The following is a 72,089-nucleotide window of genomic DNA, read 5'->3' as shown; positions in this document are numbered from 1 at the left end:
ATATGTGTGTGTACAGGGACATCATGGTCATGCATGTGAGACCAGTTATGTGTGAGCCACATGGTTGGTGCATGTGTTTTAAAGCAACATGGGGAGCTCTATGTGGAATGCACACATGAATGCATGGCTGTCTCTGTTCCTGGACATGGAGGGGGGTGAGGAATGGGTGCTGATGTCATGTACATGTATGGTGCACATGTGTGTGTGTGTGCCTGAGAAGTGTGTGTGTGACTTTGAAACGCCATGGATGCATGTGACTTTGAAGGCAACATCTTGGTTTACAGGGGCCCTTCTACATGGATGTTGATGTTGATTGCAGGCACACGGACTGTTTCTGCATGTGTGTTGTGTGCATTCACCCATGTGTTGTGGAATGACAGGATGAAAGTGACATTTGACAGTGCCACTCATGTGTTATTGCTTCCTGTCTAGGGTATTTTGTACTGTACCCTGATGCTTGTGTTCTATGTCTCCCTCTACGCAGCGTCAAGTGAAGAAAAGGGCGGAGATGGCGCTGTGGAGCCAAGCGGCAGGGATGCCTCCACTGGGCTGCGACGCAAGGCCCAGCCACCCTCCCAGGAATTACCATCATCCGGGAGCGAGGGGGCTGGTGCTGCGTCTGCCTCAACGGCTGTGGCGGAAGGGCCGGGTGAGCCCCCACAGGGGCTTCCAATGGCGGCAGACGGTGTGGAGACATCCAGGTTGGTGGTCACCACAGAGGAGGAGGAGCCCGCTACTGAGCCGCACATGGGGCCTGGTGGGGGTAGTACCACTGGTGCAAGTGGTGCAGTCCAGGGCCAGGGTCAGGAGGCAGCACAGGTCACCGCGGAGGGGCCTGTGCATATCGCTGTCCTTGACCCTGTGACTGCACCATCATGCACCAGCAGGGAGGCCTCATCCCAGGCCCATCCGCAGGTAGGGGAGAGTGCCATATCACCTGCCTCTCCACTACCTGCGGACAAGGGGTCGCGCGACCGTATGGGATCCGTCCTGGTCTGTGTCGCATTGCCCACACGTGTCATTCATGATGACGTGCGTTCTTCTTGGGCGGAGAACGCACGCCATCACGAAGAGCAGCGTCGTGACGTGGCACTGCTGGGAGGGGACCTGGTCGGAGAGTTCCTACATGTGACGCGCACTCTGGCAGACTTTTCCTCCTCTATGGAGGCTATGCGCCAGTCGTTCTCTACATCGTCTTCTGGCCCAGATTCCACCAGGGCCCCCTGTGGACCTGGCCTGACCAACACAGCCAGCTTGGTGGAGATCCCATCCCTGCCACAGTCGGGAGTTGGCGGTCCAGCAGGGGTGGACACCACAACTGGAGACCAGCAGATGGAGGATGTGCAGGCACCATCGGACAGGGCACATGGACAGCAGCAGCAGGAGCAGGCTGTAGGTGGGAGCAATGATGGCTCGGGGCCATCAACATCGGAGGGGTAGGCATCGGCCGGAGGGCAGGAGGAACCCTGGACGGGAAGTGTCTTCTGTGTGGCAGCGGTTGGGCCATGCAATCGATGCGGAGCAGCAGTGGGCAGAAGAGGCATGGCTCACGATGGTCAGGGCAGAGAACTCCATGCGTAGGGCCCTGAGGCGGGCCCAGTGCCTCGAGGCGATTCGCAGGGACCTGGAGTTCCAGTTGTCATCGTCCCTGCGAACCCTCAGGGCCATGGAAGAAGACCGCCTCCGGGAGATCGAGCAGGAGTTCGATGATGCCCTGGCCCGGAACATCAACATGTGAGCCGTTGGACTTGCCCGCTGCCCTTGTAAATAGTTATTAGGTTAGTGTTAGGTTTCCTTTGTTTTTTTCTTTATTTTGGACCTTTTGGACAATGGACCACATTTTTGTATATAGTTTTTTTTATTAGGTAGTAGTTTTTGATAGGTTTCATTTCTTCAGTTGGGATCATGGACCCTGGATTGTTCATCTGTATATAGTTAACTGTTGGATTCTATTTTTTTTTTGGGATTTCCCCATGGAGCATTGGTTTTCACTTTTGTTTTTCACTTGGATTTCATTTTTGGAACTGTGACTTTGGACAGCTTTCTTTTGGATTATGATTAGTTGTTTTTCATTATTTTAACGGACATGCAGCTTTTCTTTTTTAATTTCCATTGTCGTTTGTTTGATTTTAATTCCATTCATGTTGCTTTTAATACATTTTTTTCTTCAAACTTCAATGTGTGGTATTATCTCATTGGTTTCATGCATGTTATGATATGGGTTTTGAGATTCACTTGCACCCATTGTGTGTGTGTGACGGACATGTGTTCATTTACATACTTGCCATTGGGGTTGTATCATGTTATTGGCATTTCTATGGGGGTGGATGCAATACTTGGGTGGGTCTTTGGCATGTGGAGGCTGGCCATAAGGGCCAGGGATCTAGATTGTGATGACGTGTTGGCTGGGGGAGATGTGTTAGGGCCTGCAGGCAGGTGCCCCGCACTGCTGGGGGGTGGGGGTGCAGTGGACATGTGTTGGGGCCTGTTGGCAGGTGCCCCGCACTGCTGGGGGATGGGTGTCCAAGGTGACATGAGTGGGGGCCTGCTGGCAGGTGACCCTCAGTGCTGGGGGTGGGGGTGCAAGGGGACATGAGTGGGGGCCTGCTGGCAGGTGCCCCTCAGTGCTGGGGGTGCAAGGGGACATGAGTGGGGGCCTGCTGGCAGGTGACCCTCAGTGCTGGGGGGTGGGGGTGCAAGGGGACATGAGTGGGGGCCTGCTGGCAGGTGCCCTGCACTGCTGGGGGGTGGGGGTGCAAGGGGACATGGGTGGGACATGAGTGGGGGCCTGCTGGCAGGTGCCCCACACTGCTGGGGGGTGGGTGTGCAAGGGGACATGAGTGGGGGCCTGCTGGCAGGTGCCCTGCACTGCTGGAGGGTGGGGGTGCAGGGGGACATGAGTGGGGGCCTGCTGACAGGTGCCCTGCACTGCTGGGGGGTGGTGCTGCAAGGGGACATGAGTGGGGGCCTGCTGGCAGGTGCCCCTGACTGCTGGGGGTGGGGGTGCAAGGGGACATGAGTGGGGGCCTGCTGGCAGGTACCCCTCAGTGCTGGGGTTGCAAGGGGGCATGAGTGGGGGCCTGCTGGCAGGTGACCCCAAGTGCTGGGTGGTGGGTGTGCAAGGGGACATGAGTGGGGGCCTGCTGGCAGGTGCCCTGCACTGCTGGGGGGTGGGGGTGCTGGGGGAGATGAGTGTGTGCCTGCTGGCAGGTGCCCCGCACTGCTGTGTGGTGGGGGTTCAAGGGGGTAATGCGTTGGTGATCACTAGTGCAAGGTGACATGTGGCTTGGCTGGGGGGGCATGCCCATGGTGGATGGGCTGCCTGCGGGACATGACCAGGGGTGCAGGGTAGTCCCCTGTGGTGTGGTCTGCCTGCAGGGGCCATGGAGGGTGTAGACGGAACACCTGGGAGGACCCACACTGCCAATTCACGTGTAGGACTCCCCTGCACCCCCGAAATACACGTACCCCACTCGCACAGGGCCTATCGCGTGTGAAACTTGCCCTCACCCCAGTAATACACGTACCCTGCTGAAATTGCATGTGGAACTTCCCGCGCACCCCAGTAATACACGCACCCTGCTGAAATCGCGTGTGGAACTTCCCGCGCACCCCAGTAATACACGCACCCTGCTGAAATCGCGTGTGGAACTTCCCACGCACCCCAGTAATACAGGTACCCTGCTGTGATTGCGTGTTACATTTCCGCGCACCCCAGAAATACACGTACCCTGCTGTAATCACGTGTGGAACTTCCCGCGCACCCCAGTAATACAGGTACCCTGCTGTGATCGCGTGTTACACTTCCACGCACCCCAGAAATACACGTACCCTGCTGTAATCGCGTGTGGAACGTCCCGCGCACCCGAGTAATACAGGTACCCTGCTGAAATCGTGTGTGAAACTTCCCCGCACCCCAGAAATACACGTACCCTGCTGGAATCGCGTGTGGGACTTCCCGCGCACCCCTGTAATACACGTACCCTGCTGTAATCGCGTGTTGAACTTCCCCGCACCCCAGAAAAACACGTAGCCTGCTGAAATCACGTGTGTAACTTCCAGCGCACCCCTGTAATACACGTGCCTTGCTGAAATCGTGTGTCAAACTTCCCTGCACCCCAGAAATGCATGTACCCTGCTGAAATCGCGTGTGTAACTTCCCACGCACACCAGTAAGACACCTACCCTGCTGAAATCGCGTGTTAAACTTCCCCGCACCACAGAAATACATGTAACCTGCTAAAATCGCGTGTGTAACTTCCCGCGCACCCCAGTAATTCAGGTACCCTGCTGAAATCGCGTGTAAAAGTTCCCCGCACCCCAGAAATACACATACCCTGCTGAAATCGCATGTGGAACTTCCCGCGCACCCCAGTAATACTGGTACCCTGCTGAAATCGCGTGTAAAAATTCCTCGCACCCCAGAAATACACGTACCCTGCTGGAATCGCGTGTGGAACTTCCCGCGCACCCCTGTAATACACATACCCTGCTGTAATCACGTGTTGAACTTCCCCGCACCCCAGAAATACACGTACCCTGCTGAAATCGTGTGTGGAACTTCCCGCGCACCCCAGTCATACACATTCCCCGCTCGCCGTTTACTGTTTGGCAGCCCTTTATGCTGGTCCAGGGTTAGCGCAGCCCTTTGCGATGAATTGGGAATTTTGATGGCTTTTCCTTGCGCGAGGGCGTTCTTGGGGGCGTAACTGGCGCAACTGCAGGGTCGCTGCGCCACTCTGCGCCACGGCTGGTTTTGGAGGCTGAAATCCATGAATACGCTGTGCGCGGATATCGATTTTAGCACACGCAGCTGGCGCAGACATTTGCACGCGCACACTGTGCGCCAGCCACGTGCGCCACTTTTGTGCGAAATTCTATGAATTACCCTGTTGGGCGCGAAACTCGATTTTCCATTAGAAAATGTCACAATTTTTTACTGTGTACCGCCTACATTAATGCTACTTTCAATGCGATGGTATGAGAAAGATAAACGTTCACGATTGCTGTGCTGACATCTCCCTCTGAGGGTCTCCCGATTTTTCAGATTCGTACTTATATTATGAAAGTAGTGACATTTTTCCCATCTACTATAATGACCTATCACTTACGAGCCTCTCTGATATTGACAACACAGCTTAAAAAAAAGAAGGCATTTTCATTAACTGAAAATTGTACTCATTTGCGAAGCAGGTTCAACTAACATACTGCAAATAACATATAAAGGCTGCACATAGTGAAATGAAAGGCACACATGCACTGTGTTGAGATATGAAAGGAGAGTACTCTGACGAAAGATGCAAAATGAACGTCCACAGTAACATCACTGCTTTAAACACACAAAGTTACTAACTTCTTCCTTTTGCAATTGCAGTGAAGACTACTCTCCTGAAAATCAACAGCATCTACACTGCAAACGACATGTAAAAAAGAGGTGAGGTACGCACTCCAATTCCTGGCCAATATACTACCTGAAAAAGAAAAAGAATAAATGGGGTAAATCCCAAGTGTCCAATTCACTAGGTTAGATCCCAATTGTTGCAAAAATATTCACAGGGTTAGATCCATTATGCTGCATTGGTACTGCTGTTCTCCTCCAAATATTCACAGGGCTGGATCCCTTATTCTGCATTGGGGCTGTTGTTCTCCTCCTCCTAGCGCTTTCATGTCCCAACACTCTTCAGGGAGGCTGTGTTGCCTTTCACTTCAGGAGAATCAAATTAAATTGCTAATGCAGTCTCTAAGAATTATGGGAGCTGTAGTGAAATCATTAGTTCATTTCAGGTGACCAAGGAAAGACTCCCCTCCAGGAGTACATATCTTACCCTTAACAGGGGGAGGGGAAAACCATAACTATGATTCTCAACTGTAGGGAAAAATGTCCCCAGTGCTGCAGCCTCTGGAGTCCGGATCTCCACAAATTACATGTAAAAAAAGAGGGCTGAGGCGCCCACTCCAATTCCTGGCCAATATACTACCTGAAAAAGGAAAAAGAAAAAATGGGGTAAATCCCAAGTGTCCAATTCACTGGGTTAGATCCCAATTGTTGCAAAAATATTCACAGGGTTAGATCCCAATTGTTGCAAAAATATTCACAGGGCTGGATCCCTTATGCTGCATTTGGGCTATTGTTCTCCTCCTCCTAGCGCTACAAACGACATATCCGAATAAACCTGCTCATTCCGCAAAAAAAAGTAAGTACTACCTTTATATTCTTACTGTTCCTCAAAGAGACTGTGTGAGTTATTTATGTAATCTGCACACCAAAACAAACATTGATTTCTGAACCATTCTACCCACAAGTCCCCATTTATGAAAAAAAGAATAACAGGCAGAATGGCTCACAAATCCCTGTGTTTTTGGAACACAAATAACATACAAGGCTTATGCCTTAGAATCTTAGTACTAGAAAACAAATAACTGTTTCAATTTTATACCATTACGTTTACTATTAATGCTTCTCCTCACCACTAGCTCACTTTCTACTCTCATCTGAAGCACAGTGTAGTAATATACAAACAGAAAAATAGCCTTCCCAGCTCATTGTAACTGTCCAATGCACATTCAAACACCACCACAAACAGCTTTGCCATCAAACTCATGCACGCATGCACACAGCACACATACATTGTACAACAGGCCAAACCACGCCTTCTTTTTTTGTCAACAGACCCCAAAGAATGCATACCAAAAAGCAAGTCCATAGAAAGGAACGCAGAAATAGAGCAAATGAAAATAAAAGTGTCCAAAGTAAGCATCCATCTCTAGCAGAGTTTGTAGAGAATGTTGGAACAAAACAGCTAATACAGTCGTTTAGCGAAAACAAAAGAAGCTTCAACTACCGAAACTTTGGCTCCTCTATCAAAATGTGGCACGAAACAGAAAACGCTTTACAAAAAATTGCCTACCAGTACTCCTAACAATGCTCCTATTAATCCTATTAATCCTGATAGAGTAACAAGAACCCATAGTAAAACAAGTATTTTAGCAAAGATGTTTCGCCACAGAGTCCTTCAGAATCAAATAAGAAGAGGACTGAAATCATCCTCAACCCTTAAAACCTACCGTAGAAAATTAATCCTACAAGCTCTCGTAGACAGTGCAATCCTTCTCAAAAGGAAGTTATTTATTTTAGTGTTAAATAGGATGAAACCACTAACAAAACTAAGTACTAAACTACAAAAGAAACGTATCAATAAACGGAATGTCAACAAAAGTAACTTCTTAAATATTTGTGGAGGTGAATGGAGTCACACAACAATCACAGAACCATATTCAATGAAGAAGCATACAAACAAAATCAAACAAACACAATTGCCATCCATAGCAGTGGACGAGGGTATGAAAAAATCAATAATACCATCATGGAGCAAGAAACACTGCTTACCAAAGTATCCCCTGAAAACTCAGAATTACCTCTCGATTCGACTGAACCAGACCATCCAGTATGCAAATGGCCATGCACGTCAATGTGTGAGATTCCTAACAAATCTTTCAAGTCTTTACGTCAGTTCCTCAATCAGTATGTGAAAGGTAAAGACAAAATCAAAATGAAAGTGCAGCAAAACATGGATATCTGTCCAGTGCGCAAATACATAGCACTACAAGGACATTCATTAGCCTGCATTTCAGGACCAATTTCAAAAGCACCTTCCATGATATCAAAAGGATATCAATACATCATTCAAATGTAAGAAATCTAGTGTATACACTGTACCATGCTAAAAGTCCTGCTATGAACTAGCCAATTTAAATAACACTCTTCTACATGTTACACCCAAATACCTAAAAGAAGAAATCAACCGTATCCAGAGACAATACTTTGGAAGTGAAAGCCACTTACATAATGCAATAGTTTTAGAACAGACTAGCAACAATTCTGCACATAGCAATCTTCTATTACACACATACAAAAAAGAAATACTAACATTGAAAAGTGCATCGTCTGAAGTACCAAACCATGTGTGTGTGTGTTGCCGCAGAACGTTTTACAAAAGGAACACAAAAACTATAGACGTAACATCCAAAATAGAAGACAATGAAGATTCCAAATGGTTTTAATTAGCTCTGTACCTTTTAGCAGAAAACAAATACCAAATAAGTGAACCCCTAATATGTTGCAGTTACTGCACTACAAAACTGGACAACAACCAAACTTCTTCACGTGCTATCACAAATAATTTGGAATTATTCCCACTACCAAAACCCCTGCAACAACTCAATTTGTATGAGAGCATCATAATTCAAACAGTTCACCCATTTCAAGGAATAATACGCCTTCAACCAAAAACAGCAAAATTACCTCCCTCTGAATTGGTGAAAGGTATTTGTGGCAAAGTCATTTATTTACCATTAGATCTGACAGAAAATGTACACTCTCTAGGAGTGCAATGTCCAATAGAGCATTCTTTAATTGTCTTGGTAAATGGTGTACCAACAAAAGACAAAAAAAATTGGCAACAACTGGGGGACTTACATAAAGTTAGACAAGCCTTGCAATATCTTAAAGACAATAATGAATACTACAAATAAATAAATATTGAAGAAAGCTTAAGGGAAACAACTGAATTAATTCAAGAGTCATCAGAAACTGGTCAATTTCAACTTCTGGATCCTGCTGCAGTATCCACTCTTTTGGACCATTACACAATTCATCCATTACATTCCAATGAAAGCTTAGATGATGCACTAGAAACCTACCAAATGCGACAAACCAAAGGGTCACCTATGAGCATATGGGAAAAAGTATAGAAGCACGTGCTTTTCCACTGCTATTTCCTACTGGCAAAGGCTGAAGATACGATGATAGACACACTCAGATTACGGCATCAGAATACCGCTCATTACGAATGTATTCTCAAGATCCCCGATTTAGACAAAATGTGGAATACATATTCCACCTACTCTTTGAAAGTGAACTAGCAACCCTATGTTATGGAGTAGCACACATTTTGAAATCTGGAACCCACTTTCAAAATATGTCACCTACGCAATTAATACAAAAAGTGCAAGAAAAAGATGAGGTTTTACAATCAAGTATAACAAATCTGTTTGCAAACATGCGTGGTACAAAAGAATACTGGTTCCAACGGCACGGAGACGTACGTTGTATGATCAGAAACCTTGGACCACCGACTTGGTTTGTTACACTAAGTTGTGGAGAGTATGCATGGTAAGATTTACATGGGGTCCTACGCATATCAAACAACAATTAAACCAATATAGATATACTAACACCTGGAGAACTTTGCTCTCTAGATCCAGTTAATGTGTCAAGATATTTCCATCTTCGTTTCATTGCTATGCTACACTTTATTTGTAATAAAACTGTTCCTCCCCTCGGAGAAGTGAAACACTTCTTTTGGTGAAAAGAGTACCAAGCGAGAGGAGCACCACATGTTCACATGCATTTATGGATCAAAGGTGCACCTAAATTTGGTCACGACAGTGATGCCTCTGTTTTGCAGTTTATCCAAAAATATGTCACTTCTGAAATCCCTTCACAACGGACACATAGTGACCTCCATGGACAGATTTTACAATTTCAAAGACACAAATGTGGCAAATATTGTCGTCGCAAATACAAAAGCAAAGAGAAATACTACACCAAATGCCTCTTTGCTTTCCCTAGACCAGTTACAGAAACAGGTCAAGTCAACAACTTCATGTCTTCAGTTCGACTTAGTGTTAAAGGTAAATCACCTAAGGACATGTATCACATAAAAAGAACAGAAGAATAAAAATATATCAATGATTACAATGGAATCATTACCCTCTTATGGAATGCAAACATATATGTGCAGTAACTTGCAGACAATTCCACTGCAGTTGCACGATATGTTACAGCCTACTTAACAAAAGCAGAAAAAACAGAGCTTCAAGACCTCTGGAATGACCTATCATCAGACAAAACACTATCTCAGAAATTGTACAGCCTAGGCATAAAAATGCTCTCTCATAGAGAATGTGGCGCCTATGAAGCGGCAGATCGTTTAACCGGTACTGCTTTGTATGGAAAATCAGACAACATAGTATGGCTAAGTCTTGGTCCTGTTAAATCTAGAAAAAGATTTCTGAAAACATATGAGGACATAGAAACAATTGTCAGAAATGATCCCAACAGCCAAGACATTTTAAAAAACAATTTACTGGACACATACTATCCGAACAGGAGTACCACTTTGGAAATCATGTGTCTATAACACATAGCTCAAAACTTTGCATACAAAAATAATATAAAACCCGATGAAAGCAAAGGTAGATATAGAGTGACAGATTGTGAAGGCAGTTTAGTGAAACTTACCAAACAAAGCTTAATTAATCATGTCAAATTGTCATTAAAAACTCCTCAACAGAAAGAACTATATTACATGTCTCTGCTACAACTTTTTAAACCATGGAGAAAAGAGGAAGAGATACTAGATAACTATGACTGGTATGAAGATGCTTTCAAAGCAAATGAAAGCGCTATCGCCAATGTGAACTTTACGCAGTACAAAACAATGTTGCACAATGAACAGCAACACGAAGAAGAACTTCAGGCCCAACTAGATAAGGACACTTCCAACAGTAGTCAACCTTCTGTAACAGGAAGCCACGAACCACTAGGACAGCCACTAATAGCAAATGAGGCAGATTAGCTATGACAGAAGTGGAAAACACCATGTGTCACTATGAACAAGATATAGAAGACTTAACTGTAATACAAGCAAAACTTAACAAAGATCAGTGCACCATTTTTGAAGAAGTAACAAAAAAAATTGCACATGGTGTACAACACGAAAATAAAGAATGTACCTGCCAAAATTACAAACCTATACTGCTGTACGTCAGTGGTGAAACTGGGTCAGGAAAAACATTCTTAATCAAAATCATCAGCAAGTTCCTTCAACAATTGACAAACAACAAACTGTCAGCTGTTGTAACTGCCCCCACAGGTTTAGCTGCCTACAACACAGGCGGTGTCACTTTACACCGATTACTACTCCTTCCAGTAGAACACCAAAACAAATTAGACTATTACAAACTTTCTGCAGAAGCTGCAATGGAACCACGCAGAGTATTAAAACAAATGAAAATGCTACGAATGGATGAAGTGAGCATGGTCTCCAACCTAATGTTGGCTTTGATTCACCTCAGATTGCAAGAAGTACTTAAAACAAACTATGAAGAACTCTTTGCAGGGAAACACATTATCGTTTTCGGATATCTTCTACAATTGACGCCAGTGAAAGGTGAACATATTTTTAAAACCTTGGGACACAAACTCTGCCGTAAAACTGTTGGCAGCAAAGGAAATGTCAACCTTTGGCAACATTTCCAATACAGAGAATTAACAGAAAACATGCGTCAATTTGCAGATCTCACTTACTCCAACATTTTAAAAAGTATTAGAGTTGGTGTACTATCTCAAGAAGCACAAGCAATATTGACAAACCGGCACATTCATGCACTTTATGGCGATAACGCATGTGCTACTGATGTTATGGAACAATTAGCGCACAAAAATGTCAATTCTATGGCCTTAATGCGAACTCTTGCAAGCTGTTTCAAATTCAATGAAACAATGTTAAAAAAAGAAATGCAACCAGTAATGGAAATTTGCACCACAGACAAACTAGACGTACATGGTATGACACTACCCATGTGTGAGCAAGCCACAACAAGACTAAATACCTTAGAAAATTCAATCTCCAATACAGTTGGGTTGGAAAAAATATTAAAAGTATCCTTAAATTGTAGAGTAATGCTTCAACGTAACCTTGACGTGGAGCAAGGGCTAGTTAATGGGGCACTGGGTACAGTTGTTGGCTTTCAAACATACCCACGTGACAACAACATTCAGTTTGTTAATATTCGCTTTGACAAACTTTCAGATGTGAAAAGGATAGGGCACTCAACTGCTCGATTCTTTGTCTTCAAAGACATGTATGTACGTAGAGAACAATTTTCTCTAACTCTTGCATACGCAGTCACCATTCATAAATCCCAAGGTTTTACCCTAGACAAAGCATTGATAGATATTGGTAACACAGTCTTTAAAGAAGGCATGAGCTACGTAGCACTATCACGCTTACGTACACTTGAGGGTCTATTTCTAATCAACTTTGATTCAAGTAAAGTAAACGCTGATATTCATTGCATTTTAGAATACAATAGACTACGTTCACTGTACACCCCCCATCTGAAACAATATCCTGTTCCAGAAAAAGTAAAACGTGGTAAAAGAAAACAAATTCAAACAGAAACGTAACAGAATCTCACAGCAAATCCTTCAAAGAAAACAAAGGAAGGTAAAGGTTCATCAATTACCACGAGCAAAGAAAAACCTATTAGGTAAAGTAAATCAGGTACTTCTTCAAAGAAGGAACAGAAACTCTGAAAAAAGCACTCAGAGACAGAACTAGCTGATCCATTTAAATTTTCAAATTAAACTGGTGTAAGTTGCTATGCAAATGTAGCAATGAATATTCTATTTCAATTGCCACCAATTGTTAACAATATTTACTTACACAGTACAGACCAATTGTGTTTGCAAATGTTAGTCCTTCATAGAAACGCAACAAACAATACTGACAACACATACAGTGTTCACGGAATAAGACAAGAATTGGACTACTGTACTGGAATGGTGAGATTCACTATAAACTCACAAGAAGATCCACACAAATGTCTAATGTACTTACTACAAGTACTGGAAAACAAAAGCATACCTATAAATGAAATCTTCCAGATTTCATACATGTGGAAACATACATGCACTCTCTGCAACAATGTGATACAGGAACAAATCCCAAATTAGCGATTTGTGTATGTATCCATACCTAATTGTAAATCCATTCCATTTCAGCAACTTCTACAGAATGCAAACCATGGCAGATTATGTAGTATGTACAATTCAGATAATCGCTCCACCTTACTGATACAAACGCATAGTAACTACATAATACTTATGCTTCTACGTTACAATGCAGATAGTACCAAAAACAACTGCAAGCTGACTGTACTCACACACGGTCAAGGGTCACTTGGGAAGAAAACCTTTACAACAATAGGTATAATCTACCAGGCAGGAGCTACAACCAATGCAGGTCACTACACTGCATACATTAAAAAGAAATGTGGATGGTTCGAATGTAATGATAGCACCATTACTCTAAAGCAGAGATTGCCAGCTAGTCTTACAAATGCGTATTTCATCTTCTTAAAGCCAAAATTTAATAATAGTACTAATGTGTACTTCAACATTAACAAAAATTCAAGTAAAGGACTATAAAGAGTTAGAATACGCCAACAGGTATCTAACTGACCAAGAGTGTATAACAACCACACAGATAAATGAATACCACAGATCCGTAACAAATAATGCACAGTTAGAATACGCCAACAGGCATCTAATTGTTTTCAAAAATCTGCAACAAGCCAACAGACATACCATTAATCAGAAACAACAAGTAAACACTCAAAGGAAACAAAGAACTAGTTTGTAGCATAGCAAAGAAAGGTTTTTTTTAATCCGACAAGGATTTTTTTCCCCAGACCCAGGGATTTGAAAAGCAAACACAGAAACTGAGCAAAATGCACAGTACACTGGTTTGTAAACTAAATATGAGGGTAAAAAAAAGCTAAAATGTCTATTATACAATGTGATAAGTCTTTATAAAATACAAACACTAACATGCTCTTTTCTTTTATCACAGAAATTAAAAAAGGATATATCCGGCAAGTACTAAAGTCATGTAAGAAATATATGGAATCGCAACAAAGTAAACAGTAAGTATAATTTCACACATGTCATACATATTCAAATCTATATGTCTAATCTATGGCATTAATATGGTGCAGTGGCTGAAGGCAGGGCCTAGCGTCTTGGATGTATAACATACCTCCTACACCCTGCGGCCAAGCAACCAAGACTATAGGTCTTACCCACAACCATCGCAGCATATCAAAACCATGGTGCTTTTAATTTCACTACTTATAAGTTTACTCTTGGGTGTATGGTCATGCGGCCATGCACCTAAGACTCTAGGCCGTGCACACAACCACCGCAGCACAGCACACCCATGCTGACTTATAACCTCACTGCCTATGACTTCAGTCTTGGGTGCATGGCCTAAGGACATGCACCCAAGACTCTCGGTCGTGGCCAGAACCACCACAGCATATCGCACCGATTGTGGTTTTTAACTTCACTACGTATAAATTTGGTTTCAGGTGCATGGCCAAGACTGCATGCCCTCCCCACAACCACCTGAGTGATGTTCGATTCTACGTGTGTATCTATAGCTGTGATATGCTGCAGTGGTTGTGGCCAGGGCCTAGAGTTTTAGGTGTATGTCCATAGATATTTGAATGTATAGGTGTGCAGTGGCTTATAACTCCAGTGCTTATAACTTTGTTCTTGGGTGCATGGCCTTAGGCCATGCCTTAGGCCATGCACCCAAGACTGTACACGCTCCCCACAACCATCTGATCGATAAGCAATACTAAAGGTGTATCCATTGATGTGATATGCTGCGGTGGTTGTGGCCAGGGCCTAGAGTCTTGGAAGTATGGCCTACGGCCATGCAGCCAAGACTCTAGGCCCTGGCCACAACCACTGCAGCATAATACGCCCATGGTTGCTTATAAATCATTATCACACCCATAGAATGAAACATTTTAACTGCAGCATGTACTCAATTTGCTCCCAGAACTCTAGGCTCTCCCACACCTACCAGATACATAATCGATTGTATGGGTGTGATGTACGAATGTGATATGCTGCAGTGGTTGTGGGCAGGGTCTACACTCTTGGATGTGTGGCCTATGGCCTGCAGGCATGCACCCAAAAGTCTACATCCTGCCCACAACCGCTGCACTATATAAAACCCATGTTGTCTTATAACTTCAGTGCTTATAACCTTGTTCTTGGGTGCATGGCCTCTGGCCTCTGGCCATGCACCCAAGACTCTAGCTCCTGCCCAGAACCAACACACCATATTGCACCGATTGTGGCTTGTAACTTCACTACGTATACATTTGGTTGCGGGTGCATGGACTTTGGCCATGCACCCAAGACTCTAGGCCCTCCCCACAACCACCTGATTGATGTTTGATACTACGGGTATACCTATAGCTGTGATATGCTACAGTGGTTGTGGCCAGAGGCTAGAGTCTTGGGTGTAAGGCCATAGATATTTGAAGCCCCTTTTCGATGATCTAGATGGTCTGGGTATCACCTACACGAATTATACTGATGATACCCAGATCCTCATCCCGCTGACGGGAGATTATGACAAGGATTTGGCCTTTGTAAATCAAGTGTACCTCATCATCCAGGCATGGATGGCCTCTCATGGTCTATGCCTTAATGATGATAAGACTGAACTCCTCATCCTAGTCACCGCACCCAACCTAAATAAATTAGGCCAAAATTACTCCTCTCTTGTCATTTACAATAATATCATCACTGTAGCTAAGGAGGTTAAAACCTTAGGATTCTATTTAGAGTCAACGCTCACCTTCAAAAAACAAGTCAATGCCATGGCTTCCGCTGGTTCTTATACATGTAAACTTATTTAGGGCATCCAAACCGTTCCTCTCACCAAACATCTGCATCACTCTAGCCAGAGCACTGATTCTATACAAGTTAGATTATTGCAACTCACTTTACCTAGGTAGCAACAAATACATTACAAATAAAATTAAAATCCTACAAAACAATGCCTTAAGAGCAGCCCTAAGCCTCTCGAGGAAAGCACACATCTCAGAGACTAGAAGATTGCACAATTGGCTTTCTCTCTGACCCATAAATGCTTACACCAAATGGCCCCTCAATATTTGATAACGAGATTCACCAGACCGACTTTCTGCCGCCCCTCTAGAAAGGCCAACTCAAACCCCCTCCTTGTCCCAAGATTCAAACATACTATGTCTGGAGGGAATAGCTTTCCTGTCAAAGCAGCACAATTATGGAATTCCTTACCACCTTCTCGTAGGGAAGACCTTCCCTACCCACAATTCAGATCCAATACCATCCGCTGGATCAAGAAACATGACATCTAATCTCTTCCACTGCCACGCCTACTGTAAATTGTGTATAAATTGTATATCCCCTCACCTCTATGACTAGATATATCTACCACTTGTAAATTATGTATATTCACCTAATGTATCTTTTGATGTTCTGGTCCAAATGTTTGATTCTTCCAACACTGTAACCCAGTTGGATTCATTTACTGCGTGCTCTGTAACTTAAGTTGTACACTCCTCCTGTTGCTTTGCGCCCTGCTACCCACGGGTTAGGTGCGCTTTACAAATAATAAAACAAACCAACAAACAAACATGTATGGGTGTGCAGTATATAAAAACCATAGTGGCTTATAACTCCAGTGCTTATAACTTTGTTCTTGGATGCATGGCCAACACCCATGCATCCAAAAATCTACGTCCTGCCCACAACCACCGCACTATATAAAACCCATGTAGCCTTATAACTGCAGTGCTTATAACTTTGGTCTTAGGTGCATGGGCCTTCGGCCTTGCACCCAAGACTCTACGTACTGGCCACACCTAACACAGCATATCACACCCATAGAGGGGTATAATTTCTCTGCATATAAATCTGATCTTTGGCCATGCAACCAAGACTCTAGGCCCTCCTCACAGCCACCTGATCGATATGCAATACTACGGGTGTATTTATAAGTGCAGTGCTTATAACTTTGGTCTTGGGTGCATGGCCTTTGGCCATGTCCGCTCGGCCTAGGTATCTGCTCACCCTGCCACCCTCCTGCACTGCCTCCCGGCCACTCCGTGCACTAGGGACTGTATCTGTACCCTTACAGCCCCCCATTTTTCTTCTTTTTCTGCACTTATCAGACTTACCCAGTCTGCTGCCCTAAACACAGCACTTGCCACTTGCTGGCTGCACTACCACTGTTTATTGCCCCCATTTTCTATTTAATTTTTATTTATTAGTATTTATTATTATTTATCTGCTCTCCTCTGCTCCGCACTTTCCACTCTCCCCCTTCCATGCACTTTTTCCCTTTTCCCCTTCCTATGCACTTGCGCGTTCTCAATGCCACTGGGCCTAGTAAGATAGTTGTTGCTGTTGTGTTGTGTTCTCCCATGTTCCCCTCCCTTGCCTAGTCGCGCTCTAAAACACTTGTTTATGAGCGCGATACAAATAAAATATATTATATCATATCTAGTACAGCTTTCACTTTCTCGTGTTGGGGTTGCACACTACCATTCCCTACAAAGAAGCCAAGGTATTTCATGGCTGATTGGGCCAGTCTGTGTTTAGATGGATTGGCAGTTTGGACAGCTTCTCGAAGAGCTCTCATAATAGTAAAGAGATGGAAAAGGTGGTCTTCCCAAATTTTACTTGAAATGACGATATTGTCAATATAAGCTCCACAGAAATCAGAGTAGGGTTGTAATATTTGGCCCATACGCCGTTGGGAAATGGCAGGAGCCCTGTGTAAGTCAAAAGGGAGGACTTTCAACTGAAACAGTCCTAGGGGTGTAGCGAAAGCTGTCTTTTAATTATCAGTCCATACACTGGGACCTGCCAGCACCCTTTTGTTAAGTCTAGGGTTGATAGAAAGGTGGAGTTTCTTAGTTTATCAATTAGGTCATCGATGTGTCGCATGGGATAAGCATCAAAGTTGGAAATGTCATTAACTTGGTGGAAATCTATGCAAAACCTCCAGGAATGGTCAGATTTGGTGACCAATACAACAGGGGAGGACATGGGCTTGAAGAGGATTCGATAAAATTTGCTCTTAACATTTTATTCACTTCCTCAACCACTATCTGTTTGCGGGCTTCCGGGAATCTATATGGTTTCAGATGAACCACTTTTCCCTTGGGTGTTCTAATGTAATGATAGGTGCCTTTCACACTTCCGGGTTTCTCCGAGAATACATCGGGGTATGAGGCAATTCAATATTTTAAATCTTCTTCTTGTTGACTAGATAGCTCTTGAGCAATGGATTCAAAGTTGTCTATGTCTTCTGGCACCAAACAGGCTAGTATCGTGGCATTTGTGACAGACGGGTTTTCCTTCAACTCGTTTAAGAGATTTACATGTTATAGATGGACCTTCTGTTGCCTGTAAGGTTGTGTTACCCTATAAGTACAGTTTCCTTTTTGGGTTCCAGTATTTAATATGGCCCATGCAGCTTAGAGACAAGCTTGTTTTCTGAGATAGACAAGAGGACCAATGCTTTTTGTTCTACGAAAAACTATCTGAAGCTCACCTTTTTGTCATAGGAATATTTTTGCTGGATTTGGGCCTTTTGTATATGAGTATAAGCTAGATTTCAAACAAGTTTCATATGTTCTTGCAGTCTGCTAGCCATCTGCGAAAGGGCAATGGGTGCCTCTTCTCGTTCTTCCCAAGTCTCCTGGAGCATGTCCAGGACATCTTTAGGTTCTCTACCATGGAGTAGTTCAAAAGGAGAGAATCCGGGAGATGCCTGCAAACAGTGCCCAGGGGATCATACAGTCTCAGTCCTTCCCATCCTCATCTACCAACTTTCTTAGGATCATTGTAAGCGTTTTAGTGAATCTCTCTACCAAACCATCTGTTTGAGGATGATACACGGAGGTTCGTAAGGTGGTAATATGGAGTGGTTCCTTGACAGCCCCCTTAAGCTTGCTCATACAATTTGAGCCTTGATCCATTAGGGTTTCCTTAGGAAAACCAACCCTGGAAAAATACGGTAGGAGGTGCTTTATAATTTGGTGAGTGGTGTTGTTCCGCATAGGGAATGCCTCAGGGTATCTGGTCGCGTAGTCGACAATTACAAGAACATATTTGATGCCCAGTCTAGATGTTTCTAAATGTCCAATGATGTCCATCCCAATTCTTGAAAAGGGGACTTGTATGATTGGCAAAGGATTCAGTGGGGCAGGCAATGGGATGTGAGTACTGGTTTTCTGTCATTTCTCACACATCTGAACAAAGGTTTTTATATCAGCATGGATACCTGTCCAGTAGAACTTCCTGCTGATGTGCGCCTGGGTTTTGGATTGTCCTAAGTGTCCCCCGGTCAGATGAGAATGCGCAATCTCAAGCACGATTTTTCGGTGGGTTTTGGGGATTACTAACTGGGGTTTACTCAAGCCTTCTGTGGACATATCTTTTCTATATAGCAATCCTTGCTTTAAGAAGAAGAAAGGGATACCTTCTCTACACCCTCACCCTCAAGAATTGCTTGCAAAAAAGCCTCAGTGAAGGCTAGGTCATTTTACTGGGCAAAGGCTAGGTTGGGATGGATGGTAGGCTCTTCTCCCTTATTCTCTTCAGTGCTCGATGGTTCATCAACTTCCCCAAAGCCTAAGGTACCTCTCTGTGTGTCTTCTGGTTCACTTTCTCTAAAATGGGGAAACATAGTTTTTTCAAGAATCCCTTGGGCGATTTTGTCTCCACGATGTACTTCAAATGGGATTTCGCCATGTTCTGTTAGAGAACCCTTATGCCTCCCCCCCAGAAGTCGGGATCGATGGTGCCTGCTAGAATGTCTATACCAAACTTCCAGGTCAGGCCAGATTTTGGGGCCAATCTTATATACCACCCAGTAGGGGGTATAAAAACTAAGTCTGTAAAAATGATTTCTCTTTTCCCAGGAGAGATAGTAGCTCATCTACTGCTACAGATATTGAAGCCTATTGATTATTTCGTGGAAACAGAGGGGTTGGAGGCTCTATGACTAAGCTTCTGGAATTGTGGGGTTCCCCAATTTGTTACTATTCAGTCACATCCCACTTCTAACACCACATGTAACAAACAGATGGTGGCATTAGTAAGACCGACACAAGTGACCAAGGGTGTGTATTGAACTTTTGCAAGGGTCTGATGAATGCCCATCTAAACCTAAATCTAAGAAGGAAGCAAGCTACGAGCATCAAATAATAATAATGCAGTCCTAGGGAGTCTTGTCAAATCAAAAAGGGCCTATAATAAAAAAACTATACCAATCCTTAACACTAATTTACAAATAGTTTGGGGTGAAGTTCATTAAAAAGAAAGAAGTATTCTCAAAATGATATGTCAGGATGTTCAGGCTGTAGGCCTCCTTTCTGCACATTTTTAGCAGGAGACAAGGCGGTTTGCTCAGGCAAACGCACACTCTAGCTTTGATGGCACAAGGATACAGTGCTATTTTCACAGTTCAGGACCTCTTATATCCAAGTCTCTTTGCTCCTTGCAAGTCTCTTGACTGAGAGGGCCTGGTGTACACAAAAACAACACGCAAATGTTCTTTTCCTTTTTACCAGTAATCAATTTGGGCGTTCGCCCTGGGTCCCCCTCAGCCGGGCTCAGATCCCTTTCCCTTGGTCAATTAGTCTTCGTCAGCCGGGCTCAACCAATTTTTATGTACTTTATTTAAACAAAGGGGCCTGTATTCTTCCCCACTATATACCAGGCAGTCAAGAGCTCAGGATAGACTGTTTGGATAACACTCCTGGAATATTAATGAGCTCAGGGAAGCATTCTCCAAACTGACCCTCAAATTAGTGTTTTTTGTTTTCTGGCACTATAAATTCTTATGTTTAAAACTGGTGTTGCTGAATGATTGGGGATAATAATAATAATAATAATAATAATAATAATAATAATAATAATAATAATAATAATAATAATAATTCAGCATTTGTATATAGCGCCACGAACCCTCAGGTAGCTGAGCGCTGCTTATAATTACCCACGGTGTGTGGTGCTCATTTATCAACCTCACGGATCTGAAAGCAAGCACTCTACTCGCTGTGCTATCGGACCAGCATAGGGGAACCTTTCCTTTCAGCCTTATGACATTCCAGTTTGTCAAACCAGTGCAACACTGGTAATTTGTCATTGATGTATTTGTATTTTGATCTTATAAAGCATATTTTACAAAGGAAGTCCCAAACTTGAGGTTTCAAAACATAAAGAGGATCACGCCCGCCGCAAATAAATCATACGAAAGACATTCCATAATTGTCTATTCCACAGGTCCAAGTTTGACCAAAGTGAAAATATTTGTTTAACGATTTTAAGGATTCTACTTCGACCCTCTCACAATTGCAAAATCTTACAGGGTTCTTTCTGAAGGATGCAAATAGAGTCCAATACATGATTCTGAGCCTCCACTAGAGGCAATGAATCCGAGTGAAAGTTGTGAAGTAAATGTTCACCACATTAGCAATAGCCTTCAAAAGTTATGGGGGAAACAAACCTTTGTGCATAGTAGGATAGAAGCATCACAACGAAAAGTTCTCAGGGACACAAAAAAATCAAACATTTGAAATTGTCATCAACCCAATTAAAAAAGACATGGTATGATGTAAAATATCCACAACTAATTTTAACGGTTTGGGTCTATTTGACCTAATCACATTTGATCGCATTTATTTGACCTTTTTTTAGTCTAAAATGCAGGGGGAGACCCCTGCAGCCCCCCACTCCTCCTCAACTTAATCTATACCCTTACCCACCTCATTTATATATTTAATTACAATTGACTGAAAAAAGGTCAAAAAAAGTGATCAAATATTTTAGGTCAAAGGTTTTCAGGTCAATTATGCTAATACCATTTTAACGTGTGTTCCTTGTCTAACATACATTGTTTATTGGCATGTACGTGCCCAGAAAGTTCTAATTCCAGTTGTTTTTTAATGCAGTGTTTGCACGCTACTTGCTTTTTTAGGGGTTGTAAATTTTACTTAAGAAAAGCATTACTAAATTGAAAACTTTATTGCATAATAACACTTTGTACATTGAAAAAAACAAATTGTCATACAGTGTCTCATTCCAGCAAAAGTGTAAATAAATAAGCCAAAGCCAGAGGTTATTATTTTAATTTTTATTTATTTTATCTAGTGCAATATGATTTTAGCTCAAACCATAGAGAACGCTAAACAACTCTTCTTACTGTGGGTGGTTTGGCAGTAGTAATCTAGAAAACATATTTATTCTTATAAAAATATGTAATACAATTTAAATGTATAATTCATCATCTCACAGATGTCTAAGCAATAGTAAAAATAAAACAAATATAAGTTAAGGGATCTTATAATTATGAAGTGCAAGGGGTTTAAATAATGGCAAAGGTGCAATAAGTATCTTTTGATACACATTCAAGAATATAGTAAAATATTACATACAAAGGCAATATACAGTGAACATTCTTAAATATGGCATTACAGAATACAAATAAATGTTAAATATGTAAAACACTTGAAAAACAAACTTTTAAAACACTTCAAAAACAAAATTGCACTGTGTAATAGTAGACCTTATTGCAATAATTATAAAAGGATAACTAAAAATGTATTCATAGCAATTCTTCATTCACTGGTCAATAAATCCCTTGGTAAGGAGGATTAGGAATATTGCATTGAATCATACGTAATAAAGACATGGCATGTCACCAAGGTGTCTCTTCATATAATTCATGCCACAGGTCGAGCGAGTCTATAATGCCATGTGATATGCCATATCTTAATTATGTATTAGGTTCAACATACATTTTTGTTATTCTTTCATCAAATACCAGTAGTCACAAGGTGTCATGCATTTACAGACAATACAGAAAAGAACATTTAAAAAGTAATATAATAAAATATTTGTATAAAATGTTGTGTATAATTGAATCCCAATTAACTGTGTCCTATTTGAAATTTAGGATTGCATATAAGTTATAATATACATTACAAGATAACATTTTTTATAATAAAATCTATTTCAAAAAATACTTCTCATTGACAAGTCACTCATTGGTTTTCATACATGAGCTAAAGCACTCAACCAGCCTGCATTCAAATATTGTAAATCCCCGGGGATTTTATTTCCATATTAGTCTTCAAAGATAGAGCGTCTTTATAAGGCAAGGGCTCCAACAGGACTCACAATATGTTATTATGTAAAGGGCTAGGATTAGTTTAATAGATATTGCTTAGTTTCATGTTGTAGCACTGCAAATCTTTATAGCATATGCAATACATATTTATCGTCAATGTTCGTTTAAAAACCTCCCCAAAAAAGGATTCAAAATGTATCAAAATAATATAGTGAATCATTAAACTTTCAAAGCACTGAACTGAGCCTCCTTTACCAAAAGAATTAGAATATACAAGACACATGTATCTTCTGTAGCATGCACATCGTGAAGGGACTCTTAAATTGCTCTCCCTTAAATATCTTTAGATAGAGGGAAAGATGCACCCAGAACAATTTAATACAGATTATATAATCCACCATTTCTTCAAGAAGGTTAATTAATTAATCTTTTATAATGTGCTTACTACCAGGGACCAGTCTCTAAACACAGACTGTGATTGAACCTGTGTTGCTCTTTGTCCTGAGCTATCCTCTCGGCCCAACATACAGAGATTAAAGGTCACGTGTCTTTAAATGTGTTGCTGTATGCTGAAGTGACTTGATATTTCTAGATTAACTGTTCAGTGGCTAGTTTCTGATTCCTGCGCCCCTCTCTCTGGTCATTAATATGATAAATATATTTGAAATACAGGCTGGTCTATTGGCAAATTTTCAACATATTAAAATTCCTTAAAAAAATACATTCTTTATAAAATAACTTAACAAGCATAATTTCCATGAGCCCCAAAATAATATCATATTATTAAAATAAATGGACACGACAATAAATATTGTTGTAAATGGTCAAAAGTGCTTCCAACTGTATGCAATCAAGACAACACAAGTACAATTTGCGCGACTTGACAGCAAATATAGACCTAGTGTCATTACTATGTAGTCAGACACTGAGAGGAGGTAAACTTGTGTACAGAATTCGAGCATTCTGTTCCTAAACAATAATATCTCCTCCCAATAGTTGCAAACATGATACATATTCTGAGATTGAATGCAGGTGTGGGTCATCGTGTTCCAAACTCTTAAAATCCCTTCCCAAACATTGTAAACAGGATAAATACACAGTTAGAAAACACTGAAAAATTCACAAAAATGCAATGTATAAAAAAATCCTTCCAAAATGATACACAATGTAGTTTAACTACATGGACACCATTTTCCAAAGTCACAAAACAAGCATATTACAAACCATTCAAAATGTTAAAAAAAAAAATATATATATATATATATATATACAATTAAGTGCTCCTACCTTTACATAACAATGATAATGTGAGTCAACCAAGTAGTTCGTGACTATTTAAGAGACATAGGTCAAGCGCCTATATCCATGTTGGGAACCCCAAAGCGGCCCCACAATATCCTGTTTATGTATAGGGTAGGAATAATATATTCTTAAACCTTAATTCCCAAATTAAATCGCTGTAAACATGGTACACACACAGTGAATAAAAACTGTAAACTTCACAAAACATATAAATAAAAAACAAACATAAACATTTTAACTTCCCAAGCACTGAACTGTGAAACTTTCGACATATGCACAGCATAATCACACATAATAACTTAGAGTGACAGGAGATAATATAACAACACAGTAATGTCCACAGAATGGCATCTTCACGAATAAATACATATATTTCTAAATCTTGGTGATGTGTGAGTTTAGCGGTACCTACGCATTCATGACAAAATACAGGTTTGCCTACCTCACATTCCAAAGAAAACCCAAGATCACACATGGTTGAGTATGTGTGTGTATGTGCAAGTGAGTGCACACGCATGCATATGTGGCATGAGCAGGTCACATATTTGCATTGTGCATGCGTTCAATTTTAGACATGGACCCCTCAAAGTGTATGGAGTTTCCACAGGGAATAAGGGGGATGGCCCAGTGTAACAATTCCATTTTAGCGTAATATACTATTTCTGCACAACTAAGTTACACACCCCCTTTTAAAGGTTATGTTGGTCTTTGATGACCTTTTCATGACTTTGTGCTTGAGAATTATTCAGCCAGAAGCTGAACAGATTTCATGCCCCATTAAATGTCTTGATAGTTGGTTTCTGTGACTACATAAAAGACTTGGGGGATTGTTAGAGTTGTGGTGGTGTGATCTGTAAAGTTTTATCAGGAATATATTGTTCTACTTAAATAAATAAATAAATAAATACATGTATGTGTTTTGGGCAGGCAGCTTTGCAGTTAAATAACAAATGTATTCAATGATGTTCCTCATAGGCACTTGCACTTTCTGCACGGCATCCCGGACTGCCATATCTCCAAGTGGCGAAGGCGCTATGGACGTCTGATGCTTCCTATTAAAGTCTGTCTATCCAGTCGAGGAGGACATCCAGTTCGCCCAGGGCTTTGGTGGCAGCCAGGCTAAGATCCACCTGGGAATGAAATAACTGATTTGTTAACAATGCTTATAATAAAATGGTTACATAAGAATACTTTGTGATTTAAGTGCATCGGTCAACTCATGAACAGAAAATGGTACCATAAAAGAACACACAAAGCAGTGCTCCGAGCATAGAACTGAACGAAATTTGAAACCATTTTTGTCTGACTAATGAATGTGAAGAGTATTGATTTCACAGCTATAGTCCACGTAAATTAGCATATTTATATATTAGGGCCCCCTAGGGTGACACTAGGCATTAAATCAATCGAACGTGTAAACATAGCAAATCAGGACATGATTTATTTCTGAATGAAGTGTGGTCGACAACTACATGGTTTCGGCTCAGAAATAAAAGCCTTCATCAGGAGAGGGAAACACTACCAGGGAAAAGATTGCTATCCCAAACCTCTACCACGAAGTTAGGGGTATACAGGTATAGCACTGCGTCATTTCAGCCCTTTGTTTCACAGGATATTGTTGCTTATAGTATGGAAACACAGGAAATCAGCTATAGATAGACTAGACAAGTGGGTGCATTGATTGGCCGGGATGATGTGTGCTGGAAACCTGGATAGTACGCGTGGGACAAGAAGGACGCATGGGACAGGGGTGATCATGGTCGAATGTGGTGGTAATGCGCCATCGGCTGTACATGCCAGAGAAATAAAACAGATACCCTCACAAGCCAACCGCATCATGTTAGCCACAAACCGATTGAGGCTTTCCTCTCACTAATGTCTACCAATTAAAACCCCTTAAATGATCCAGTTGCGCACATTAGAGTGCACAATGAAACTTACTTTATCAAAATTGTTTAGGATCGCTTCGTATTTGATTCTGGAAGTTTCTGCGCAGTTGCAAGTCATGTGGTCGTGCTGGGAAAAGAGGATGGAAGCACTTTAGAGAAGATCCGTCACCAACATGAAACACATCTTTATAATGAAATCACAGAGAGGTAAATTGTCTCCGCTGTAGACCACCCTGTATCATCAGCAACCCCATATTTCTCCTTCTCCCCACCACCAGACTTCTCCTTTTATGTTATCAGGAAACATGTGTGCATTACAGATGTATCCATATTCTAAACAACATATTGACCGAGTCATGAAGTATCTTGCTTTTGGCATATATTTTATGCTAGCCATATGTTACATTAATGTTGGGTGATTCACAATTCTTTAAGGAATTATCTTTAAATCAATGCTCTTCGAAAGTGCATTAAGTTGCATTTCAGTCATCGAAAGAGGCTACCATACACCCATAATTGGTGCTCTGACATGGAGTGCCTCTACTAAGGAATGCGATTAACATTGTCTTCTCTGTCCAAAACATTTTTACCACTGCATGACCCTTCTAGCTTCACATGTCCTTCAAAGGTGCACACTTTCACACCTCGTTCAACACCTTGAATGTTCAGGTGTAACTTTATTGTGCTCCAAGTATGTGCATGTTTTGTAAATTGCTGAAAAGGTACACTTTAATCGGTGTGTAATTTCTCCCGTCACCTTGAAATGTCATGTAAATCATCGTGTCCTTCTGATACTGTGGTTGGCCTCTCTGTTCAGAAAGGACAGAGGGGGATGTTGGTAGTCAGGTAGCGGGAGAGGCAGATGTGAAACTTGTGGTGTTGATGGGTGCAGGTTGGAAGTACCAGAGGTCTGAAAGCTGTTCTGCTTCTATTGATTTTCTTGAGATACTTGAGAATATGTTATCCGAAGGGGGGGTGTCCAAGAGCGGATTGGTTAAAACATATTTGACTGGTTAGCAGCTGTGGTGTGGGGTGGGGTAATAGGGCTGGACATTATCAAGATCACAGCTTAATCACTTCTTGATTAATGTAGATGTGATAACCGATAGGCCGTGCATGGATTATTTGGGTCTGCACTGTAATGTGGTAGCAGATTTTTGAAGGGAGTTGGTGCATTAGAGGAAAAGGGGAGTAGGCTAATAAAGAATACAAGTAGAGCAGGGACGTCACGTACTGTTAATTCAGGGTGGGGTCAAATGACACCACTTCCTGTGATGTCACCAGAGGTCAGGGGTCGTGTGATGTCACTTCCGCTACCCCTGGCATTTTGGTGAAGTGATGTCCCTGCAGTAGAGGGTGCAGAGGAAATATCGGGTGCCATCTCGCCAGGTAATTGGCACCAAACAGGGAAACGATTATTACTTTGAATTTCATTTTGGTTTTGCGGGGATCCAACCCAAGTTGTCATTTTTCCAAGTTACCCTGCATGTCTGTAATTTCCTATAATTTAAGGGGTGCATTACCATCTCCTGAGCCCTCCATCAGCTTGCCTGACTGATGCTCTCTACAACCACCAGCTATTGCATTCTCCTGTGCCAACCTCTCCACTTGTAACTAAGGCAACACTGTTTTTCAAGCTCTATGTAACAGCGCCTCAATGCCTACGGGCATTTTTCCGCTTTACAAATACAAATAAATAAATAAATACATTACATTGGTGTGAAGTTCACACAAGTTTAGGTTTTGGTGCTGGTCTCAACAGTAGCTGGTTGAAAAGACAGGTCCTTTTGCTCTCCACCATTTTCCCATGAATCACATTTCAGCACAACATCTGGTTTCTACCTTAATGCAGGGGTGGGCAACCTAGATGTTTTGGACTACAGCTCCTGTCAAATTGAGCCAGCTTAGTAAATGGTGAGTGATCTTGGGAGTCATAGTCTAAAATACTTAGAGAGTCCCGGGTTGCAGAACCCTGGAAATATGAAATATTCTTTTCTGCCTGCAAGTGCAGCCATGTATCCTGCCTCGAGTGCTGGTCAAGGTGGCACATTGCGCCCGTGTCGGTGAGGCTAGCAACTGGCGCCGTTCCTCTCAATCTAGCACCATAGATCTCCTGGTCTCTCTCTCTTAGAGCCAATCCAAACCCAAATCGTAAGCTCTGCAGAACGCCTCACAGCCATCACGGAGGAAATGAGGCGGCAGTGCACAAGAGTTGCCGTTTCGTAATTAGGTGTTTCTCTTATGCCACGGTACATGCTAAACCGGCTGGACCGGTTAGGGGATCGCCGGCACATCGAGAGATGGGTATTACCGACTACCTAGCCTGACAAAAGGCGGCTTCCAGCGGAAGTAAACATAAGCTACCTCTATTCACACATGCATCTTAAACCTTGACTAACAGGTTCTGTGAGTACCGGTGTGTGGAAACTCTGCCCGGTGTGGACTTTCTTTAAGAGTTTCCTGACCCCTGCCCCTGGGACAAAGGAGGTGCAGGTGCTGTCTGTTCAACAGCCTTCAATGCTGGCCGTTTTGGTAGTGGGAAAACCACTTATTTGGAAAAGAACCACATTGTCCCAAAATCCACAAGAGACCCAGAACAAATTCACAGACTCAGAATAGTTAGCACCGAGCCAGTACTATAGAGGTGACATTTGGCTGATTGGCAGATATGGCAAGGCTGTGCTGGGTATAGGGAGCTGCCTACCCGGCCGTGCTTAGAGCCTGTGCATTTTGGTTCCAAACTCAACAGTACATACATAAATAAATAAATATTCATATTAAATTCAGAAAAATAAAAAAGCTTGATTTTATTTGCAGCTATTCAAACTTGCAACCCCCTGGCGGAACAAGGCACATTAACACATCACGCCAGCCAGTCAGCTTGAAACAATGATTTTTAGAGCATGATCAAGATCATGTGATTTCAATTGACCAATCATGTCTTGGTACCATGGATACCAATATGCCAGGCAAGTAGTAAGAAATGATGTATTTTTCTAGGCCTAGCATGCCAGGCTAGTCGTAAGGCATGTTGTCCCTTGCTAGAGGTGGCAATGCAGGCAAGTGGTAAGAAATGTTGTCCCTTGCTAGAGGTGGCAATGCAGGCAAGTGGTAAGAAATGTTGTCTCTTGCTAGAGATGTAATGTCAGGCAAGTAGTAAGAAATGTCGTTTGCTAGAGGTAGTATGCCAGGCAAGGAGTAAGAAATGTTGTCTTTTAATAAAAATGGTATGCCAGGCGAGTAGTAAAACATGTTGACTTTTGCTAGAGGTGGTATGCCAGGCGAGTAGTAGGAAATGTTGTCTTATGATAGCAGTGGTATGTCAGCCAAGTAGTAAGGAATGTTGGCCCTTGCTAGAGGTGGTATGCCCAGCAAGTGTTAAGAAATGTATCTTGCTAGAGTTGGTATGCCAGACAAGTAGTAAAAAAATGTTGTCTTTTGCTAGAGGAAGTATACCAGGCAAGTATTAAGAAATGATGTCCCTTGCTAAAAGAGGTATGCTAGGCAAGTAGTAAGAAATGCTGTGTCTTGCTAGAGGTGGTTTGCCAGACAAGTAGTAAAAATGTTATCGTTTCTAGAGGTGGTATGCCGGGCAAGTAGTAACAAATGTTGTCTTTTGATAAAGGTGGTATGCCAGGCAAGTAGTAAGACATGTTGTTTTTTGATAAAGGTGGGCACATTTTGCGTGCAAATCTAGACTGCTTTGAGGTGAACTGACTCCAAAGCTTGCTGTATCTTTGTGTAACCACGTTTGGTTCCTAGCACCCATCCATAGCTTGCGGTAACGCCTGCAGTTCATTCATTCTGAGTCACTCAGCTCTCTTTTCTTCCACCCTAATTTGGGGGTCTGGATCCCACAGTTTGCGGCAGCAGCGCCACCGCTCTTGTACTCACACAGAGGCTCAAGTCCTTCTTCATGCTGAGGAAGCTGTTGGCAATATGGCTGACCGTCCGGCGCAGGTGGTGGTCGTTCGAGTTGCAGTTTCTGAAGACCTGATGCATGTAGAACCGCAGCAGGTGTCGCAGGAGGCAGCACCGCTCCTCAGGCTGAAAGAGGCAAGGCCATGTTACAAGGGTGACGTCCCACATGCAGTCTTACTCCCCACATGGGTGGGCAATGTTGCCTTCAAGCATAACATGGTGCAAAGCTGCAGGCCAGGCGCTCTAGTGTTCTTTTGAGACAGCCACCCCCGCCCCCAACCAACACATAATGTAATCTCTTAATGCCTTGAGGATCAGCAGCCTAAGTCCCCTGTCAGAAGATGGCTGCACCTTCAGCTCCCTGCAGTCTTACCGCCCCCTATGGGCCAAAGGACGCTACACCTTGGCTTGTGAAACTCTGAGCCGTATTGTCAACTTGCATTCCATATTGTATTTGTGGGGCTAAAATAGTATGTGTTCATGTGAACTGCTTTTCAACCCAAATGGCACTACACTGCAAAGAGTGCAATTGCTTTGGCGAAATGTGTAAAACAAATCACATTTATTTACAAAAATAATAATTTGCTTTGCAGTGTAGTCCCTGTAGTGAAAGGCATGTGGGCAGCCAAGTTAACATTTGAAAGGTCGTTGACAATGTTATACATGTTTGAAGAGAGACACAATGTGAAAGGCGGCTTCTATAAACTTGCTTTTCTAAATGAAAGATTAGTGCACACATTTCTTAAAGTATGACTGGGTCAGCCGGAAGTCATCTCTTCTTTTTCAAAATAACATTTTGGGGTCTCCTGCCTTGTCTCAGAGGTCAGAATAGATGCAAACTGGCTCGAACTTTGCAAACTCTGCAAATAAAAGTTTGCAAAGCACTTGCGAACAAATTGGATACTCAGACGAAAACATGTCTGGCAAAGAAACTTTCACAGACAAAAGACTGTTGTAATAACAGGTGGATCTTATTGGCCAGCAGAGAAATGAGTGGCGAAGTTCTATGCCTTTGCATGAAGCTTCATAGTCATGGAAAAGTGTAGGAACCATGGACAATAAGTGATGTGTTGGTGGTTAAAGTGATGAAATGCAGGCCCTTATTTAATTTCTGCCTAGAGATCAGTGAATTTGGTTTGTGCATAATTTTGAACTAAAAAATGTTTTCAAAACTTCAAAGTTGTCGAACAAGTGTTTATTTTTTTTTATTTTTTTGAATTGCAGAAACATACCCTGACTTCCTGCAGAGACGACTTCTCCACAATTCTCAGGTCATCGTTTTCATCTTGTGATTGCTGGGGGCGGAGAAAGACAAAGGGACATGTTAGTGTCATGGCAGTGCCACGAGGCTCGGTGCAGTGACGGGACAGTTACCCACTCCGAGTAGCAGTAGAAGCTGAATGAACTTATCCAGCTCTGCAGATACTCCTCAACGACCACCCATTGTCACACACGATATCCACAACCCTGACACCAACATCTCAGTTTCCATTTACCGTTTAGAATTCCATAACAAAGGCAGGCAAATACTGCAATCCCACTGCAATATCATGGTTAATCGCACTGCAATTCTCAAGCAGCTGGGGCACACATTCTGTGAGTATCATGTAATGCAGTGCAAACAGAATAATAGTATGATGGACTGCAGCACAGACACAAGTATGATTTGATGCAGCATAGGTGAGTGTGATGTACTGCAGTGCAAACACAATAATAGTATGATGGACTGCAGCACAGACACAAGTATGATTTGATGAAGCATAGGTGAGTGTGATGTACTGCAGTGCAGATACTATAATAGTATGATGGACTGCAGCACAGATACTAGTGTGATTTTTGAAGCATAGGTGAGTGTCATGCACTGCAGTGCAAACACAATAATAGTATGATGGACTGCAGCACAGACACAAGTATGATTTGATGCAGCATAGGTGAGTGTCATGTACTGCAGTGCAGATACTATAATAGTATGATGGACTGCAGCACAGACACTAGTATGATTTTTGCAGCATAGGTGAGTGTCATGTACTGCAGTGCAGATACTATAATAGTATGATGGACTGCCGCACAGACACTAGTATGCTTTTCTGCAGCATAGGTTAGTGTGATCTACTGCAGTGTATACACTGTAATAGTATGATGGACTGCAGCACAGACACTAGTATGATTTTCTGCAGCATAGGTGAGTGTGATGTACTGCAGTGCAGATACTATAATAGTATGATGGACTGCAGCACACACACTAGTATGATTTTTGCAGCATAGGTGAGTGTCATGTACTGCAGTGATATGATATGATATGATATGATAAGGTATTTGTAACGCGCCTATACACAAGTGTTTCAAGGCGCGACGAGGCAGGGAGGGAGGGAAACAAGGGGAAGACGGACAAGCGATCCTACTAGGCCAGGTGTCATTCAGATCGCGCAAGTGCAGAGGTAAGGGGAAAAAGGAGAAAGTGCAGGGGGAGGAGGTGGGGGGAAAAGTGCAGTACAAGGTAAGTGGCGTAATGAAATAATAATGATAAATAATAAATAAAAAGGGCCAGCTGGTGGCAAGTGCGAGGTAAGTGCAGAGCAAGTGCTGGGCAGGGGGCTGTAGGGATACAGTGACAGTCCCACAGTGCAGGGGGAGCCAGGGGGGCAGTGCAAGTGGAGAGTGGCTGGGCCCTGGACCGAGGTCGCTGAGAGTGGCCCAGATGCAGGTTAAGTGCAGAATTCAGTGGGGAGTTAAGCAGGTTTAGCAGGGGAGAGGGAGAGAGAAGGCAGAAGCGAAGAGGAAGGTTTTGAGGTGCTTCCGGAACCGGAGATGGTTCTCCTCAAGTTTCAGGGAGGCAGGCAGGCTGTTCCAGAGGGAGGCCCCTGCTGCGGAGAGAGATCTACCCCCAGCGCGTTGCTTCGAGAAGCGGCTGACCATGAGGGAGTTAGAGATGGATGAGCGAAGGGCTCGTGAAGGAAGATATTTAGGAAGAGAGAGTTGAAGGTATTTAGGCCCCAAGCCCCAGAAGGCCTTGTGGACAATGCAGAGGGTTTTGAACTTAATCCTCGCAGCCACTGGGAGCCAGTGAAGAGATTTCAATCCTGGAGAGATACGGTCCCAGGGCTTGAGGCCAAGGATAAGTCTCGCAGTTCTGTTCTGGATAAGTTGCAGAGGGCGGAGAGTGGAGGCAGGCAGATTAAGATAGAGGCTGTTACAGTAGTCCAGCCTTGAGAGAACCAGGGCTCGGGAGACAGTGAGCTTCTGGGGGAAGGAGAGGAAGGGAAGAATACCTCTGAGGAGGTGCAGCTGGTAGTGTGATTTCTTAGAGACATCAGATATATGAGGAGAGAAGGAGAGTGTGGAATCGAAGATGACCCCGAGGTTTTTAGCCTTGCAGGTAGGGGCAGGAAGGGGGCCAAGGGAGGCCGGCCAGAGAGCTGCAGGGAAGGAGGGAGTGGGTGCGCCGATGAGTAGAATCTCAGTCTTACTGGCGTTAAGGCAGAGGTCATTGGCGGCACACCATTCCTGGATAGCAGACAGACAGTCGGAGATGAGGGAAGGAGAGGAGGAGGCCGAGGGTAGCCTGAAAATGAGCTGGGTATCGTCCGCATAGCACTGGAAGTGGGGGCAGAGGGCGGCGATGCGGTGGGCAAGGAGTGCCAGATACTGGTTGAAAAGCCAGGGAGAGAGGTTGGATCCCTGGGGGACACCACAGGTGGAGAAAAAGATGTCAGAGAGGAAGGAGCCCATTTGGACCTGGGAGGGTCGACCAGAGAGGAAAGAGGTCAGCCATGCCAGAGCCTGACCAGTGATACCCAGGTTATCACGGAGACGGTTGAGCAGGATGGCATGGTTGACAGTGTCAAAGGCAGAGGAGAGATCGAGCAGAATGAGAACACAGGGAGTGTTGGAATCGAGGTTCAGGAGCAGGTCCTCACGGATGTTCAGGAGAGCAGTTTCCGTGCTTCTGGCCGCTCTGAAGCCGGATTGATGGTCATGAAGATTACCCACAGATTCAGCATGGAGGTTAAGCTGGGAGATGGCCAGTTTCTCCAGGAGCTTGCCCAGGAAGGGAGTAATGGAGATTGGGCGATAGTTGGCCGGGCAGGAGGGGTCGGAAGAGGGTTTCTTGAGGAGGGGGTGCACAAGGGAGTGCTTGAGGGGGGATGGGAAGACTCCAGAGGCGAATGAGTGGTTGCAAAAGTCAGCCAGGGCAGGAGCCAGGGAGACGATGTGGTCCTTGATGGTTTTGGAGGAACAGGGGTGAACCTGTTTAGACGAGGCTTTCATAGATCGGACTTGTCTGGAAACCTCGTCAGCAGAAAAAGGTGGAAATGAAGAGAAGGAGGGCGGAGGGGCGGCTGCAAGAGAGCAAGAGGAAGAGCCAGGAAGAGAGGGAGGGAGGAGAGGGGAGGAGAGTGAGGACAGGATGTCCTGAGTTTTTGAGATGAAGTGCGAGGCCAGTGCAGTGCAGAGGGCCTGTGAGGGGACAGGAGAGGTAGAGACTGCAGCAGGGTTGGCCAGCTCCTTGCAGATTTTAAAGAGTTCGGCCGAGTTGTTTGATGCCTCAGAGATGCGGGCTTGGATAAGGGCTCTCTTCTTAGTGAGAACGGAGAGCCGGTATTGCCTTTGGAGCAGGCGGCAGGCCAGTTTGTCAGAGGATGAACATGAAGCACGCCATTTCCTCTCTGCCACCCTGCACTTGCGTTTTAGGGTGACGAGATCCGAGTCGTACCAAGAATTACATTTGGCTTTGGGCTTCAGGCGGATTCTCATGACGGGGGCAAGGATGTCGAGAGTATCAGATATAGAGGAATAGAGCATGGAGAGGGCTGTGTCGGGGTGGGAGTCAGCCGAGGGGGGAGGAGGGGGCGAGAAGGTGGCAGCGAAAGCCTCAGCTGACACGCGCTTCATGGGTCGGATGACCGAGAAGGTGGGTGGCAGTGAAGAGGGTGGCTTTGCCTGTGGGGTAGGGAGGGAGAGGTGGGAGGATAGAAGAAAGTGATCACTCCAGGAGAGAGGAGTGGAGAGAGGGAGGGAGAGGGGAAGGTCAGAAGAGATCAGAGCATCAAGAGTGTGCCCTGCAGAGTGAGTAGGACCAGAAGGGAGAATAGAGAGTGAGAGAGAGTTGCAGAGTTCGCGAAAGAGACCAGTGGGGGGACAGGAGGCATCAAGGTGGATGTTGAAGTCGCAGATACTATAATAGTATGATGGACTGCCGCACAGACACTAGTATGCTTTTCTGCAGCATAGGGTAGTGTGATCTACTGCAGTGTATACACTATAATAGTATGATGGACTGCAGCACAGACACTAGTATGATTTGTTGCAGCATAGGTGAGTGTGATGTACTGCAATGCAAACACTATATTAGCTTTGTGGACTGCAGCACACACACTAGTATGATTTTCTTTAGCTTAGTTGTGTGATGTACTTCAGTGTGTACACTATAATAGTATGATGGACTGCAGCACGGAGACTAGTACGATTTTCTGCAGCATAGGTGAGTGTGGTGTACTGCTATGCAAACACTATATTACCGTTGTGGACTGCAGCACACAAACTAGTATGATTTTTAGGATTTTCTGCAGCATAGGTGAGTGTGATGTACTGCAGTGCAAACACTATACTAGTATGATGGACTGCAACACACACACACTAGTATGATTTTCTGCAGCATATGTGTGTGTGATGTAAAGCAGTGTATACACTATAATAGTATGATTGACTGCAGTACACACACTAGTTTGATTTTCTGCAGAATAGGTTGGTGTGATGTACTGCAGTGTATACACTATACTAGTATGATGGACTGCAACACACACACCAGTATGATTTTCTGCAGCATATGTGTGTGTGATGTAAAGCAGTGTATACACTATAATAGTATGATTGACTGCAGTACACACACTAGTTTGATTTTCTGCAGCATAGGCGAGTGTGATGTACTGCAGTGCAGACACTATAATGCTATGATGGACTGCAGCACAGACACTAGTATGCTTTTCTGCATCATAGGTGTGTGTGATGTACTGCAGCGCAAACACTATAATAGTATGATGGACTGCAGCACACATACTAGTATGATTTTCTGCAGCATAGGTTAGTGTGATGTACTGCAGCGCAAACACTATAATAGTATGATGGACTGCAGCACACACACTAGTATGATTTTCTGCAGCATAGGTTAGTGTGATGTACTGCAGCACAAACACTATAATAGTATGATGGACTGCAGCACACACACAAGTATGATTTTTTTCAGCATAGGTGAGTGTGATGTACTGCAGTGCAGATACTATAATAGTATGATGGACTGCAGCACAGACACTGGTATGCTTTTCTGCAGCATAGGTTAGTGTGATGTACTGCAGTGCAAACACTATATTAGCGTGATGGACTGCAGCACAGAAACTAGTATGATTTTTTGCAGCATAGGTGAGTGTGATGTACTGCAGTGCAAACACTATATTAGCGTGATGGACTGCAGCACAGCCACTAGTATGATTTTCTGCAGCATAATTGTATGTGATGTACTGCAGTGTATACACTATATTAGCGTTGTGGACTGCAGCACACACACTAATATGATTTTCTGCAGCATAGGTGTGTGTGATGTACTGCAGTGTATACACTATAATAGTATGATGGACTGCAGCACACACACTAGTATGATTTTCTACATCATAGGTGTGTGTGATGTACTGCAGTGCAGATACTATAATAGTATGATGGACTGCAGCACAGCCACTGGTGTGTTTTTCTGCAGCATAGGTGAGTGTGATGTACTGAAGTGCAGATACTACAATAGTGTGGTGGACTGCAGTACAGACTCTAGTATGCTTTTCTGCAGCATAGGTTAGTGTGATGTACTGCAGTGCAAAAACTATAATTGTCTGATGAACTGCAGCACACACTAGTATGATTTTCTGCAGCATAGGTTAGTGTGATGTACTGCAGTGCAGATACTATAATAGTATGATGGACTGCAGCACAGACACTAGTATGATTTTTTGCAGCATAGGTGCGTGTGGTGTGCTGCAGAGCAGATACTGCAATAGTATGGTGGACTGCAGCATAGACTCTAGTATGCTTTTCTGCAGCATAGGTTAGTGTGATGTACTGCAGTGCAAACACTATATTAGCGTGCTGGACTGCAGCGCTGACACTAGTACGATTTTCTGCAGCATAGGTTAGTGTGATGTACTGCAGTGTAAACACTATAATAGTATGATGTACTGCAGCACACACCCTGCTATGATTTTTTGCAGCGTATGTGAGTGTGATGTACTGCAGTGCAGGTACTATAATACTATGATGGACTGCAGCACAGACACTAGTATGTTTTTCTGCAGCATAGGTATGTGTGATGTACTGCAGTGTATACACTATATTAGCGTTGTGGACTGCAGCACACACACTAGTATGATTTTCTGCAGCATAGGTTAGTGTGATGTACAGCAGTGTATACACTATAATAGTATGATGGACTGCAGCACAGACACTAGTATGCTTTTTTGCAGCTAAAGTGAGTGTGATGTACTGCAGTGCAAACACTATATTAGCGTGATGGACTGCAGCACAGCCACTGGTATGATTTTCAGCAGCATAGGTGTGTGTGATGTACTGTAGTGCAGAGACTATAACAGTATTATGGACATTACATGAGGTGCAGGCACTAGCATGATTTACAGCAGCACAGGTACTAGCATGATTGACAGCAGCACAGGTACTAATATGATGCACCTGTGTATAGATATCAGTCTGGCAGTGTATTGCAAATCAGCACAGGTACTAGCATGATTTACAGCAGCACAGGTACCAATATGGGGATATGATGGACCTGTGTATAGATACCAGTCTGGCAGTGTATTGCAAAGCAGCACAGGTACTAGCATGATTTACAGCAGCACAGGTACTAATATGATGCACCTGTGTATAGATATCAATCTGGCAGTGTATTGTAAATCAGCACAGGTACTAGCATGATATACAGCAGCACAGGTACTAATATGTACTAATATGGGGATATGATGGACCTGTGTATAGATACCAGTATGGCAGTGTATTGCAAAGCAGCACATGTACTAGCATGATTTACAGCAGCACAGGTACTAATATGATGCACCTGTGTATAGATATCAATCTGGCAGTGTATTGTAAAGCAGCGCAGGTTCTAGCATGATTTACAGCAGCACAGGTACTAATATGGGGATATGATGGACCTGTGTATAGATAACAGTATGGCAGTGTATTGCAAAGCAGCACAGGTACTAGCATGATTTACAGCAGCACAGGTACCAATATGGGGATATGATGGACCTGTGTATAGATACCAGTCTGGCAGTGTATTGCAAAGCAGCACAGGTACTAGCATGATTTACAGCAGCACAGGTACTAATATGATGTGCCTGTGTATAGATATCAATCTGGCAGTGTATTGTAAATCAGCACAGGTTCTAGCATGATATACAGCAGCACAGGTACTAATATGTACTAATATGGGGATATGATGGACCTGTGTATAGATACCAGTATGGCAGTGTATTGCAAAGCAGCACAGGTACTAGCATGATTGACAGCAGGACAGGTACTAATATGATGCACCTGTGTATAGATATCAATCTGGCAGTGTATTGTAAAGCAGCACAGGTACTAGCATGATTTACAGCAGCACAGGTACTAATATGGGGATATGATGGACCAGTGTATAGATAACAGTATGGCAGTGTATTGCAAAGCAGCACAGGTACTAGCATGATTTACAGCAGCACAGGTACCAATATGGGAATATGATGGACCTGTGTATAGATACCATTATGGCAGTGTATTGCAAAGCAGCACAGGTACTTGCACAATATACAGCAGCACAGGTACTAATATGTACTAATATGGGGATATGATGGACCTGTGTATAGATACCAGTCTGGCAATGTAATGTAAAGCAGCACAGGTACTAGCCTGAATTACAGCAGCACAGGTACTAATATGATGCACCTGTCTGTAGATATCAGTCTGGCAGTTTATTGTAAAGCAGCACAGGTACTAGCATGATTGACAGCAACACAGGTACTAATATGAGGATATGATGGACCTGTGTATCGATACCAGTCTGGCAGTGTATTGCAAAGTAGCACAGGCACTAGCACGATTTACAGCAGCACAGGTACTAATATGAGGATATGATGGACCTGTGTATAGATAACAGTCTGGCAGTGTATTGCAAAGCAGCAAAGGTACTAGCATGATTGACAGCAGCACAGGTACTAATATGAGGATATGATGGACCTGTGTATAGATACCAGTATGGCAGTGTATTGCAAAGCAGCACAGGTACTAGCATGATTTACAGCAGCACAGGTACTAATATGATGCATCTGTGTATAGATATCAATATGGCAGTGTATTGTAAAGCAGCACAGGTACTAGCATGATTTACAGCAGCACAGGTACTAATATGTGGATATGATGGACCTGTGTATAGATAACAGTATGGCAGTGTATTGCAAAGCAGCACAGGTACTCGCATGATTTACAGCAGCACAGGTACTAATATGGGGATATGATGGACCTGTGTATAGATAACAGTATGGCAGTGTATTGCAAAGCAGCACAGGTATTAGCATGATTTACACCAGCACAGGTTCTAATATGGGGATATGATGGACCTGTGTATATGTACCAGTATGGCAGTGTATTGCAAAGCAGCACAGGTACTAGCATGATTGACTGCAGCACAGGTACTAATATGAGGATATGATGGACCTGTGTATAGATAACAGTATGGCAGTGTATTGTAAAGCAGCACAGGTACTAGCATGATTGACAGCAGCACAGGTACTAATATGGGGATATGATGGACCTGTGTATAGATAGCAATCTGGCAGTGTATTGTAAAGCAGCACAGGTACTAGCATGATTTACAGCAGCACAGGTACTAATATGAGGATATGATGGACCTGTGTATAGATACCAGTCTGGCAGTGTATTGCAAAGCAGCACAGGTACTAGCATGATTTACAGCAGCACAGGTACTAATATGGGGATATGATGGACCTGTGTATAGATACCAGTATGGCAGTGTATTGCAAAGCAGCACAGGTACTAGCATGATTGACAGCAGCACAGGTACTAATATGTACTAACATGGGGATATGATGGACCTGTGTATAGATAGCAGCCTGGCAGTTTAATGTAAAGCAGCACAGGTACTAATATGATGCACCTGTGTATAGATAGCAGTATGGCAGTGTATTGTAAAGCAGCACAGGTACTAGCATGATTTACAGCAGCACAGGTAGTAATATGGGGATATGAAGGACCTGTGTATAGATAACAGTATTGCAGTGTATTGCAAAGCAGCACAGGTACTAGCATGATTTTCAGCAGCACAGGTACCAATATGGGAATATGATGGACCTGTGTATAGATACCATTATGGCAGTGTATTGCAAAGCAGCACAGGTACTAGCACGATATACAGCAGCACAGGTACTAATATGTACTAATATGGGGATATGATGGACCTGTGTATAGATACCAGTCTGGCAGTGTAATGTAAAGCAGCACAGGTACTAGCCTGAATTACAGCAGCACTGGTACTAATATGATGCACCTGTCTGTAGATATCAGTCTGGCAGAGTATTGTAAAGCAGCACAGGTACTAGCATGATTGACAGCAGCACAGGTACTAATATGAGGATATGATGGACCTGTGTATCGATACCAGTCTGGCAGTGTATTGCAAAGCAGCACAGGCACTAGCATGATTTACAGCAGCACATATACTAATATGAGGATATGATGGACCTGTGTATAGATAACAGTCTGGCAGTGTATTGCAAAGCAGCACAGGTACTAGCATGATTGACAGCAGCACAGGTACTAATATGAGGATATGATGGACCTGTGTATAGATACCAGTATGGCAGTGTATTGCAAAGCAGCACAGGTACAAGCATGATTTACAGCAGCACAGGTACTAATATGATGCATCTGTGTATAGATATCAATATGGCAGTGTATTGCAAAGCAGCACAGGTATTAGCATGATTTACAGCAGCACAGGTACTAATATGGGGATATGATGGACCTGTGTATATGTACCAGTATGGCAGTGTATTGCAAAGCAGCACAGGTACTAGCATGATTTACAGCAGCACAGGTACTAATATGATGCACCTGTGTATAGATATCAATCTGGCAGTGTATTGTAAATCAGCACAGGTACTAGCATGATATACAGCAGCACAGGTACTAATATGTACTAATATGGGGATATGATGGACCTGTGTATAGATACCAGTATGGCAGTGTATTGCAAAGCAGCACATGTACTAGCATGATTTACAGCAGCACAGGTACTAATATGATGCACCTGTGTATAGATATCAATCTGGCAGTGTATTGTAAAGCAGCGCAGGTTCTAGCATGATTTACAGCAGCACAGGTACTAATATGGGGATATGACGGACCTGTGTATAGATAACAGTATGGCAGTGTATTGCAAAGCAGCACAGGTACTAGCATGATTTACAGCAGCACAGGTACCAATATGGGGATATGATGGACCTGTGTATAGATAACAGTATGGCAGTGTATTGCAAAGCAGCGCAGGTTCTAGCATGATTTACAGCAGCACAGGTACTAATATGGGGATATGACGGACCTGTGTATAGATAACAGTATGGCAGTGTATTGCAAAGCAGCACAGGTACTAGCATGATTGACAGCAGCACAGGTACTAATATGATGCACCTGTGTATAGATATCAATCTGGCAGTGTATTGTAAAGCAGCACAGGTACTAGCATGATTTACAGCAGCACAGGTACTAATATGGGGATATGATGGACCAGTGTATAGATAACAGTATGGCAGTGTATTGCAAAGTAGCACAGGCACTAGCACGATTTACAGCAGCACAGGTACTAATATGAGGATATGATGGACCTGTGTATAGATACCAGTATGGCAGTGTATTGCAAAGCAGCACAGGTACAAGCATGATTTACAGCAGCACAGGTACTAATATGATGCATCTGTGTATAGATATCAATATGGCAGTGTATTGCAAAGCAGCACAGGTATTAGCATGATTTACAGCAGCACAGGTACTAATATGGGGATATGATGGACCTGTGTATATGTACCAGTATGGCAGTGTATTGCAAAGCAGCACAGGTACTAGCATGATTTACAGCAGCACAGGTACTAATATGATGCACCTGTGTATAGATATCAATCTGGCAGTGTATTGTAAATCAGCACAGGTACTAGCATGATATACAGCAGCACAGGTACTAATATGTACTAATATGGGGATATGATGGACCTGTGTATAGATACCAGTATGGCAGTGTATTGCAAAGCAGCACATGTACTAGCATGATTTACAGCAGCACAGGTACTAATAAGATGCACCTGTGTATAGATATCAATCTGGCAGAGTATTGTAAAGCAGCACAGGTACTAGCATGATTGACAGCAGCACAGGTACTAATATGAGGATATGATGGACCTGTGTATCGATACCAGTCTGGCAGTGTATTGCAAAGCAGCACAGGCACTAGCATGATTTACAGCAGCACAGATACTAATATGAGGATATGATGGACCTGTGTATAGATAACAGTCTGGCAGTGTATTGCAAAGCAGCACAGGTACTAGCATGATTGACAGCAGCACAGGTACTAATATGAGGATATGATGGACCTGTGTATAGATACCAGTATGGCAGTGTATTGCAAAGCAGCACAGGTACAAGCATGATTTACAGCAGCACAGGTACTAATATGATGCATCTGTGTATAGATATCAATATGGCAGTGTATTGCAAAGCAGCACAGGTATTAGCATGATTTACAGCAGCACAGGTACTAATATGGGGATATGATGGACCTGTGTATATGTACCAGTATGGCAGTGTATTGCAAAGCAGCACAGGTACTAGCATGATTGACAGCAGCACAGGTACTAATATGAGGATATGATGGACCTGTGTATAGATAACAGTATGGCAGTGTATTGTAAAGCAGCACAGGTACTAGCATGATTGACAGCAGCACAGGTACTAATATGGGGATATGATGGACCTGTGTATAGATAGGAATCTGGCAGTGTATTGTAAAGCAGCACAGGTACTAGCATGATTTACAGCAGCACAGGTACTAATATGATGCACCTGTGTATAGATATAAGTCTGGCAGTGTATTGTAAAGCAGCACAGGTACTAGCATTATTGACAGCAGCACAGGTACTAATATGAGGATATGATGGACCTGTGTATAGATAACAGTATGGCAGTGTATTGCAAAGCAGCAAAGGTACTAGCATGATTGACAGCAGCACAGGTACTAATATGAGGATATGATAGACATGTGTATAGATAACAGTATGGCAGTGTATTGCAAAGCAGCACAGGTACTAGCATGATTGACAGCAGCACAGGTACAAATATGGGGATATGATGGCCCTGTGTATAAATACCAGTCTGGCAGTGTATTGCAAAGCAGCACAGGTACTAGCATGATTTACAGCAGCACAGGTACTAATATGGGGATATGATGGACCTGTGTATAGATACCAGTATGGCAGTGTATTGCAAAGCAGCACAGGTACTAGCATGATTGACAGCAGCACAGGTACTAATATGTACTAACATGGGGATATGATGGACCTGTGTATAGATAGCAGCCTGGCAGTGTAATGTAAAGCAGCACAGGTACTAATATGATGCACATGTGTATAGATAACAGTATGGCAGTGTATTGTAAAGCAGCACAGGTACTAGCATGATTTACAGCAGCACAGTTAGTAATATGGGGATATGAAGGACCTGTGTATAGATAACAGTATGGCAGTGTATTGTAAAGCAGCACAGGTACTAGCATGATTTACAGCAGCACAGGTAGTAATATGGGGATATGAAGGACCTGTGTATAGATAACAGTATGGCAGTGTATTGCAAAGCAGCACATGTACTAGCATGATTTACAGCAGCACAGGTACCAATATGGGAATATGATGGACCTGTGTATAGATACCATTATGGCAGTGTATTGCAAAGCAGCATAGGTACTAGCACGATATACAGCAGCACAGGTACTAATATGTACTAATATGGGGATATGATGGACCTGTGTATAGATACCAGTCTGGCAGTGTAATGTAAAGCAGCACAGGTACTAGCCTGAATTACAGCAGCACTGGTACTAATATGATGCACCTGTCTGTAGATATAAGTCTGGCAGTGTATTGTAAAGCAGCACAGGTACTAGCATGATTGACAGCAGCACAGGTACTAATATGAGGATATGATGGACCTGTGTATCGATACCAGTCTGGCAGTGTATTGCAAAGCAGCACAGGCACTAGCATGATTTACAGCAGCACAGATACTAATATGAGGATATGATGGACCTGTGTATAGATAACAGTCTGGCAGTGTATTGCAAAGCAGCACAGGTACTAGCATGATTGACAGCAGCACAGGTACTAATATGAGGATATGATGGACCTGTGTATAGATACCAGTATGGCAGTGTATTGCAAAGCAGCACAGGTACAAGCATGATTTACAGCAGCACAGGTACTAATATGATGCATCTGTGTATAGATATCAATATGGCAGTGTATTGCAAAGCAGCACAGGTATTAGCATGATTTACAGCAGCACAGGTACTAATATGGGGATATGATGGACCTGTGTATATGTACCAGTATGGCAGTGTATTGCAAAGCAGCACAGGTACTAGCATGATTGACAGCAGCACAGGTACTAATATGAGGATATGATGGACCTGTGTATAGATAACAGTATGGCAGTGTATTGTAAAGCAGCACAGGTACTAGCATGATTGACAGCAGCACATTTACTAATATGGGGATATGATGGACCTGTGTATAGATAGCAATCTGGCAGTGTATTGTAAAGCAGCACAGGTACTAGCATGATTTACAGCAGCACAGGTACTAATATGATGCACCTGTGTATAGATATCAGTCTGGCAGTGTATTGTAAAGCAGCACAGGTACTAGCATTATTGACAGCAGCACAGGTACTAATATGAGGATATGATGGACCTGTGTATAGATAACAGTATGGCAGTGTATTGCAAAGCAGCAAAGGTACTCGCATGATTGACAGCAGCACAGGTACTAATATGAGGATATGATAGACATGTGTATAGATAACAGTATGGCAGTGTATTGCAAAGCAGCACAGGTACTAGCATGATTGACAGCAGCACAGGTACTAATATGGGGATATGATGGCCCTGTGTATAAATACCAGTCTGGCAGTGTATTGCAAAGCAGCACAGGTACTAGCATGATTTACAGCAGCACAGGTACTAATATGAGGATATAATAGACCTGTGTATAGATACCAGTCTGGCAGTGTATTGCAAAGCAGCACAGGTACTAGCATGATTTACAGCAGCACAGGTACTAATATGGGGATATGATGGACCTGTGTATAGATACCAGTATGGCAGTGTATTGCAAAGCAGCACAGGTACTAGCATGATTGACAGCAACACAGGTACTAATATGTACTAACATGGGGATATGATGGACCTGTGTATAGATAGCAGCCTGGCAGTGTAATGTAAAGCAGCACAGGTACTAATATGATGCACCTGTGTATAGATAGCAGTATGGCAGTGTATTGTAAAGCAGCACAGGTACTAGCATGATTGACAGCAGCACAGGTACTAATATGTAATAATATGGGGATATGATGGACCTGTGTATAGATAGCAGCCTGGCAGTGTAATGTCAAGCAGCACAGTTACTAATATGATGCACCTGTGTATAGATACCAGTATGGCAGTGTATTGTAAAGCAGCACAGGTACTAGCATGATTTACAGCAGCATAGATAGTACTATGTTGCAGTGAAGAACGGCTATTAATACGAATAGTAAGATTACAGGTGGAAGGACTTACGATAATTTTGCGGATTTTGGAGAAGCATTCTCTGATGTCATGAACATTCACCGACAACTCGCAGTGGCCCAGGTGCAGCCTCCGGTGTGCCATCACCAACTGGCAGCATGAGATGATGACCGCAGAAAGGACACCCAGGTATAAACCGCCACCTTTCATTTTTATTCTCGGAATAAGAGGCTGGGAATAAAAAGAGCAAAGATGAGCATAAGTTACTGAGGGGATTGCACATGGGAATGAGTTCAGAGGTTGCGGTGCCATCCTCAGGTTCCAGGAGCGGGCAGATAAACGTCCCCTCTTACCCTCCCGGCATCAATGAAACAATGCCCAATAACAAAGCATCCCCATTCAATTCATCGTGCTACCTGTCTCACAGTATTAGCTTCTTATGCAATTTTAAATGTTATTAATACTATTTATGAGAACTATTGTTGTTAGTCTTATTATAAGTACTATTTATATTTTTGGGTGAATGTGTGCACACGAGTGTGCATGTGTGTTGATATGTGTGAATGTGTGTGTGTGCACATCTATGTGTGTGCATGTGTGCTCATGTGTGAATGTGTGTGTGCACATGCATGTGTGTGTATTGATATTTGTGAATGTGTGTGTTGTGTGTTCACGTGTGTGAATGTGTTTTAACATGTACGTGTGTGTGTGCATGTGTGTGTTTATTATTATTATTATTATTATTATTATTTCTTTCTTGTAGGGCGCAGCATGTCTATGGACCTCAGTGTGCTAAACATAACAAAAAAGAAAGAACAAATAAAAAAACACAGAAAAGCAATAAAACAGGCAGCTGTACCAGTTCCATTTGAAGGAAGCAGACTATGTATTAAATAGATAGGTTTTTATGGCGCCTTGAAGCTATCTAGAGGGATACAGTGCAGTGCGGTTAGCAGGGAATGCCAAAAGGCAGCAAGTGACATAATCGCGACGCGAGAGACCAACCGCAGCTCGCGCAGCATCATTCTGAAAGACCCGAAGCTTTGACATGGTTGTTCTGTGAAGTACCAGCAAGTAGTCCATTACAATACTCGATCTTAGACCCAATAATAGCACGGGCTAGAATAGCACAGGTATTGTCTGGTAAATAAGGCAAAATGTGCCGAATAAGTTTAAGAAAATATGCACAAGCCGGTCTGAGATCATTAACGTGCTGATTCACAGTCAATTCAACATCAAAAATGACTCCCTGAGTCTGAACCTGAGATGCCACCGAAATGGCACACTTTGAGATAGTGAAAGAAGTATATTTGTTGGCCAGGTTTCTAAAACGGGTCCCAGTACCCATGGTCAATAACCCAGTCTTAGAATCATTAAGTGCCAATGCATTGTGCACTATTGATGCCCGTATAACCGGGTAAATGTAATTAAAAGCCCTATAGTCATCTTCATAAACATCCGACAGTTGAGGTATCTGTGTGTCAGCATAGTTTGTATATTTGACAACAAGTTTATCCGAAAGGTCAAAAAGAAGGCCAGCGTAAGACATTATACAAGGTAAGGGATAACGAAATGCCCTGAGGCACAGCAAAGGTCAAAGTGGTTGGAGAAGAAGAGTGAATCCCTGAGAAATCTCTGGCGGATCCGTCAGTAAGAAAGGACTTAGAGAAAATTCTGGCTGAGCTGTCAGTAAGAAAGGACTTAGAGAAAACTCTGGCTGAGCTGTCAGTAAGAAAGGACTTAGAGAAAACTCTGGCTGAGCTGTCAGTAAGAAAGGACTTAGAGAAAACTCTGGCCGGGCTGTCAGTAATAAAGGACTTAGAGAAAACTCTGGCCGGGCTGTCAGTAAGAAAGGACTTAGAGAAAACTCTGGCTGATCCAGCAGTAAGAAAGGACTTAGAGAAAACTCTGGCTGAGCCGTCAGTAAGAAAGGATTTAGAGAAAACTCTGGCTGAGCTGTCAGTAAGAAAGGACTTAGAGAAAACTCTTGCTGATCCGTCAGTAAGAAAGGACTTAGGGAAAACTCTGGCTGAGCTGTCAGTAAGAAAGGATTTAGAGAAAACTCTGGCTGAGCTGTCAGTAAGAAAGGACTTAGAGAAAACTCTGGCCGGGCTGTCAGTAAGAAAGGACTTAGAGAAAACTCTGGCTGATCCGTCAGTAAGAAAGGACTTAGGGAAAACTCTGGCTGAGCTGTCAGTAAGAAAGGATTTAGAGAAAACTCTGGCCGGGCTGTCAGTAAGAAAGGACTTAGAGAAAACTCTGGCTGGGCTGTCAGTATGAAAGGACTTAGAGAAAACTCTGGCTGATCTGTCAGTAAGAAAGGATTTAGATAAATCTCTGGCTGATCCGTCAGTAAGAAAGGACTTAACCCACGATGACAGAGGAGAACCGTTGGCCGCCCACAATGAGCGGATCGACCAAGATAGAATGGTCGACCATGCTGAATGCTGCTGAAAGATCCAAAAGCATTAACAGGCCAGCATGACCAACCACCATGAATAATAACAGTCATGTTATATTTAAGATCAAGCAGGGCAGTCTCGGTGCCATGCACGGTGCCATGCACGGAGGATCGACTGACTTTCACTGAGAATCGCAAAATACTCAAGATGATGCTGCACCTGCAAACGAGCAGCCTAATATATGTGTGACTACTCATATGTGCCTACATGTCTCTGGGTGTGTGCATATGTGTTTGCACATGTTGTATGTGTGCATATGTCTATGGGCGTGTGAATGTATTTGCACATGTATGTGTGAATGCACATGTATGTGTGTGCAGGCATTTATGTGTATATACGTAGGACATGTTGAGTGCATTTGGAGGAAAAAGGTCCACATCTATGACCCAAAGGAATGGCGCATTTTGTCCATAGATTATAACAGTTATTTTACAACACGCTTAATACAGGAGACCGCTTTCTAAGCACAAGACTGGGATTGGAAACTGTGTTGCTATGCACCGTCTTGCTTCCAAGACAAATGCGTCGCCCCTGAGCTACCCTCCCGGTTTAGGGTGCCCACATTTAAAAAGTGAGGTCATAAACAGTAAGAGGACTGTTTCTATGCACTGCCACAGAGGTGCAGAGCCTATTCCTGTGCAATCCGAGTGCTTCAGACATCAGGAAGCACAGACTCAAGTGTGATAGACATGCCGGGGAGGGGAAGGGACTGCCCCGTTATATGTGCATATTTCAGAGCTGCCCAGAAATGCAGGTATTCGCCCTCTCCAAAACTGGAGGAGCAGGCTCTCCTCTCTCAACGGTCCTGCCCTTTTAAAGCAGAAGGGTTCTATAGTTGCCGGATCGTTTAGGTGGCGGGCGATAAAGCCCTTATATGAGCTGCGTGCATTGGTATGACAGTCTAGTGTACAACTCTCCGAGTCCTTCCGCCAGCAGGGAAACCGACTTCCGGCGCAGGAGCAATATGGCGTCCAGTTACAGTTCAAAGGTCACCGGTCACCCCTGAAACCATTCGATATCTCCGCTTCGCCAGCATCAGCCTACAACCGTTTTCAGTTTCATGACGTGTTTTCTGTGAGCCCTTTCTCTAGCTGGGCCGCAAGGCTAAATTATTGTGCACAGTTTCACCCAAAAAAGACAGTTTACATGGTTTAAACCCATTCAAAATTGTTGCTTTCCTCGTGGTCTCTCTCTCTTTCTCAATTTTTCTATCCATCGATCTATCACTCTACCTAACTCTCTCGCTATCTTTAAATCCATGAGTCCATATTTCGGAAGAGAATTAAGAGGGATGAGTTAATTACCGTGTACACGCCCCTCTACCCTTAAAAGGGCCATCGCTGCACGCTTCCAAGGGCCCCATTCAGTCCTTGGACCCTCTGCTGAGACTGCTGGGAAGGCGGTTGTCCATTTTGGGTCAACCATACATGTTGAAATGGTTGGTGTTTCCCCCTAGGAGAGCAAGTCTCATTTTGAAGTGGACCCTCTTGTTTTCTGTGCCGGAGAAGTGCTGCACGCCCCCGATGAGGCGGCACACGGCAGAATCACGTGTCGCCGAGGCTGAGGGTGAACTGCAAAGGCCGCCTCATCCTCTGCGTCAGCACGCCCTGTATTGCGCACCCTCTCTTGCAAACCCAATTTCTTTATATCCATTAGAAAGTGATGATAAACAGAACATCACAGGACACCTGCCCTTCCTCACCTCACTTTCATAGCCAGGGCCTGATAGAGAACTTGGCGGTATGATGTATGATAATACCGCCAAGCTCATTTGCTGCTACCGCATGCGGTGATTGTCAGGTGCCCAGACAGTTCTGCATGATCTCGAGTCACGCGGACTGTTCTATTGGAGACCCATAATTCCACGTGTCTTTCCGTATTTACTGCACTCGGTGATTACCGCATGCGGTAAATGCTGGAGGTGGTGCTGCTTTTCTGTGGAGCTAATTATCACCACACAAGGGGAGGCAGTGAAAGAGTTTCAGTGATGACACTCGGGATTTGCTGGAATGGCGTAACATGCACTGTGTAGCCGGTAAAATAGCTCAGCAAGTTGAGCGCTCGCTGCTGTGATCTGAGCGTGATCTGCAGGTCGCAGGTTCGACTCCTGGCAAGGCCATCTCCGCCTGTCATCCTTCCGAGGTCGATAAATGAGCACCAATTTCGGTTGGGTGATATTGTATGTAAATATGTGCTCAGTAAAGTGCGGATTAAGGCGCTATATAAACAACACATCATTATCATTATGTAAAAAAACAAGAGACGTTACCAGTACCGCCAAATTCTTAAAATACCATTAGTCTCAAAATGTACCCTTGATTCCTAGCATGTGCTTTTTAAAAATGGCAATATGTGTTCTTTTCGTGATATTTCGCCTTTGGGACTCATAATACCAATTTCCTCATCCCTGGTCACCACTGGTCCCACCCGAGCTAGGCCCTGTCTGGCTAGGGGGCTGTAAACCTGAGAACCGCAGCTTAACCAGCAGCCTGCCCGTGACTGCCCTACCCCAGCACCGGCAAGGCACAGGTGCAGTGAGTGCCCACCTTACCTTGTCTTGGGGGGATGCTCTCTTGCTCCTCCTTACTCTCACTTGGTCCTGTTCTGGAGGGCAGCGAGGGATGCTCTTAAATAGGCAGGCACGCGCCTCGCACATCCACCACCTCACCTGCCTGTCAGGGAGGAGCTTGGCCGGTGGAATTTTTCATCTTTGGTACTTCCTCAAGCAGCCGTGTAGGTATTTCTGAACAGAAATACCCCATTCTCTCCGTTTTCTTCCACTACCTCACTGATGGGAGTGCAGTGGCCAATCAGCGGCGAGAGCTTAGGGGGTAAGCATCCCCTGTTGGACTCATCACTCTGAAAGCACGCATCTTCTGCCCTGCCTTCCTCCTTGTACACGGTGTGACATCATTTAAGATACAGTCCTGGCCCATTTTCAGTAACAGTGGAAAATAACTGAAGGCATCTGAGTAGTTGTTACCATATATATTATATATTATATATATATATAGAGAGAGAGAGAGAGAGAGAGAGAGAGAGAGAGAGAGAGAGAGAGAGAGAGAGAGAGAGAGAGAGAGACTTATATTACTATGATTTCATAGTATTTTTTATTTATTTATGCACAGGGAGGAACAATGGTCATAAATTAGATTTGACAAAGCAGCGAATTTCTTACAATGGGGTGAGTTTGAGGGACATTCTGAGCAGGTTGTGGAGGGGAGTAAATGGAACAGTCATAGATAATACATAAGTGGACATATATAGATTAAAGACAGCGAACATTAGACATGTTTAAGTTTAGGTAGGCGGTGCGGCAGCTGTGCTCGGGATGTGACCATGATGGATGAAGTGCTAGAGTGGAGGCAGAGGAAGAGAGGGACAAAGGCAGGGTAGACGCGAGGGAAAATGTTTGCTAGAAGGCAGATGAGAGGTAGGCTAAGAGGGTAACTTGGAGGCGAGGAGGTAGGCTTTTGTTTGATTTTCAACAAATCCGTGTGGACTTTGTCACAGATGTCAGGGAAGAGAATTTCATGCCAGTGGAGCAAGAAGAGAGAATATGTACCAATAGGTATGGGAGATGTGCATAGGGGATATGTGCTGTGCCGAGAGGCATATATATACAGATAGATAGCTATAGTACCTCATAACATATATATATATATATATATTTTTTTTTTTTTTTTTTCAAGGAAAAAACTTTAGTTGGAGTGCAGTTAAGGGGAATAAACTTAGCGCAACAAAACCCTTGAAAATCAGCGCATTGGGAAACTTAGTGCGTTCCCTTTGATCTCCCCATAATGCCATCTCCCCATAATGACATTTTGTATGGCATGGTAAATTCCTTCACTTATAATAGATTTGGGCTCTTGGGCTTGGCAACGGGAACGCGCCGATTTAAGCCGGTCCTGGGTTTCCCAATGCCTTAAATTTCAAGGGTTTTGTTATTCCATAGTTTGTTTTCATGCCCACAGTATATTTTTCAGCGACACTGGCCTTCGGCCGTGCCCACTGTATAATTTTAAGTGCCACTGTCCATGACTTTTGGCTGTGACCACTGTATATTTTTTGGCACCACGCCCGTGCCCACTGTATATTTTTCAGTGCCACTGGCCTTTGCCCGTGCCCACTATATATTTTTCAGTGACACTGGCCATGGCTTCTAGCCATGGCCACTGGATAATTTTCAGGCATACTGGCCTTGGGACGTGCCCACTGTATAATTTTAAGTGTCACTGTCCTTGGCTTTCGGCCGTGGCCACTGTATATTTTTGGGTGACACTGGCCTCCGGCCGTGGCTACAGTAAAATTTTAAGTGCCACTTTCTATGGCCTTCGGCCTTGCCCACTGTATAATTTTAAGTGCCACTGTCCATGGCTTTCGGCAGCGGCCACTTTATAATTTTAAGTGCCACTTTCCATGGCTTTCGGCTGTGGCCACTGTATAATTTTAAGTGCCACTGTCCATGGCTTCGGCTGTGGCCACTGTATAATTTTAAGTGCCACTGTCCATGGTTTTGGCCGTGGCCACTGTATATTTTTCAGGCGCACTGGCCTTCGGACGTGCCCACTGTATAATTTTAAGTGCCACTGTCCATGGCTTTTGGTCGTGGCCACTGTATAATTTTAAGTGCCACTGTCCATGGCTTTCGGCTGTGGCCACTGTATAATTTTCAGGCACACTGGCCTTTGGCCGTGTCCACTGTATAATTTGAAGTGCCACTGTCCATGGCTTTTGGCAGTGGCCACTGTATATTTTTAATCGCCACCGGCCGTGACCTTCGGCCAAATCCACCCAGCGTTTTGGGCTGTGGGGTGGAGCAAAAATTGATCTTTTATGTCTATGGAAAAATGAGGAGTAGGCTAAAAGTGCTATTCTCCAAAGTTTCCAGTTTCCAGGGTGGGGGGCGGTGAGGAGGGTTCCAGCATACAAAATGGTCTTCAAAATTTCAGTCAAATCTGTAGCACGAGGCAAAAGTTATTTCGATTTACTATGTCACTTACTACTCTCCTTAACTATAATCGCCGCCCTATTATATATATATATATATATATATAAATACCTTTGGCCATGCCCACTGTATATTTTATAACGCTACCGGGCCACTAGTCGAGCCATGGCCGAGTCCACTGTACATGTTTCCCCAATATGCTTCTTTTGGACCCACTAGCTGTCACAGCCTTCGGCCATGGCCACTATACATGCCTTTCGATCCCACTTGCCAAGGGTTTCGGCACTGGCCAGTAAGCACGGCATTAGGCTATTCCCACTGTATATTGTAAAACACCACTGGGCCACTAGCCATGGCCTTAGGTATTCGGCAGTATCCACTGTACATATTCCCCCAATATGTTTCTTTTGGACCCAACAAAATACAATAGTGAGAAAGGCCTATTGCACCCCTTGACATTTTGCCCCAATAATTTACTCCACAACTCACTGTAGCTGTAAAATTCCACTTGTTTTGTACTAATCTAATTTGTTTAACTCTCTCCTTCTTTTTAAACCGTTGTTCCTATAACTCTAGTTATATTAGCAATGGACTACAAATAGCCCTGAATATTTATATAATATTTGCGGTTATTATACGTGAGTCGCACTTTCAATCCCAATCCCATTTTCTACTATAACCCTCAATATGGAAAAATAGCCCCAAAATACATGTCTTTCGTGCCCACTGACCACTAATGAGCAACTAGCCAGTGGCCACGGCCTTCGGCATTATAGTGTGCTGGTCGTTGCACTATCGTTAACTTAACTATCAAGTTCCATTAGAAACCCAAAAATGTAATTGTTAATAACTTTTGACTCGCATGATGGATTTAGCAGATATTCAGCAAACATAAAGTTTGTCACACACACCCCCCCCCCCCCCCCCACCACAGACTGCACATGTTGGGAAACAATCCTGTTTCAAAATGAAAAAGTCACCATTTTGTTTTGTTCAATGTGAGAGATAACCGTGGTTATTTCCAAAATAACCGGGGGTAGCTGAAAACGAAAAGTGGCTTGGCTAGTGTGCCCAAAAGAAACCTAGTGGTGTGGCCACAGGCGAAGTCCACGCATAATGGACACGTTTACGAAACCTATTGGAGCAATATGTAGAATATACACGGCCAAAGGCCATGGGCACTGGCCTTGGCTACAGGCATTAGGCACTGCCATGGCCACAGGCCATGGCCGGTGGGACTGCAAGGAATTGTAACGGTGCACAAGGAGGAGACTGACACACAGGTGGCAGCTCAGCCAGAGTTTTCCCTAAGGATGTTGGCATACACTTTTATTAGTAATGAAAATAAAGAGAAAACCTAACTTTCCCAAACTCTAATACAGGTTTAGCTGCCTCAACTAAAATACTAAGAGTTCGGTCAAGATGTCTGTGTAAATCAATAGTTCACTGCCCTGTGTCAGAAACCTACTCCTGTCCCTCACACTTATAAATAAACTAAAGAGGGAGTGGATCTTCTTGGTCGAGATGAATGGCTCCCTTCTTCTGGACAGTGGATCCCAGTTCCAGTTCTTAGTTGGGATCTTTACCTGAATGAACAGCTCCCTTCCCAGGTCTCAATCCCTTTCCAAGGCACAAAACAAAGTTCCAGGTTGAAATGACAAAAGGTAGTAAAGTTCTCAATTCGAACTCAATGCCAGAAGAATGGTTCACTTCCCCTGTCCTTCCTTTGCTTTATTCTCACAACTTCTTGGCTTTACTTTCACAGTTGACAAGACCTTGTGCAATTATTCCCGTCCCTAGGCCTTTCTTGGCTTTAGTGTCACAGTTCACAACACTTGGGGGGATGTCTCCCTTCTCCTTGCTTTTGTCAGGTTTGTTTCACAGTTCACAATACCAGGCAGAATGTCTCCCTTCCCCGGGCCTTTCTCATTCTCAGTTTCACCGTTCACAACACAAGGGGGAACGACTCCCTTCCACTGACCTTTCCTATTCTCAGTTTCACCATTCACAACACAAGGGGGAATGTCTCCCTTCCCCTGGCTTTTCTTATTCTCTTTCCTGCTCTGGCAAACCTCGTTAACTCCCCTGCCAGGCACTGCCACAAAGAAGATGGTTTAAGGCTTTCTTTGTTCTTGTGCGCAGGTCCCAAACCCGGCTTTCCTCTCCTCCTCGCTGGGGCAGGCCTGGTTCATTACCCTGCCAGGTACTGCCACAAAGAAGATGGCCCAGGAGGCTATTCGGTATTGGGTGCCAGTCCCAGACCCATCTTTGATCACTCTTCAGCCCCTTTGGTGTCCCACCAACCATCCTGGCAACCCAGATACCCGCAGGGCACTTGCTGCTGCTTTCCGGTCCGTTACGGGCATCTCAGCGTTCCCTCTGGGGCTTCGGGCTGCTTTTCCAGTGGCTACTGTGGCTCTTCAGTGTCTTCTCCTTCTCGGGCTGTGCTTCTCGAGCTGACTGAGCTTTCCAGCTCCCTCTGTCGGCTGAAAGCATGTTCTTCCTCCTGTTTTGTCGGTCTGTCCACGGCAGACCTGCCAGGACCACCTTTTCCTGGCAGACAAGTGTTTGGCTCTTGTTCGCCCGGCTTGTCCTCACTCGCAGGCTTTGAATCTCGCAGCTCCTCCACGGAGGACTTTGTAGGGAGGCAGATATATATGTCATCTATAGTGCCCGCTCCCTCAACTCCATCATATTGGAAGAACAACAAGAAGACACTATGCATGACACCAGGTATCATCCCAATACCGCATTGAAGATATGAGTGACATTTTGGCACAGACAACTGTTTCGAATATATCCTCGAACTGACGTGGTAGAAGGATGTCTGCAGACAGCATTGAACATAGAAGAGCTATAAGTAAAATCTGACGAGTGTAAAGTGACGCCATAAAGAGAAGACACGGGACGCAATGATACAATGTACAAATACTAAAAGAATGAAGATGTAACTGAAGTAATAAAGTGAACATATATGAGAACACGAAGAAAACTATTTAAGATAAGTGAGAAGAGATGCAGTAGAGGTATATACGCAGAATCGCAAGGTAGATGAGATACAGAGAAGCTTGCTTCAGTAGAAAATATAACACAGATAAAACAGCCATGATGAGAAAATGGACATCGACTCTATATAAATAGTAAGCGAGAAGCCTGAAGGAGTGGGACCAAGTCTACAGAGCCGACTGGCGCTGGAATACAGCTCAGTGCAAGAACAAAGAATAGGTGCTTAGCTTAGGATCAAGGATGGTGCAGCAAAAAGCAATTTGAAGGCACAACAGGTGTTGAAGAGGATAAACTACATGTGCACAACATATTTCTATTAGATTGACTAAAGGAGTGAACATTTGCAAGTGCCAAGTATTGACCAATCAAAGATGCAGAAAGCATATGCAAGATGGAGCAACCGAGACTCCAGAGGCCAAGAGGAGTAATAGCACCCAGTATAATTGAATTAGATAGCACTAAATAGAAGGTCATAATGGACAAAATTGTGGTCTCCCCACACATGGTGCAAGACCAAGAAATAAAGCCTATTCATTAAGCTCCAGACTAAGACAGCAATGTACCTTCACTCCCTTTAAAGGTCCAAAGAAGAGAACAGTCAGCAAGGTCAACTACAAAGAAGAAGCCTTGGCTTAGGGCCTAACTGATAAGAGCTGGCGGGCTAATTGGCCAAGTGGGCATTTGTCTGAACTGTTTCTCTCACCCGGGTTTCATTTTGCTTACGTGCTGCTAACGGGCCGAATGTCCAGGGTTGGGAGAGATGCCAACCAAACATGAGGGCTTATGTAGCGATATATTATACATTGTTGCAGAAGCCAATCCGCTGCTGTTGTTCTGCTATAATCTGTATGTACGCAGTTAGAGGTAGTTCAAGGCGTGCTTACTTGATAAGAGGCAGACAATAATGTTGCTAACACCTAAATTAGCTATGGTATATATGTTTCTGAAGAGAGTGTCCCTGGAATGGCACTCATATCCCCTATGCGAATGACAACACGTAGAATGAAGAACGAAAGATGTAACTTGCTGTTCGGCCAATCAACAGGCGCACCAATGTATCCTACATATGCAAAGAGGTATTCTCTCAGTCAACCTTTCAAACCATGTCCAATTGATGGCTTCAAAGAGGCATGTGCCTCATCGATGGACCAAATTGACTGATGAGAAAGTCCAGTCGTGATGACGTCACTAGTGGCAACATGACGTAGCAGTGTTAGTCATAAAGCAAATGTGCATTCCTGCACGAAGATACCCAGACACACACACGTATACATGAAGAACATGTTTACACTTTCTGTAGATCGAGGACGGATACATGCTCATGCTGTCAAGAGCTTTTTCCTTTTCTTTTGCCAAATGCAGAAACGCAAGAAATCCAAACATATGTGGACCGAGCTTGCAACCACTTAATCGCAAATAACTATAAGGAGCTACGGGGACATGTGAGGAACCTATAGGGCTCTATCACGACTAACCTCTAAGAAGATGTTAGAACGCATATGGAAACCATAGAATGAGTGTAGTGAAAACACGTGAAACCACAGGCCTCAAATATATGGAGGGAGAGGTGCAGTCCCTACAGCACGTAGCACAGAGACAGTGTTCGCATCAAAGGACAAGGGCAGGTGGAAGATTCCTGATTCCCAAGACTGTAAGCCACCTGCAAAATTCAGAATAAAATCCTCATAAATTTAGACAGAACAGCTTAGTTTGCGCTCCTCACACACGTGACCCAGCAGAGCCGAACAATGGCTATTTACTCATGGTGAGAAGAGGAGCTGTTCCCAGAGAAGCAGAGAAGATTGATACATGCCTTGTCCACCAAAACTGCAACCTGCAGGCACTCTCCCAGGCCAGGTGATCAGACCAGTGGCAACAATGGGAACACACTTTCTCATTACCTTGAAAATGTAGACCAAGTGCTGTGAACAGAAAAAAGGTCCCAGGCCTGGGGGGAACTGCTTTAGCCAATCCAGATGCTATGATCATGGGGTGGAGTAGAATGTTGCACAGGCAATGGTCTTCGTGCAACCCTGCAACAAAGTAATAGATAGTTTTTGGGGCAGTGAAGCCACCTGACATGGGAAGGCCAGTGGGAATCCAGATTTATATGTTTTCTATAGGTAGTAGACCTGAGCTAACCAGTGGGGGGCTCCCGTACGTTTTTTGGGATGGTGTTGATATTTGTGATGTCACCAAGGTACAAAACTGGGTGACACAGGCTCAGAATCTGAGGTTGTTGGAGATTAGTGGTTTCCTGTAAGATCCCTGTCTATTGGAGAATAAAAGACAGTAAACCTTGCCCCATGGCTGAGTCTTCCGTTATTGCCGGGGGGAAGGATTCTGATGGGCCCTAGATACTCCACTAACTTGTGATATTGTTGATGCAGAACGCCCCCATCCTTTCGCATACTATTACATTCCCCCAACCAATCCCTCCGTTTGCTACTGTTGGCCACGTAGTATGAAATCATAGCTGACGTACTTTGAGGTATAATGGCTTTTGTGTAATTGAAATGCTTCGAGAGGGTGTGAGCAGCAATCTGTTTGTTCACCAGGATTGCCTTCTTTATTGAGCTGATAATAAAGTAGTATTTTGCCATAATCTTTGAGTCTGTTCAGTTATTTGGGCCTTAGATTATTTATTGGTAATCCCATCTGGCACTTGATACGCTCCAGGTGCTACTGCACAAATTTTCTCCCTCTTCTGTAGTCCTTCCTCTATGTCATTGTGTGCTTCTCCAATGGGAGTTAGAGAACCACTAGAAGGCTTCCCATAGGTTGTAGGAATAGTCTTTAGGGCTCTGCCCCTCCTCCTCATCCCACATACCACTCCCAGCCCACTTTACCCAAATGTTCCTATGCATGACCTGTTATTGCATGGCCAATTCAGCCAAATGTACTTTTGCCAGAATAGCCAACTCATGCCCGTAACTGCCTAGAAATTACATCACTGCCCAGCCTACTTTTAACCGTTCTAAATAAAGTGAATCTATGCTGGACTAGCCCTCCTCAAACTAGCAAAACGCGAATATATGTTGATATTGACTACTCGATACTAGCATTAACTTTGTACGAGCTCTGGTCTAGCCTATTTTGATCTACAACTGCTATACCTATGTCGGACCAGTCTATTTAGATCTGTATTTGCCCTGCCTAGGTCAGACCTGCCTATTTAGACCTGTACTTGCACTGCCTTTGACAGACTAGCCTATTTCAGCTTACAAGTGCCCTGCCTAAATGGGATTAGCATACCCTGATACACACTGACGGACTAGCCCACCAGACAGCATTGCCATATCCAGACTATTATGTTAATATGCATCTATTTGAAAGCGATGCTCTTCAGAAAGACACTGGTGTCCTTTCTGCTGCTGCTCACCCTACCAATTATCTACTCAACTATGTCTCAAACTATGCATCTACCATGTCCCACAACCGAGAGAAATAACAGGCTTTGAGCTAAACTATCTTGCCTTTACGAGCCTAGAACTAACATCACCAAGGACCTAAACTCCCATTCCAGCGACAAAATAACTACCTCGCATTTTGAGCAAGCCTCCACACTAACAACACCTTGTGCTAAAACTAACCAACATAAACTAACCACCATGGAACACACCAAACACAATCGTAGTATCTGGAGCTCTGATTAATGCCAGATCTATAGTGGCTCATGCCACAGAAATAGTTGTCATCCTGGCTTCCGAAGACCTAGACTTCCTAGCCATCATGGAATCCTGGCTGCATGAGGCAGCGCACCCAGCCCTCACATTAGCCTTACCTGATAATTATCAAATAATCAGAATGGATAGACCCAATGCCAGAAGAGGTGGCTTAGCCATTGTAGCAAAAGCCAACCTCGCCTTGAGAGTCCTAACTCTACACCTACTCAAATCATGCGAACTACTCACAGCTAAATTGCCCATATTCCACTGCCCCACCCTAACTATCTACCTAATATTCAGGCTACCAGGGCCCATCAGCACATTTGAGGAAGATTTATCTAGCCTCCTAGCCACTAATACCAAAGACTCCTCTCAATTACTTATACTGTGTGACTTTAACCTAGGATTCAATGATCCAGAGGACAAACAAGCCCAAGCAATAGCGACTATGCTTGCTGACCATGGCCTAATCCAAAAAGTCCTCTCTCCAACTCACGACAAAGCAAGGACCCTAGATTGGGTTGCCACCTTGAACTGCTCTACCTCCATTACCAAAATTACCCGTCAACTACGGGCCGACTATGGACCGACCACCATTTAATAGATATTTCCATAACTATAGATAAAAGAAATTGCCAAAGATAAAGTCCTACCACTCCTCCTCCTTCCCACTATTAATGCTCCCTCAAGTAACTCAGATCCTGAACTCCTGGTGGATCTCTACAACAACACAATGACTAGGGCCCTCCACCCCATCGGGCCACTCAAGCTACACAAGAGTAAACAGCAGGCACACCTCAACGCCTGGTTTACGCCTCGCCTTAAAGCATTAAGATTGCAAAAGAGTAAATTAGAAACCCTATGGCGACACACCCCCACTGATGAAAACAAACTGCAACTAAATCACTTTGCAAACAACTACAAAAAATAAATTATCCGTACTAAAAAAGATCTCTTCAATGAAAGAATCTCAAACGCCAGCTCCAACACCAAGGAACTGTTTGTGATCCTTCGGGAATTAGAATCCCCTATACCTCCACCTGACAATGTGCCTAAAGACAAACAATGGTGCACTAGCATCCAGAATGCCCTACCCAAAAAAATAACTCTTCAAATTAAAATTGCCAAAAAAAAGCTTCCTTGCCCCCCACTGAGATGCGACCCACCAGCCCTACTAAAGGCACGCATGGTCCAGCACCGACCAACTTCACCAAAGTATCCATACAGGAAACTGAAAAAAATGATCGCATCTCTGAAGGCTTCTAATTGCAAGAGTGACAACTGCCCTGCCCAAATAATTGAGGATGCTGCAAGAGACTTAGGCCCCTTCATTTCAATATTAATTAATGCCTCATTCTCAACCAATACCATCCCAAGTAACCCAAAAGAGCCATGGGTTTTACCTCTTCTCAAGAAACAAACTCTAGACCCATCCATCCCTACTAACTACCGCCCATTAGCACGGTACCCTTCCTTCTCAAGATAATAGAGTAGCCTATCTTCAAATTCAGAACTATCTTGAAGCCAACCAGCTCTTGTGCTCCCGCCAATCTGGAATTAGACCACAACATGGTACGTAGACGGCCTTAATTGACCTCAAGGTACAAATTGATGAGCTCAACGACAAAAGAAACACTGCTGTGCTGCTCCTTCTTGACCTGTCGGTGGCCTTTGACTTGGTGGACCATGCAGTCTTATGCAAACACTTAGCATCGGCTGCCCACTTCTCAAGCGAAGCCATAGCTTGGGTCCAGTCATTCCTAGACAATAGAACAATGAGAGTTTTCTCCACATTGGCATCGGCGAACCCAATCCGGACGGCATGCGGCGTTCCACAAGGCTCTTGTGTCTCGCCAACTATGTATAATATATTTACCAAGCCCCTATTTGACAAATTGAACGGACTGGGTGTCACCTACACGAATTACGCAGATGACACCCAGATCCTCATTCCCCTTTCGGGCAATTTTGCCGATGATACAGTCTCGGTAAATGAAATATACCTCCTCATTCAGGCATGGATGGCAACTCATGGCCTCTGCCTGAATGACGACAAAACAGAGATCCTGATTTTTGGTTCCGCCACGACTCTCAAAAAAACCCGACACCAATTACTCTGCATTTAACATCGATGGCAACATAATTACAGTAGCCAAAGAAGTGAAAACGTTAGGCTTTTACCTTGCCTACACTTTGACCTTGAGAAAACAGGTAAACTCTCTGGCATCATCCACCGTCTATACCTGCAAACTTATTAGATCATGCAGACCATTCCTAACACAAACTAGTTGCATTATCCTAGCCAATGCCCTACCTAATACTACCAAAACTAGATTACTACAACGCCCTGTACTTGGGAGCCAATAAATACATCACTAACAAAATCCAGACACTGCTAAATAATGCCCTAGGAACAGCCCTGAACTTACCCACCAGAGAACATGATCAAATATGAGAAGAGATCATCACTGGCTAAGAATAAGTGACAGGATCCTCCTCAAAACAGTCTTGCTAACCTTCAAGTGCCTTCATAACGCAGCCCCACCTTACCTTATGGAAAGAATAGTCAGAAAAACTTCGACCCGCCCCGCCAGAGTGGCCAACTCCGACTGCCTACAGATACCTAGATTTAGGTTAAAAAATACTGGTAGAAATAGCTTTCTGGTAAAAGCTGGCCAGTACTGGAATGCACTCCCACTTGATCTCCGAATAGACCAGTCCTACTATAGTTTCAGACAGAACACTATTAACTGGCTACGATCCAACGACCAGCACAACTAACCTACCTGGCACTACCCTCTGAATCTTCTCCTGCATTTGCTTGTGCCCGGTCCCCTACTGTATTCTATCCTGACTTTTGTACTTATGTATATATGAACCTCATTTTTCCCTCTGGTTATGCAATGAATGTATGTACCTTATTCTACCCTCTCCACTATGTAACTAAGCTTTAAGTATCCATTGTACTCTGTTGTGTCAAGCTACCTACTGGTTCGGTGCACCCTACAAATTAATAAACAAACAAACAAACAAAACACACAAACATTGTATTCGTTTCGGGTAGTCGTTGCTCTTCTTTATCCCAGTATGAGTCAAGGATGTGTCTCTTGGATAGTCCATACTCTTCCTCATCCTTTTGAAAGTTAATTACTGGGTTTTGTAGAGACACATGGATGTCCATGGTATAGAGGTGAGGTGTGTGGAATGGTTTTAGTGCTTAGGATCTATGTGGATGTTGGGTGAGGGGTGTCATACTGCATTCTCCCTAAATGGTCCTCCTTGTCCCTACAGGGGGATTCTCTCCCCATGAGATCCTACCACTGAGTTCAACACCTCTGGGACTATCAGGTATTGACCTCACCTCCCTGTCCTCATGAGAAGGTGCTCGCATCTAGGGGTTCATCACAAAAGCTTTAGAGGCAACATGTAAAGGGGCCACGGCCAAAGGCTGCTGCCAATGGTCATGGGCGAAGGCTAAGACTAGTGAGTGGGAAAGAAAGGTTGTTTTTTAAAAGATACAGTTCATAGGCCATGCTCACTGTCCAGGGCCGAAGGTCCTGGCTAGTGGGCCCAAAAGACAAGTGGCCACAGCCAAAGGCCGTGACCACTTAATGGGTCCAAAATAAACTTATTGGGGGAACATGTAGAGTGGACACAGCCGAAGGCCATGGGTAGTGGCCTGTAAGAAAACTATGGTATAACAAAACACTTGCAAATCACTCTAAAAAACCTTAATAAAAGTGCAGTTCAATTGTGCAGATTGAACGCAACAAAATCCTTGAAATTCAGCGGATGTGATAAGTCATGTCCAGCTAAACTCAGCGTGTCTCTGTTGCAAGGCCCAGGAGCGCGCCGAGTTATGAATTCCCTCATCCCTGTATTTCAACGGTTTTGTTGCGTTAAATCTGAACAATTTAACTGCACATTAAATCAGGTTTATTTCAGTGGATATAAATATAATATAGTAACACAGAGAGTAAGATTCGGGCGCACTATCCAGTTCCCAACAGTGCACCTGGCAACCCTAATATTGCTCTCCTTCTGGTGCCTTCAGGTATCATGGTCCTCAGGAAGGCAGTGTTGATGATTGGTTCATCTCACATCAGTGCTGGGGAATTCTGGTCCTTGTAGTTGCAATATTCAGGAGTTGGGACCAACACTTCCCCATTACTTTAGTATCTTTATTTGTGTTTTGCCACATGTAAGTGTGGAGAATGCGGGCAAGGTACCATTAGTTTCCTCTACTAAAGCTAAACAGTCTATGGTGGGAGGGTCTTCTCGTACTACAATATGCAAAGGGAAATCTGTCATGGAAGCTTTTGGATCCTTATAGGGACTGGTGGAGAAGTATCTGTCATCGGTTGTTTGTTTCCTATTTTAAATCCTTGGGGTGCAACCTTTAGTGGTTTTTGCAGTGGCGGTGGGCATCATTCCAGGGATTGGGTTGCCTAAGTAGTAGGCAGGGTGCAGAGCACTATGGGGTGTGTCAACATAGGGAAACCCACCCTAAACTGCATCACTGCAAACATTTATTTATCCGTCTGAAAGTCACAGCACTGCACCAAGGATAAAGGGGGGTAGAGGGGAAATAATGGGGAATTCTCTGGATGATGGGAAAAGGTAACACAAATAAACAGATGGATATCTCTCCTAGCGGGCAATGACCTTGCATTCTGGACCCATGAACAATATATGTTTTCAACTTAGGTAGCAAAAAAGAAAGGTCTGATCAGATAGGTCATCAGCATGAGAAGGCCGCCTGGGAAATAGGAAATAAACACCTTTTAAATACATTTGGAATAGACCAGTTTATGCCTGACAGCTTTTGGGGGTTTGCTGCATAGTCCTGGCCATCATATGCAGAGTGTTACTCCCCCAGTTCTTCTGTGGCTTGTTTAGACCTTTGCCTATTGGTGAGATAGTGTGTGCCAGAGAACGACGAGGATCATTTTAGAAATGATATGCTGTCGGGCTGATAGACGCAGTAGAGACTGCAAGTTGTGGGGGGCGTGATCCAGTACATCCAGGCCTAGGATTGGGGGTGGGCATCTCGTGCTGGATCTGTTGAAGTACTTCAATATCCTTCTTCTGGAGACCCCCCCCCAATGTATGCTGTTACAATAGTCTTATTTCTCTCATAATTCCTCTCATAGTGATGACACTGAGCAGTAGAAAGATCTTTCGCTAGGATATTTCTCTCATAATTCCTCTCATAGGGATGACACTGTGCAGTAGAAAGATCTTTCGCTAGGATATTTCTCTCATAATTCCTCTCATAGGGATGACACTGAGCAGTAGAAAGATCTTTCGCTAGGATATTTCTCTCATAATTCCTCTCATAGGGATGACACTGAGCAGTAGAAAGATCTTTCGCTAGGATGTTTCTCTCATAATTCCTCTCATTTGGATGACACTGAGCAGTAGAAAGATCTTTCGCTAGGATATTTCTCTCATAATTCCTCTCATAGGGATGACACTGAGCAGTAGAAAGATCTTTCGCTAGGATATTTCTCTCATAATTCCTCTCATAGGGATGACACTGAGCAGTAGAAAGATCTTTCAATATTTCTCTCATAATTCCTCTCATAGGGATGACACTGAGCAGTAGAAAGATCTTTCACTAGGATATTTCTCTCATAATTCCTCTCATAGGGATGACACTGAGCAGTAGAAAGATCTTTCGCTAGGATATTTCTCTCATAATTCCTCTCATAGGGATGACACTGAGCAGTAGAAAGATCTTTCGCTAGGATATTTCTCTCATAATTCCTCTCATAGGGATGACACTGAGCAGTAGAAAGATCTTTCAATATTTCTCTCATAATTCCTCTCATAGGGATGACACTGAGCAGTAGAAAGATCTTTCACTAGGATATTTCTCTCATAATTCCTCTCATAGGGATGACACTGAGAAGTAGAAAGATCTTTCGCTAGGATATTTCTCTCATAATTCCTCTCATAGGGATGACACTGAGCAGTAGAAAGATCTTTCGCTAGGATATTTCTCTCATAATTCCTCTCATAGGGATGACACTGAGCAGTAGAAAGATCTTTCGCTAGGATATTTCTCTCATAATTCCTCTCATAGGGATGACACTGAGCAGTAGAAAGATCTTTCACTAGGATATTTCTCTCATAATTCCTCTCATAGGGAAGACACTGAGCAGTAGAAAGATCTTTCGCTAGGATGTGAAGTTGTAGGTTGAATTTCCAGTTTCAAATCTTTCATTTCGGGGGCAAAGGTAAGGTTGGCATCCATGATTGTACAATGGAATTGTTACCATTTTGATGAGCAAAGTAGTTTATTAGTTTGATAGTGGTGATTGGCGAGTGTCATCTTTCCACAGGGGAAACATCACTTGAAAGTCATTGGTGTACATGTCTCAGTAGACATGGGAAACCCAGGGTGAGAGAGAGGGAGGAGCCTTGAAGGAACTGTGACGAATCAACTTCCGAGCACCAGTGGTCCAGGGTTGAATATCGGTTTCTAAACCATCAATCTGCCCCACACCTATAGTACACCAGAAGGGATCCAAACAGATTGGAAACACAAGCAGATTATAAACCTCTTTGTCCAAATTTGGTAACGTGGATGGAACGGCAGGCTTATCCCCACAAGGTCGTGGATTGTTGGTTAGTTGCAACAGAGCGAAAATACAATTATAACCCAATGATAAAAGGGACAGTCCAGTCACTGTTGAATACAAATATCTACTTTAGTATTATCACAACAGACAGTTCTAGCATACTACAAAATACAACCCACCCTGCAAAGGAATGCAGAGGACAGACAGTTTCATGAAGGAAAGGGATGCACTCTGGATACTGACAGGAGGGTAGTCGGTACAGTAAATAATGGCAACAGTTCAAGTATACTTGAGTCGGTTTCAGGGTGCTTTGCAGATTCTGCAACAGAGTTCAAAACGGGATACAGCTGCAGGGATCAGGCGGCAAACAGTTTGGCGAGTGATGCTGGATGGACAGATGTAGGCTGGCCTACACAGCGGCTCGGGTTCAGGAATTGTCTAAGTGCTGGTCTGCAGTTCTGAAGTATTGGTTAAGGTGTCTCAGAAATCTTTAAGCGACTGCAGCATAACAATGGTCAGCGTTGCAGTCGGTTGCAGCTCAAGGGATTCGACTGGCTCGAAAATGTCCCTTGGGGCGAACGTCGGTATATGCTCATCGATGCACTTCTACTAGCTTCTTCACTGGACTTCTGTCATCCCTTAAGAAGGATGGCCCAAAGCAGAGCAGTGTGTTCCAGGCAACTACCATGTCCTGGGTTTTTAGTTCTTAGACTCTGGAGCACTTCCCTCCTAGGTAGCTTGCTGGAGAGCCTAGCAGGGTACGTTGTGTGCTTGCTGGGAACCAGTTCTCGAGCTGCTGTAGGGTCCTCTGCATTCAGTATCTCCCTCTGTTCCCTGTGAGATGTTTAGGGGAGTGGATCTTGCATCCCTCTTGGAGGTCCTGGCCTTCCTTCACTGGCAGAAGATCTAAGGCAGACGGGACCTTCAGCCAGGGTCCAATGATGAGTTATTTGTTCTGCTTCTGGTGAAGCCTTCTGATCTGGCAAAAGAGGGGCTCTGCCCTCTTTTAAAGCCAAATGGACCACAGGGATTGGTGTAGGCTAAGTGTACCTTAATGAACCAATCCTGGGTTCCCACCAACAATCTCTTGTATGCGTGAGGTCAGAACCAGAGTACCTTTTTTATTATTTTTATTTTTACTTTGCAACAGAAACGGTAAAGGGGTGAAAACTTGTGATACCAAGTCCAACCCATCTTCCTTTCTGTTGTGCATCAAAGGGTCTTCCTGGTTAATGGAGCTCTCTGTGGTTCCTGATTAAAGCAGCAGGTCTCCCTTGAAGCTGCAGCAAGACCACACTCTCTGGCTCCTGCAAACCACATTCTCATACCGTATGAATGCGTTGCCCCTGCGGGGTGAACTCCTATAAAAACGCAGTCCCAAACATAACAGTTCACTGTCAATCAATACTGAGTTTGGGATCTGGCTTCAACCTATGGTGCTTTTTGTAGTGGCAGTGGGCATCATTCAAGGGGTTGAGTTGCCTAAGTAGTAGGCAGGGTGTGGAGCTGCTGGAGGGTCCTCTGGATTCATTATCTCCCTCTGTGCCCTGGGAGATGTTTAGGGGATTGGATCTTGCATCCCTCTTGGAGGTCCTGGCCTTCCTTCACTGGCAGAAGATATGAGGCAGACTGGACCTTCAGCCAGGGTCCAATGATGAGTTATTCCTTCTGCTTCTGGTGAAGCCTTCAGATGATCTGCCAAAAGAGGGTCTCTGCCCTCTTTTAAAGCCAAATGGACCACAGGGATTGGTGAAGGCTAAGCCTACCCTAATGAACCAATCCTGGGGTCCCCACCAACAATCTACTGTATGTGTGAGGTCATCACCAGAGTGCTTTGCAACAAAAATGGTAAAGGGGTGAAAACATATGATACCAAGTCCAACCCATCTTCCTTTCTGTTGTGCATCAAAGGGTCTTCCTGGTAAATGGAGCTCTCTGATTAAAGGGGCAGGTCTCCCTTGAAGCTGCGGCAAGACCAGACTCTCTGGTCCCTGCAAACCACATTCTTGTACCTTATGTATGGGGTCCCCCTGCGGGGTGAACTACTGTAAACACACCGTCCCAAACATGACAGTTCACTGTCAATCAATACTGAGGGCGGGATCTGGCTACAGGTTAACACAGTGCATATGAAAGGCTGTTGCGGTTTCCTGTCCCCTTTGTTATCCTCTACAGGCACTCCCCATGTGGGCCTGTTTGAAGTAGACTCTATTAGTATGTTGATTATGTTAATCGCTGCATCCAGTTACAGGGGCAACAAAAGGACAGGGCGGATTAATGGCGCCGTTGTTAGTTAATTAGGTTGGCCATGGCAGGGAGAAGGTTTGGCCCTTCCCCTTCTGGAGATGCATTGTGTATTCCTCCTGTCATATCCCAAGTAAATATGACAGAGGGGACTGTGCCTGTAGGCTGTGTCCACCCAGGGTACACGGGTCTATGCGGATGTTGTGCAGTGAGCATAGGAAAATGTGTGCGGAGTAGTCCCACACATTTTTCCAGAGGTTGATCTACCATCATTCAGGCGAACTCACACCCACTGTGCAGATAATCAAAATCTTCACAGGAACCCACATAATTGAATCAAATGTTAGATCAGAAAATTGTCTACACTGAACTTTGTAGAATGGTCCTCAAAGTTGGAGGCTTTCCGGTGAAAGCAATACCTTCAATACCCAGAAGCTGCTGCAGCTGATTCTGTTTGATGGTCTAGTCTGGGAGTCATATTCCACAGACAGATCGCACAATACCAAGATGGCCGATTACTTGGTTTAAAAAGAGTTCAAGATGTCTTCATTCATATCAAGAAACAAACTTTGCTATAGCTCTGAAGTTTGACAGGACTGTGCATCAGCTTTTTCAGAAGTGATGTCAACCTTATGCTTTTATGGGTAGCTGGCATGGGCCCCAATCATGGATAGGAATTGCAAAGTCTACATAGGGGTAGAATAGGAATTGCAAAGTCTGCGTAGGGGGTAGGATAGGAATTGCAAAGTCTGTGTAGGGGTAGGATAGGAATTGCAAAGTCTGTGCAGGGGGTAGGATAGGAATTGCAAAATCTGCGTAGGGGTAGGATAGGAATTGCAAAGTTTGCGTAGGGGTAGGATAGGAATTGCAAAATCTGTGTAGGGGTAGAATAGGAATTGCAATGTCTGCACAGGGGTAGGAAAGGAATTGCAGAGTCTGCGTAGGGGTAGGATAGGAATTGCAAAGTCTGCATAGGGGTAGGATAGGAATTGCAAAGTCTGCGTAGGGGGTAGGATAGGAATTGGGTCTTTAAGGGGGTTGGCCGTGCAAGTACCTGAGGCTCTGATTACCGAGAGGATTTATAAGGCAGGAGGGTGCAGGGACGTCATTTCACCAGAATGCCAGGGGTAGCGGAAGTGACATCACACGACCCTTGACCCTGATGACATCACAGGAAGTGATGTCATTTGACCCCACCCCAAAGTGATATCGCAAGAAGCAATGGAACACAACCTTTTTCCCGTTGACAAAACAGGAAGTGGCATCACATAGCATTGTACACTACGAAAAATATGGTTAAGATATCAATATAATGTGATGTACATTTCATACAAGAATGGATCGCCATATGTACCATATTACCAAATCACTGTGAATGCCAGCAGACATCCAGGACCAAATGATAATGATGTGTTATTATATAGCACTTATGCTTAAGCACTTTATATAAAAAATATACACCCAATTTCACCCAACCTGTGTTGGTACTCATTTATCGACCTCAGAAGGATGAAAGGCTGAGTTGAGGCGTTTAAGAACAGACTAAATCAGTGACTCACCCCCTGAAGTGTGCCTGAAATAAACCTTTAATGAGTCTTGCAATTATTGGATAAAATTCCAGAAAGACACATTATTTGGCATTCCTATTCTTTCTTATGTAGGGTCAGTGCTGAAAGTATTAGACTTGTGGCACTCCTGTTCTTATTTTTCTTATTTTTTTTAAGGGGCCTGAATAAGAAAGCCAGCCACTCCAGAATGAAGAGCCATATGGTGCTGGCCACAGCACAGGAGCTTGAATTACAAAAACAAAAAAAAAATCCTTTTTTTGAATTTTTATTTAGAGGTGGCAGTTTCGACCTCTGGCGACCCCTAAATGACGTCCCTGGGAGGGTGCCCCCCAGTGCACATTTTAGAGAAAAGGACTTAGCATGTTTCCAGTGCAATATGTCATTTCTGCAATGCGTCCTGAGCATAGGGGCTGGACCAGGACAGTGGAGCCGGGAAGGTGAGGGGGGAAATGAAATGGGCAGGAAGGGGGGCAGACTGGGGAAGTAACGGGGTAGTGCGGTGTGAGGGGAAGTGGCAGGGGTTATGGGGTTATACCCTGGATTAGGCATACTGAGCATTGTGGGGGCAGGGGGAGTGGGAAAGGTTATCAAGGTGCCCCCCAGATAAAGCAGCCTAGGGACATTGGGGTGAGCGGGGGTGCAGGGTAGGGGGATGAAGGATGCTTTTTGCAACTCCAGTTGTGCGAACGTCCGGCGCATAAGGACTCATTTCTGAAAAGCATCAAAGGACCAGAAGTGCAGTAGTGTGTTGAGATTGCACACCGACCATGTTTGTAGCTCCTAGACACTTTGTCGTTGGTGACGCGGAGCTCGTTTTACCAGCAAATGTAGACATGGGGCTGGCTTGCCGGGCGTTGGGGACCCAGGAACAAGAATGCTCAGAACAACATGGAAAGGATTTTCAGCGTGTTTCCCCAGGAGTCAGTGCAGACTCCTGTTTTGGGGGGTGCTCTCTTGCTTCTTCTGACACCCAGTTTGTCCTGTTCTGGAGGGCAGGGAGGGATGCTCTTAAATTGGCAGGCACGCGCCTCGCACATCCTCCACCTCACCTGCCTGTCAGGGAGGAGCTTGGCCGGTGGAATTTTTTCAGCCTGAAACGTCTTTGGTACTTCCTTAAGCAGTCGTGAAGGTATTTCTGAACAGAAAATACCCCATTCTCTCCGTTTTCTTCCATTACATGAGTGCACTTCTCTACTTAACTGATGGGAGTGAAGTGGCCAATCAGCTGTGAGAGCTTAGGGGGTAAGCACCCTGTCTTGGACTCATCACTCTGAAAGCACGCATCTTCTGCCCTGCCTTCCTCCTTGTAAACAGTGTGACATCATTTAAGACACAGTCCTGGTCCCTTTTCTGCAACAGTGGAAAATTACCGAGGGCATCATGAGATATTGAGGAGGGCGGTATAAAGAGAGAGAGAGAGAGAGAGAGAGAGAGAGATATTCATAATATGTATTTATTAATTTATTTATTCACAGGGAGGATCAGTGCTCATTTGATCACAAAAGAACATACAATACATATGAAATCAGATTTGATGGGGGTGCATTTCTTACAATGGGGTGAGTTTGAGGGACATTCTGAGCAGGTTGTGGACGGGGAGTAAATGGAACAGTCACCGAGGACAACAGTTAAGTGGTCATAAATAGGTTAAGGGGGGGCGTGGCCTGGAGCTCATGGCGAGTGGGAGCTGAGTCGCCGTGCTCCGGCCGAGGCGCCGTATCCTGATCCTTTTGCCTGCCTAAAATTGCACCTGAGACGGAAAGAACCAATTCCAAG

At 43.9% G+C, this 72,089-nt stretch overlaps 1 protein-coding gene across 1 annotated transcript; it reads right to left on the bottom strand.

Annotated features, from left to right (window-relative positions):
• Positions 1-21,837: 21,837 nt before the first annotated feature.
• On the bottom strand, positions 21,838-50,945 carry LOC138520230 (interleukin-20-like). Its single transcript, XM_069632696.1, has 6 exons — positions 50,841-50,945; positions 45,879-46,058; positions 31,183-31,245; positions 29,924-30,076; positions 26,082-26,156; positions 21,838-25,270 (listed from the first exon to the last, which is right to left on the bottom strand). The coding sequence occupies exons 1-6, from the start codon at positions 50,943-50,945 to the stop codon at positions 25,196-25,198; spliced, it is 651 nt and encodes a 216-aa protein (XP_069488797.1). The 3' UTR covers positions 21,838-25,195.
• Positions 50,946-72,089: the final 21,144 nt, after the last annotated feature.

Source organism: Ambystoma mexicanum, chromosome 13 (assembly GCF_040938575.1).
Source record: "Ambystoma mexicanum isolate Mex_15411 chromosome 13, UKY_AmexF1_1, whole genome shotgun sequence".
In the NCBI taxonomy this organism is placed as follows: Eukaryota; Metazoa; Chordata; class Amphibia; order Caudata; family Ambystomatidae; genus Ambystoma; species Ambystoma mexicanum.
The sequence above is the reverse complement of the archived record's forward strand: the minus strand, read 5'-3'. Positions and strand labels throughout refer to the sequence as shown.

Bases quoted from the DNA above. Each gene is read 5' to 3' on its own strand.
- LOC138520230 (XM_069632696.1), bottom strand. From the start codon at position 50,945: ATGTGCGAGGCGCGTGCCTGCCTATTTAAGAGCATCCCTCGCTGCCCT. The intron at 46,059-50,840 runs GTAAGGTGGGCA...TTTTATTCCCAG, and splicing joins GAGCATCCCCCCAAGACAAG to CCTCTTATTCCGAGAATAAA. The intron at 25,271-26,081 runs GTAAGTTTCATT...TTTCATTCCCAG, and splicing joins TCCTAAACAATTTTGATAAA to GTGGATCTTAGCCTGGCTGC.